Source organism: Triticum dicoccoides, chromosome 4A (genome assembly GCF_002162155.2).
Source record: "Triticum dicoccoides isolate Atlit2015 ecotype Zavitan chromosome 4A, WEW_v2.0, whole genome shotgun sequence".
NCBI classification, from domain to species: Eukaryota; Viridiplantae; Streptophyta; class Magnoliopsida; order Poales; family Poaceae; genus Triticum; species Triticum dicoccoides.
In genome coordinates, this window is record NC_041386.1 from 254894682 (window position 1) to 254966770 (window position 72089).

The window sequence follows — 72089 nt, forward strand, 5'->3', positions numbered from 1 at the left end:
AGGTCCAAATTCTTTCCAATCAAGTATGAGTTCAAAACAGAGTTTTCTGGGGCTATCGATTCGTAGTTTTCAAATCTATTGAGTTTCTCCGGATCAGGAGGCTTTACATACAAAGCCGACAACACGATAACATTACGCTTCTCTTTCTTATTCTTATTCTTATTTATATAATTTGTGCTACTTTCACATGAAGTGAAAGGGACGCTGTTTAGAAGAGCCTTCCTACATTTACGCCCTGCTAAAAGCTATCGCACCACATGGTGCAGAGACACTCGACAAAAGACAAGCAACAACCCTTGGCAGCCCCCATGGCTGCTGCCTCTGCGCCATCTTGCACTCGATCCTCCGACCTTCTGCCTGGATCCAAGGATGATGGAAACTGGGGCGGGTTCAAAATGGCAGGGACTTCAACTGGTGGAGCAGGCAAAGCGGGGGGCGCATCCGCGGGTTGAGCCTGATCCCCGCTAGATCTGGCAGAACTGGCGGTGCGTCTGCGGGTTGAGCCTGACCCCCTGCAGGATTTGGTAAAACTTTCTCTCCGTCATCTAATAAAACAGTTTCAAAACGAAATCCATGGGTAAACAAAAATCAAAGAAAAAGAAAATGCAATTCGTTGGGGGAACGGGTTACACGATGAATCATCCCCCTATTAAGAAACCAAAGTAATAATAATGATACGAAAATCAAAAGGAGAAGGAAAGGCAATTCTAGGCCGATGGGAAAATGAAAAAAGAATTTCCCGAAAAAAAGGATGGGACCTGGAAATGGAAAACAAACCTACTATAATACGAATCCTCTTCTCGGGGATCATAATGTCAAGTTGCTTTCTTACTCGAAAGTACTAAATAGATAGGCGCTTGGGCCAGGTACAATTGAACGAAAAGAAGCAAACTACCGTTGTTTTAGGAGGTATGGGAGGGCGGAGACCGATCGATAGAAGTGTCTTTTCTTGGCTATCCGGATTTATTGGATCATTCCTTCCTGTGACGCCTTTTCCCCCATCCATCTCCTACGCTACGCATGGAGTTAGCACAGTCTATGACTCGGTCCTGGGACTCCTTCTTTCTATGTATAGACATAAGGAGGTTCTGCTTTCTATTTATAGCTACTGGATCGTAGTATTTCCTAAGAAAAAAGGATACGCGAAACGTAGTTCCAATACCTCTGATGTGGTCCACCCTAAGAGCAAGCCAAAATTCTAGGTGAATGAAAGGGCAACTGCAGTTCAGCCTTTGATTGACTTCAACACAACTTACCCTTTAGGGTAATAGGATGCCACTACTTGATCTTTAATCGTTCAAGTTGGATAAAAAGATAGGAATAGGGATTTTCTTCTTGATCCAATCGGAACTCTTGAATTGAGGGGTGGCCAAAACACCTTGTACCTTTCCCAATACTTGACCTTCGATGCAATTGTTTACCTTTCTAGTTTTGACGATGGAATGAATCTACTTTTGACTTGTCCTCCATATGCAATAGTTTGATTGTCAGGTTTCAAGAATGCTGGAAGAGAAGGCAAACCTCAGAGGCAGAAGGTAGAAAAACGATTTCATCATCTTATGGAAGGCATTTCCGTTTTGGTAGACCATTGGGGCAGAAGGAACACTCACCATAGGCAATTCGTAACTCTATAGATGCAAACCTTTGAGGTAGGCATTGACCATTTGGTACTGTCACTAGTTTGGCATACTATAGAAACCCTTTGGTATAGGTAGATGTGAAGCTACATCAAAAATTGTCATTCTATAGATAGCTTAAGTTTGATACCTTCACAAATCCCCATCGTTGACCGAGATGGAGGTAATCTAACCATTGGAATATTTCCTTTCTGAACCTGCTATCTTTCCACTTCTATCGGCTCACAACTTTTGGATCAATTCTGCGATAAGGCTGGATGGCCAAGGCACCCTTTCGAGACTAGGACTCTCAGGTGGGTAAGATTCGGAAAACAGAAAAGCTAACCTGAATTCTTGCTTATCCCTAGGCTGCTGCTCTGTACTACCTTCCCTCAAGTCGGTATCTTCTTCCATCATGAAAGTCGGTAAGCAATCTAGTCGGCAACAGGGAAATCAGGAACTCAAACTAATAGCTTCCTTGGTCTCTGAACAGAGCACTGCACTAGATGAGGGAATCGATGGATGTGCACCTTTTAGGGGAAGAATGCCACAACCCTTCCTTCCGATACTTTGGGCCTTACAAGATTCTAGCACGTGTTGGTGCTGTTCCATATTAACACCGGGAGCTACCTTCAACTTCTCAACTGCACCCTGTATTTTTCATGTCTCTAAGCTTCGACGTGTTGTTCCCCCGCCCACTGTCTCAGGTATCCTCTCGTTTACCATCTGAGACTGACAATCCCTCTGTCCCTATGCAAGTTTTGGTGAGTCGTTGGTATAAGTAATAAAGGGAGATCAAGTCCTAGAACAAGGCTTGATTCGCTGGTCCGAGTCGATGGCACTGGACAATACTTGGGAGGACCTCATCGACCTGAAGACTCGTTTTCCTTATGCACCGGCTTGGGGTCAAGCGCTTTCTCAAGGAAGGGGGAATGTTAGCACTTCTACTTCAAATACTCGTGCCCCGATTACAACACAAGACAACGTCGGCCCACGAGCCAGACCCAGGAAGAATACGAAGTCCAATTTCCTCAACCGCGCACACGGATAAGACGCAAGACAGTTTCTGAGGGATAGAAGTCTTGATCGGGCCAAGCCGGCATAACATATGTAGTTCGCATTACTTTCTCTTCCGAAGTGCGCACATTCGAGTTCAGTATGGATGCACTGAGCGCTTAAGACCACTCGCTGGATGATATGGTCAATCATACTCCAGAGTGGGGACAGCATCACAATAACATTCTCTCTTTAGATTCGAGATGTATTGATCGAGACGTGCCTCACTCTAGTGAGGATTTGAGCTCCCCGATAGATGTAGGGCCCACTCGGTATGCTGTCATTGTTTAGGGGGGTTCTTAATTATAGCATGAAAGTCCGAGTTGGAGGAATGATATTGGGCTTGAGAAGTGAGCAAGGAACCTGACACAACATTCCTATGGTTCCTCTATCCCGGTCTTGCACCACTCTCATATCCATCAATCAATTTCATAGATAGTTACTATGGTTGTTTCTTCCTCCATTCACTAAAGCAAATGGAGCCTTTCCCTCCTCGAGTCAGCAAGCCAACTCGAGCGTTTACCCTCGTGTCACTAGCGCAACACGAGCCATTCAAAAAAAAGTCTTCGAACTGAAGAGAAATCCATCTCTATAAAAACTCTTTATGTTCTTGATATTGATTGAGTTACGAGAAAGAAGAAGCGTAGCACACCTTTTCTCTCAATTCAAGTTTCCATTCAATAAGTGCATCAAGTATTTCGTATAGAAAGAAAAGGAACCACTTCTCTTCTCTCAAGTATATGAAAAATAGCTTTTTGGTCCCTTTCGTCCAGAGGTTAGGACATCGTCTTTTCATGTCGAAGACACGGGTTCGATTCCCGTAAGGGATAGGTACTTATTCCCGGCCGGCGGTATCAAGAACCCGGATAGTCAGTAGGAAACTCCAATCTGCAAGCGGAACAACGAGTTTAGAAGGCACGTTCTTGAAAGAGCAGGCTGACTATGAAACTCATATAAGGCTCGCGATCGGGTGCATTGTTGACTCGGGGGCGGTTCCATAGGCGGCTACTCTAAGACGGATCAAGTTGGGCTATATATTATGGCAAGTTGACCCTACTTTCCAATTTCGTAGATAGAACAGTTCTAGTAGAAGGTTAACCCGGCCTTCCTAAGAGTACTAGGTTAAAGGGGAGACCTCTAAAGCCCAGAAAGAACTATCCTATCCCTTTAGGAATCCAAAAGCGCCGTATCTATGGATCACTGACGGCTATACCCAATGAGCAAAGTAGAAAGAGCCTAGGAAAATGCATCTTCTCCCTATTCAGTCAGCAGTTGTCCATCGACTAGTCTTACTTACCGCACCGCCCAGCAAAAAGGGATTTCTCAGTGATAGACCCACGAGAGCGTGTGTGCCAGTGACAAAAGAAGTGTGAAATGATCTGGGAAGTGAGGGATGCCCTTCCTGGGTATCACAAGCGGCGAGGCAGGTATGGCTGGAGGAAAAGCAAGGCAACAGGGTGCTAGGTTTAAGCAAGTATTGTCCGTCCGATCATTGGAATCGGCTTAGCCGAAAAAGGCAGATCTGGTTTCACTAGTAGGAAGAACACCCTTCTAAGGTGAAGGTATTCCATTTCTAAGAAGGAAGTTCTATATATTCGAACTAGAGAGAAGCTCTAAAATGGAAATCGAAAAGGAACCCCTTGTCCGTCCAGGTACTCACCCCGCCGGAACTCGCAATCAAACATAGGGTTGGCAAACTAGGAAGGCACAGAAAAGAAGGCAGTTGCGAAGGTGAGCAAGGTATTTTTGAATTTCCTCAAATTGATTCATCAATGAAGTAGTTGAATTGAAGTAAATGTGCCTACGAAAGAAGAGTTTTCGATATGGATATGCGAACAGGAAGAAAGCAAGCATATATTACTATTGCATTGGCAACGAACACCGTCAAACAAAGATAGTTGTTGAGGAGGAAGACCTGGATAGGGAGCCGGTTACGAATAAACCTGGGACTAGGAAACCCCGAACTACGAATGGAAACACTTTCTCAAGCAGGGGTAAACGGATCTGGTTAGGAAGCCGGAGATGGAAGAGAGGGTGTCGTGTCGGATCTTCAATCGGGGCAAACAACGGATGATCGGGATAAAGCTGGACTTCGATTGGTTTTTGATGGATATGAGCTTTCCCTGAATAAGGATCCAAATATGCTTCCTAAAACAGCATGCGCAATGGTGGGCCGAGTACATAGCATAGCGTATATCAAGTATCCAATGCCTTCCGAATAAGGAATGGAAGCCGACTTAATAAAACTACATCTTGCTGATGTAGGTGTAGACAGGTATTCTAAAAGGAGTGACAATATTGGGTGTAAGGATTCTTCTATGCAAACATTGACCACTCGTATGGTAGCCTCACAACCATCTACAAGGGAGACTTCCACCTCAACCTGAAGTTCACCCACGTGGAGCCTTTACTAGTCGGAGTGGTAAGACTACAACCGATCCTCTTCCCCAATGCCAGTGTTGTATGTACCACCTGCCTTCTACCCTAGCCGGCCCAATACCTTCTCCGCAGGGACCTCAATAGTCCACTACTTCTGCTGCATAGCCTAGTTCTTCTACACCAGTAGCTATTGCTCCTAATGATCCATCATCAATCTGCTTCACCTGTCAACCCGAAGCTGCCATTTCCAGAACGGTTTGTGAAGTCAACTGAAGACAAGCAGATTGCAAAGTTTCTGGATATGATGACAGATATGCAGATTACCACCCCCATCCTTGATGGTGTCTTACAGGTGCCGATGTATACACAGTTCTTTAAGGACCAGCTCGCAAAGAAGCGAAACATTAACGAGCCAAAACTGGTTACTCTTACTAAGGAATGTAGTGCACTCATTCAAATAAGATACCTCTCAACTTAGATGAGCCTGCCAGCTTCAGTATTCCATGCTTGATAGGAAGTCAAACTTTCCATGCTTTATGTGGTCTTGGGTCTACTGTGATTCCCTTCACTGTCTACGAGCCACTACCATTGGGTGATGTACGGCCGACTAGCATCACTCTCCACCTTGCTGATCAGGATCAAGCAGACATTTTGGGTGATATCCCTGTGATAGTTGGTAACTTCGCATTTCCAGTTGATTTTGTTGTCTTGGAGATGTAGGATAAGAGCTTTCCTATTTTTTTGGGGGAGACCTTTTCTAGCTACTGCAGGGGCTGTCATCGATGTGAAAGATGCTAAGCTCACGCTTCAATTTGGTGAGGAGAAAGTCTCATTTGACATTAGGTATATCTTCCAACTCACCTTCCTCACTGTCCAGACCATAGTAAGCAATATGAAACGAGTCACTTAAGCCCTAGTAAAAGGCTACTCTTTGAATCCCCTCCTTAAGGCATATAAAATTAGTACTCTTCCTGAGCTAGCTTAAGCATATCTCGAGTGAGTGAGTTTCCCTCCATCAAGTTCTAAGCGGTCAAATAAGGTCCTTGCTCTCGAGCCAATGTCAATACCAATAGATAGGGTCTAAACGAAGGATTAAAAGGAGGTTACCGGTTAAGGGCAAATGCAATCTCTGAGCCAGTTGGAGAAAAAAGGTAATCAAAGAAAGTTTCAGTTGGACTTTCCCTGCCAACCCTACCCAAATTTCATACCCTGCGGTTTTCGTTCCTCTATTGATATTTCGTTCCTCGAATCGAGACTTTCTTTGTCGAGGATCTCTGGTTTAGGGTACTCCATCGAGTTTCAGTTTCTTCTTCTAATGGTTGTGTTCGTCTAAGGTGGCTATTTGAGTGATTTAAGTATCGCGGTTGTCTTGAGCTCTGGATTGATGGACGGAAACCCGGGGCTGGGTTCGATTTCAACTCGGAGATAGCCGGGTCTATAGTAAGAGCCGCTTTGTGAACATCATCGGATGACATAGCCAGGGTAGCCGCAATAGAGCAATTATGCCTTAAGCCCAAAACTCTTCCTTCTAGGGATCAGATCAACCTAAAGCACCATCAGTTGTGGATTCATCCACAAAGTCTTTCTACTTAGCTCGTCAAGCAAAGTAGCTATCAACGGCTTTAGCATGACAACTAGAACATCAAGCCATGGTAAACTGCCAAAGCTTCTGCTGTAGTGTAGCACCAGGGTTCAGCCTTCTCCTTGTCGAGTTGCATCGCCCGCATCGTGTTCAATTGGAAAGTCTAGCAAAGGCGCTTCCAACTCCTGGTTCAGGGTCTGAGGTTACCAAACAAAGATGAATCATGCGCAATCGGAGATTAAGCCATAAGATCCCACCCAGAAACTAGAAGAGTCAGGGGCACCTACCGAAGGAGTCTTCCCTCCATCGATTCAATGACAAAATAGCTCTATTGAGAGGGCCTTTGACAACCCTCTTGAATGTGGCTCGCTCCTAGTTTTTCTTCCCCCGCTCGTTCTATCTAAGCTGGTGGCTATACCAGATTTCGTGTCTGATCGAACTTGAAACTAGCCCATTGAGCTTCTTGGATTCCAAACCAGAAAGAAGGATCGCACACAAGAAAATAGAGTTGGAATGAAAGATGGGGTAAAGATGAACTTTATTCTCCTAGTTGCTCTCCATCCAGCAAGTTACTCTCTTTCAAAAGATGACAACTCAAGATTACCAATCAAAACCAACGCTTTTTCTTCTCCTATAGCTTCATCATTACATCTTTCACTAGTTGTTGGATGTGAGTGATGAGATCGATCCATGGAATTTTTACCTCACTCACATACTTTGGAAGATGAAGAAATTCTCTTGAATTTACTTATGGGCTGGCTCTACATGTGGTCAGATGGGTTCCCCTCTTTAGTCATTTGGTACCTCTCCAACGCTTCCTCCTATTCCTATTGATCAGATCAAAGCCAAACCTATCTAGTCTTGCACGTTGTCACCCACCGCTCTTGCCAAAAACAAAGAAATTCTATCTTGGGAACTAAAAAAGAATCGGAATGGGAAGTATTTATTTCTTGATTCTCCGGCTAGCATCCTTACTTCCTTCTTCAATGGAAATTCTATGTTTTGGCTCGGTATAAACCAAAAAATGAGAAATTCTCTTATTTGTAGAAAAGTCTTCTTTTGGTTAAATCTGGAGAACCCAGTCGAAACTCTGATTCATGTTTGTGGATTTTAATAGCTCTCCTATCTACCCGGAAATGATCTTCTACCTTTATTGTCTGTGTTCTTTACATATCTTTTGATTGTTTTTCAAATTAGTGTGTCGTTACAAATTCAGTGGTTGCACCCTTGTGAGCAAGTTGTTGCCGGATTGGATGGGAGAAGTGAAACAAAGCTACGAAGGATAAAAATTAGCTGAAGAAGTTAAGAAGAGCATTAGTGAAGCGAGAGGAGGACAAGATGGTTGGGAAGAGGAGGAAGGGGTATTAAGGAAAAAAGGGAGGCTTTATGTGGGGACCGCTGGAAATGCAAGAGCCAGGATAGGGCAAGAACTGCATGGGACAGCTACCGGAGGCCATTCAGGTATACTAGCTTCCTATAAGAGAACTAATAGGAACTTTGTCTGGCCAGGAATGGATGCCTCTCTTGAGGACAGACTGTGATGGTAAAGCAACAACATCAACTCGCAATGGCCCTCGTGCCATGAGACATGGATTTTAGTCGACGTAGATTGGATCGAAAGATCGCACTTCCGCTCTTCTCCTATCGGACTAGTCACTTCCCACTCTCCTCAAGTGAACAGTTTAGCCACTATCCTCCCATATACTCTGCTTTTTCATTGCTTATGAACTGGAACTTGTTGGTGCATGGATTTCACGTTTCAGCAGCACTTTGGTTTGTGCATGGTTGTGAAAAGAAGGCTTTCTATACACTTATATGAACTTCATTGGCGAAAAAAAGAGAAGCTTGCCTTGATAAAGCATAGCCTTTCGCACTCCAATAGGCATATATTGTTACAAGGTTATGCCCAAAGGTCTCAAAAACGCCGGTGCTACATATCAACGCGCCATGACTAAGATCTTCGATGAGATAATACATAAGATTGTCGACTGCTATGTAGATGATCTCGTTGTAAAGGCGGTATCCTATGAAGAACATCTTCAACATCTCAGAATCGTATTCGACCGCCTAAGGCAACATGCACTCAAGTTAAACCCGTTGAAGTGCGCCTTCATGGTCTCGTCAGGCAAATTCCTTTTGATTCTGTTGTCAGAGGTGCCTTTCAATTTCATTGACCTTGGTACTGCATTTCATAGATACCTTCGCTATTACAGTAATGCAATTCTCCACTGAACCCATTGACCTAGGTACCGAGTCTGTTATGCGTACGTCTTTTCAGACTCTTTATTTGTTTGTGGACAACAAAAATGCAAACATGAGAAAAGGGGATCATTCCATTTTGAACACACCCATCTATCTCATCTGACCTCTCCGAATTCCCGAGTAACGAACCATGGGCTATAGATGGTTGGGACATATCATCATCCGGAGGGAGTGGTCTTAATACCGATGTCTTTCTTTAACCTTTGGGAGGTCGAACCACTGAACCTATTTCTTTGACCTTGGGACCGATAGATAAGAAGGCAAGGCAGAAGAACCAATTGAATCGCGGAGAACAGGTAGCTCCGGCATGTGAACTTGTCGAACCATTCAACTATACTGTATATCGATTGACCACATCAACGCATTTCACCTCGGAACTTGTACTTGGAATAGAGCCAGCCTTGAGATCCGCCACATCTTCCTTCAAGTCAGAGAGTTGAGATAGAACAGCTTCGCCTTTGACCGGTTTGCTGCTTTCCTTTATACACAAGCCCCTATTATTAAGGTATGGAGGTTTTTTCTGGAATGACCAAAGAACAAGAGAAGTTCAATGAGGTGCAAACGCAAGAATTAAAGCAACGAGGACAAGTGCTAGGATAGGATCCCGAAGGATGGCATGCCTATTCAGCAACGTGCAGAAAGGATGGCTTCACGCAAGAATCTTGATGAACCAGGTATGTCTTCTACTAACAGATATGCTATTTGCAATTCCATTGATTCTGCTAGTCTAGTAAAATCTGCTGTAGATAGTGGTCTAGTGTTGGGCAGTACACAGGAGGAAATTGACAGGTCTATAAATTCTATTAAAGCAAGAGAACTTGCTCAAGCATTGCTTTATGAAGCTGCTCAGAAAAAGAAGTTAGCTGCTCATGAGAAGGAGCAGTCTTGCAGTGTCGAGTTAAGCTCTGATTCAGAGAATGAGGATATTACTCAGATTGTTGAACAGTTAGATAATCACAGTACTTGTATACCAGTTGGTGACAAGAACACTACGAGCAGAGCTAAGAGGAGGCATAACAAAAAACAGATACCGCCATGAAGACACTAATCTTGAATGTGAGGGGCCTGGCCAGGTAGAAGGGGGCAACCTTCTGAAGTGATAGAGTGGGTGGACATAGTTTGTGTGCAAGAAACTAAGAGAGAACAGTTCTCAGATAAAGAGTTAATGGCAATTGGTGGCAGAAAGCTTTTCAAGTGGTTTTGCAAGCCAGCTAGTGGCAGTAAAGGTGGAATGCTTATTGGAGTCAATCTGGATGTCATGGATGCAGACCTCATTGGGGAGGGTCAATTTCTCCATGGTGTTTGAGTATAGAGGCTTTGTGATAATTGTGCTTGGGTGGATGTTTATGGTCCAACCAAATTTAAGAGCTATGTTTTTGTCAGAGCTCACTAACTTTGTGCAGAGTGTTGATCTACCTTTACGGGACATGATCAGATTTGCTCATGAAACAATGGCAGAATACATATTAATAGGATGGAAGCTTTTAATGCTTTCATATATGAAACTGAACTACAGGAACTGAGAAGGGTTGGTGGCCTGGACTAACAAACAAGACAGGCCAGTGAGAGAAGTTTTGGATAGAGTTCTGGTTTCTTCAACTTATGAGGATTTATTTCCTAAGTTTTACTATCCCTCTTGCAAGCTGGGTCAGATCATTGTCCTTTACTTCTAGAAAATGGGGAAGATAGGGGCTGCCACTAAGTTTCGTTTTGAACCATCCGCAAGAAGGGTTTAGAGATATGCTGTTACAGAAATGGCCTACAAGAACTGTTGCAAATGTTCCATTCCAGACTATTGGCAACAAGTGTCGTAGGGCTTCGGGAAGTTCTTGAGAGGGTGGAAGGCAAATGATGCTACTGACAATAGAAGAAGTAAATCCAATCCTTGCTTTAGCCTTGCTGCTTATTCACTGGCAATCCAACCATACCATTCTTGTCTACCAGGATCAGTCTTTCCCTCAAGTCACCTTAACATGCTTCTTTCTTTCCTTCACTATGCAGATACAAAACTAGGTTGCGGATACATAAAGCCACTCATACTATTGGTCAGAAGTATGATTTGACAAAAACTACTACTTTAGCAGCTATGCGAAATGGAAGTTTCCTTCTTCTTGCTTGTTTGGCTGTCCGAAAGCAGATACAGATATCGGGGAGAAAGCAGCTCTCTGAGCGATGGATACCGATCGATCTCGGTTATTTTCATTGATCCTGGCCTATCTCCATAGCGCTCACCCAGAGGGAATTCACTCAGCTCTGGGCCGCATCCATCTAGTTGGCATGAGAAAGAAGGCAATTCCTTCCTTGGCTCGGATCTCCGTTCCGGGATGGAAGAAAGAAATGATGGTTTGGATGAGCAATTGGGAAACACACATGGGGTCATGGATGGCTACCTAATGTGAGATGCATGCATTTTGGATAGAATGTCACACTGGCTCTGGAGTGCCCGGGGGCGATAGATATATGGATATATAGAAGGAAGGGAACATCGTCTGCGAGCTCTCTCTCCTAATCCACTTTCTTATTGCAAAGGCTCCAACAGAGCAAAGTTGTACAAAAAGAAGTATGCATATGGTCGGTCCCCTTTGAAAGGCAATGGAAAGCAAGGGTCTCGCTAGCATTGAGGAAGGAAGCGGTGAGACCAGTTCAGCCATAACCTTGAATGAATTTATATAAGCTAGGATCTTGTATCGGGTACGGAGACTCTCTACTGATGCTCCCCTACCCCCCTCTGCCTAGGGTAATAAGCTGGAGTGATAAGCTTAAGCTAATAGCACATAGAGAGCTAATACCATATCCCGCCCGGCTCCGCCTTTAGCTGACCCAGCTCGGACTTGCCCTTCAAGCGTTCAAGAATAAGCATGGGAGTCGAATAGAGATGGCACTTGGAAACTACCGTTGGTATTTCAGGTTTCACATTGTACAGAATGAAATCATCGATAGGGCTCGCCCCGAAGAGAGGATGCCGCGCTTAATAGAAAATTGTTTAGTTTAGGCATTTAGCTTAGCTTAAAATAGATATGTAACATGATGTACTTACACGTGCAACCACTCCGTCTTCTAGACCAGGGTCATAATTGAACCCACAACAAACCTCAGATGATGTGACTTCTCCACCCTCTAGGCAATTCAAAACTGGTCCCATTAGATCGAATTTACTAATGTTAGAAAGGAAGACGAAGGTGCCAAAACAAAGCATTTGTTTCAAGCGCTATCGTGTCCTTGAGCTTCAAAGTCTCCAAAATCTTGATCGAGAAGAGTAAGCATTGCCTGGTGAGGAAGAGCGGAAGCATAGGTTTTTGGATCCTAGCGAAGGAGTTTCAAGCACGGATTACGCTTCTAAAGAGCACTATTTGGCTTGGCCCCTTCCTGCCAAAGATTTGAGATAACTAAAGCGACTCGCAGTCAAAACTGGTGGAGCCAATGCCAAAGAGGAAATGTGTAGATAGTAGGTGAGCGCCTAGCCCCTTAGTCTTTCGGATCGGAAGATTCATTGGTTTCATCCAAAGGCTTCTGTCTTGTCTTCCTCAAATTGTTGATCGAGGATCAAAGACATTGCTAAAGCCGACGCCTATCGCACGGGAGTTCTTGTACCTGCTAGAACGGCATCTGCTCGAACTTTTGTTTCTTAGAAAAGAAAATACGAACTCACAATGTGCAACAGAAATGTACCCACCGGTTGAGAAACCACCATAGTTGGATGATTGCTCGCGCTAGTAAGACAGCTTTGACTCTTCTTGATCGTGATCTGGTGATCGGTCACACCCTCTTTAGAGGTTCTAGGCCCTGCCTATTGAGTCATCTACCACAGAAATAGAGTCTCGTGATGATCCTGGTACAAAAGGTTCGTCAGGCCCGCATTCAGAGATTTCTGCCTCAGACTCATATCCATAAAGATATTCTCTCGCTTTCTAGCTGTACCCTTCTTCACACCCACCACGGAGGTTAGAGATTTCCCGTTATCAACATTGTCCAGGCAGGACTCTATTTTTAGAATGCTCGGAGCCAACCAAACAGTTTGCTACGTCCCTCGAGAAAATCAAAACTTCATTGGAAATTCAGGACCAACTTAGGAAGGCACGGACTCATACTTTGTAAGGTCGAAGTCCACACATAAGAAAATAACTAGTGCCTAGGAATACCCCCTTCTTCACCAAAGGGTGCGGTTAACTAACCCAATTCACCGGGATCAGACGCTATGTCAGACATTTAGCTAAGACGTTATGCTCTTTTGATTGAATTATAAGAGAATTCAATCCCTAATTGGGCGTACCTTCGTTGACATCGAAACGCGCTCGCTTGAAGCCCCTACGGAGGCGGGTTTGTAAGAGAAATAAGAGGTGAATTAGCGCAGTTAAGAACTTCCTAAGGGCTACCATCGGTGGCCACCTCAAATAATGGATCAATCGGAGCTTATTTGTTAAAGCCACCACCCTGGTATCACAGATCCAACTTGGTTCAACGAATATAAACAAGAATTTAAAGGGATAAATATTAATGGCCGCCGCATCGCTCGTGTAATTTGCTAATCCAAATTCAACATTTAAGTGCATTTCAGTAGCTTGAAAACGAAGTCATTGCTACTAGCTTCACTATTTTAGAGATTACTCTGGGCAGAATCCACCGACTTCAATAGCCAATTGGACCACTGCCTCCTTCAACAGGAGTAATAAAAATGCTTTCTACCGTCGCCTACTTACCTTAAAAAACGACTAATGATCAACCGATCACAGAGGTCCTTTTCCAGCATCTACATGCTCATGCTGCAAACTATCACATAGGTCCTATTTCAGGTTCATTTACTTTCTCAAATAAGTAACTTTGTCTAATGTTTCCCGAACGAGTAGTTAAAACAACCACCCCCTGATCCGAAAGGAATGGGTGTTCCTGAGGCTTATTCAAAGGGCTTTCTAGTGAGTTAATGGGGAATGAGGGTATCACCCATAACCAGTTTGAAGATGCAAAAATTATGTTCTTGTCAAGGAGGGGGATTAGCTACACAACCAAGGAAGGCCTTTTTAGATTATTAATATTCTGACTGCTTTTCACTCTTGTCTAGATCTTGCTTTGGCTTAGAGGGGAGGCCACAGGACAAAGCAAGAGCTTGAATGCGAGGGGCGCAACGAATGTTTGCTTCGAAGGAGCTTGTGAGCCAGCGATAATTAGACCCGTTAGTTAGTAGGGACAACTTGAATACTCCGCCTGTGTCTAATCATCCACTCGACCAGCCAATGAAACAAATTGAGATGAAAGTGATCGAAAGTTATCTCCCGTAGAAGGAGCTATGTTTGCGAAGGATCGAAGAGAGCGTTGAGGGCGCTAGCAACAGCGTGTTTGTTTCAACACAAGAAGTGCCGATCCAAGCTTTAAGAACTCAATCGTCCGTCCGACCGAATCACTCGTTTATGGCTCTGATTCCAAGTCAGGGTTTAAAACAGCGGTGACCCAGCTAGTTGAAATTTTTTTACTTGGAACAGCAGACATGAGAGCCAGCTACAGAGACAGCTAATGATATCAAAGTTGACGAAACAAGAGAGTTTCATTCAATTCTTTTCAGAGTGTACGCCTATGATCAATAGTTCCTTATGTAAAGGATCTTTCCCTTCTCATATTCTATTCGAGAGTTCTCAGTATTTAGCAAAGCTGTTCCTATCTAACGGATAAAAACTGGATCAAATGACAAAGACATTGTTTGTGGAGAAAGAGGTGGCTTTTCCCGGATGAAATGAAACATTTGATTTGTGTAACAGGAGAAAGATTTCCCACTCCTTAGCCATAAAGATATGTGGCCATGAAAAAGGGAGGGGATTCAGTGGAACAGGATTGGCCGGGCGGTAGAGTCATGGAAACACTTGTTGATTCCTATTTTGGACCCTAGCTCCATGGAACAGTATGCTACTGCGGAAACATGGAAGAATTGCAATCTTAGATCAAAACACTATGTCTGGAAAGCTTGATAAGGGTCAGTTACTTGTACATTTGATTAGTATGAGCCACTCACATCGTTTTTTAAGGATAGGTGGGAGTAGGACCCTACAATAAAGAGCAGATAGCCCACATGAATCATGGGAATAACAATACGAGGCCTTTGACGAGTAAAGGAGAAATGCAAGATTTTGATCCGCGATTTTAACAAGTAGTTCGTGCTTCGTCGGCAGGGGAGACTATAGGCCATGAAAACCCACCCCTGGTATCTCCACCTGTGGATTGAGAGTCAAAAAGTGTGAATTTCGTATGTCCCGCTGGCACACGATTTCGATTACTTTTCTTGTTTCCCGTTTCGGAGATCCGATAATGGAATGCTAAATCGATATCTGGGGTCGAGCCAAAGTACTTATCCTCCCGTCTATAAATCAATGACCAATAAAAGACCAAAGTGGTGATAAATCAAGGGGCGGACAGGAGCAGCATCGTAGCTAGGAACAGGTGCTGCACCGTAGCTAGTAGGAAGAAGTACAGCATAGCTACATTCCCCATAGGGTTGGCGCCCCTCTTCTCCAATACAAATTGAATCATAGCAAGGGCTAAGCTATCTTAAAACCACCTTCAGCCTTAGATTTCTAAGTTCTGTTTCCACCATTACTAGTGTTTCCTTGCTTTTCATAATAGAAAAAGATCAACTAAACTAAACCAGAGATTGTCGTAGAGATTGGCAGGACTGGGTATTATTCTGGGCGACGAAATGGATGGAATTTCTTGAAACATAACTCACTTCACTTATAATCGAATTTGGAAAAGGGAGACTAGCTGCTGCAATAAATCAAGAAGAAAGCAGGCGCAAAAGAGAAGCTCAATGAGAGAGATTCTAGACCGGTCATGGTCGGGGCTGATCGATCGCTCCTTAAAAGGGAGTTAACTGCTTCGAACCATACATGAAACTTGTCTCATAGAGTGAGCTAGCCCCAGATAGCGAAGGATAGCTATTGACTTATTGGGAAACCCGCCTCCAATACATGCTTATCCCAGACCCCCTATTCCTTCATTTTAGGTTTTCATGGCCAATTCAATAACATAGTCCGCACACCTCTTTTCAATTCTCTAGAGATAGTTGTCATTTATCTCTTCTTCCGGGTACCTCCTATTTGGTTGGAAGTTTCCTGCTCCAGTTGGGAAAGCAAGGGCCCTAGTTTCGTTATTGAGTCTCGTTATGGTCGAATATGAATGAATCCTGGAATGGAATAAAAACATGAGTAAAATGCATCGTAGTCCCTCAATCGAACAGTCAACTAGTTCATATCTAACCTTATGTATTCTTTTCCCGCACCTTAGCTTCAAATAATTGAATGAATGAGTGCTATTTCAGAGTTCAAGTTTAGGTATTAGCTCGCTACAGTTTAGTCAGTAGTTATGTCCCTTTGTTCGGTGAACTAGTTATGGATATAAGCATTAGAATGAGAGTGGCTACGTACTCGGATTACTTGACTTGCTTTCCTGTTTCCGAATCCCTTCTTGCATACAATCCTAATTCACAATCCGATTCTTGCTCGATTCTATAATGAAAAACAGACCTTGTGCCATGGATTTGATGAAGCTTGAAAGGACTCCCCTTGTTCGAAGCCAAAGATAAGAAGCATACGGGTGACAACCCCAATCCTTATATATCAATCCAATTACCGGAGGAACGAAGAGCTAAGTTTGCCTGACGCCCGAAAACAACTTGTTTGTTTTGGTGGAAGAGGAAGAAATAGAGAAAGATCGCCGCTTTTCATACGCTAATTCGTGATTCAAAGTAGAGCGAGTGAGGGAGCTATACCCGGGACTCAATCAACATATGCCAAGTGTTCCGTAATCTATGGGCAGCACTCCGTAGGAATGTTATAGTCTAGGCATGTCGTAGTAGTCATTAGACAGAAAGAGGAGAAACTTAACGTATCTCTACGAAAGGACTTATTGTTCGAGTAGGAAGATTTCGGTTTTTCTCCTTCCCTCTTTTCAATAAGAAGAAGTATTTGAAATGAAACAAATTCCTCTTCATTCTGTTGTGCTCAGCGAAGGAACTGCCTAAGCATACTTTTGCGGATCCAAACTTCTTTGTTCTTTCAAAGTCTTCTTCTTGCATATAAGAATGCAACTTTTGCAATTCCTTGGATTTGAGTAGTAAGCGGCATCCCCTCTGAGTTGTGAGTAAGCGGAACCATTCTTTTTTTGTTCTTCTCCAGATTCTGGCCGGTAGGAATTTGCCTCTTCTTTTTCCAACTGATATGGCCGATAGGAATTTGCCTATGATTTTTCCAACTGATATGTCGATATAGAAAGATCTCCTTATTTCAAAACTGCGGGTTCTCGCGTCATTTTCTTTAAAAGATATTAGATCATCGTGGGAAACTTTCAAATGAGTAATGGTTACAAGTCCATTATTCAAACAAACCCTTCGATGACTTATCGGCTGCCTTGCTTGAGGAAGAGTGTCACTAAAATGGAGACGAACCGGAATCACGTCCGATCTTGTTTCTTGATTGAGTAAAAAAGGGATATATGAAGTTCGTTCTCTTCCTCTGTGCATCTCCCTTATGGGTAAATCCCCACAATAAAGAGACAACTTTCGTGTAGTTTGTGATTTGATGTTACTGTTTAGATTTTCTCTCCGAGAAAGATTTCTTTTAATGGATCTCCTCTTGTTCCTCAATCTTCGGAGAATACGGCGTTGGATTAGAGAAAGTTCTCTGTTCCGAACATTTCCTGGAAGTAGACGACACGTTTTAAATCTTAATGCTGGCATGGCATATTTCGTTGAATCAGTCTTTTTCGCCACATCGCGTATAAAGGGAATCGAACCCAACTCTTCCACGAACCCCCCACGAATGGCCCTCCCTTAATTCAATGAACTATGAGAATTCCTTTTTTCGTTTTTTTTCTTTTCAGTTCTCATAAGTCCTTGATATACTAGCAGAAACTCAATACTTGACCTACTGCGTCACAGTGCTCAGGTAAAGTGGCAGTGGTTGAAAGCGAGCGGAAACGTCAGTGTTTTCTGTGCGTTACGATAGTAGTGGTGAAATAAAATCCAATTCAAATATCTCAACGTAAAAGGAAAATCGTTTCACTTTGAAAGGAAAACTAGCTATATGAGATCGAAATCACTCTATCTACGATATTCATTGCACCATGATTGAAGGACAATGAGGGGCAGGTTATATTCCCTTTCTTCTGATCGATTGAGGAATCGCTGATAATGACACCATGTCTGTAGCATCTACTGCTATTGCAAGGCCCGAAGCACATGGGAGAATGTTCTTTTTTTCTGGATCGAATTAGCAAAAGCAAGCAAGCGTGTGATGTGGCGAGGAAGCCTAAAAGAAGCCTTTGGGAGGCAGTGTGGTGACGCCCTGTTTGGCGCGTGCGAATTAACTAATCTAATGATATATTGGTAACTGCCTGTGGGTCCGCACACCACTCCTTATGTTCAGCTAAAAAGCCTTCCAGGTCGAATTTATTAAGAAATAATCAAAGATTAGAATGCCAATGTGAATTTAGGTTCAAAAGGATCAATAGCACATGACGAAGTTCAAGTGTCTTCTCTTCAAGAGAATAGAGCATAATTGTAGGATTATATGGATATCAGTGCTTTTATTCAATTCCCGAGGCACTCTTCAACAATTGAGGAGATTCCCGAGGCTGTCTTAGTGCTATCGTCAGGGTCACCAGCCTATTGTACCCCTTATTCTGGCTTAGCCTTGCTTAAACAGAAGAGGCTTGGTTAGCATCCTTTCTATCAGGTGCTGTTCTTTGCTACCAACAATTCTTTAAGTACGCGGTGAAGTAAATAATAATGCACTTGCTGACAGTAGAACCCCCAAGAAATATCACAGTATAGGCCGATATTTTTGTGCAATGTCATTTACAAGCTATGCTCCAAAGTCTTGGCAAATAGGCAATGGGATCATTTCCGAGGACTTATTAAATAGGGGTGCTTTTTCTACGAATATAATCAATTTCATAATGCTATCCGCTTTGATGAAGCAAATCAGATGACGGCAATCTACGCCTCGAAAAGGAGAAGTGGTTGGGTGGAAAAGAGCTGGGTGCACATGTACGACAAGCCGCCGCCGTAATGACGTGTATGTCACCCTAATTGACAATGATGGCATATGGATATATATGCCCCATGACAAAAAGTAATTTGAGGCATCTACATTTATTTTTTCTCCTCAATGCAAGCTATCACTAGTGGGCCTCATTAAGAAATAAAAAATAAAGATATTAGTACATATGCATCTCTTCTTTTCGCTCCAACTTTTTCAGCTTTTGTTATCGGATCATACTTTTTCTCTTCAAGCACCCGCCTTCTGGAAAGGATCCCGCTTCCCTATCCGAACCTACTTTACGTCATATCCGATCCTACATGACATGCGAGGCATCACCTTGAGGCTATGCATTGTACATGACCTTATACGGTCGAGCGACGCCTAGCGTCAGCCATGCCATTTTCAAAAAGAATACAAATATATTTGAAAGTTTCAAAAAGTATCAAAAAAAGTCGTACAAATATATATACATGTTCTTCAACTATGTGTAAGATTTCCTTAACTAATGGGATTATTTGAGGACTAATAGAAAAACACAAATATCTGGTCCAAATACAACAGAGAAAGCCCATTTTAATCTATGTATTTGTCCTTTTTGTGTACATCACATCTGAGTATACTACAAATATATGATTATGTGTTTTTTTCAGAATATTTTAGGCATGGAAATAGTATTTTCACTGAAAAAAGTAAAGACCTCCCTCAAGCTCAGCCTCCAGGTGCACTTTACGGGCGAATACTCCTTTATAATGTGCAGTGACTAGTGAGATATACACAACTCTATGCAGGTCAGCTAAAAAAACTGTATGCAGGTCAGGAAATTAGCCTAAATGAGCAGCTACGAAGAACCGTTCTACCTCAGATTTACAGCAATTACACTCACCGTAGCTAATTTACAAAACTTCTTTTCCTGTCAGATAATCCCCTTCCTCTTCTGTGCAGTCCTCTAGTTCTCACTTCCATGGGCTAGTAATGGTACATTGCTTTCGGTGGGAGATCCAGGGACAAATGGGACGAAGCCTCGACCTCCGAACACCGGCCGCATGAAGGCGTTGTCAAACTTGCGCCAGTAGTGGTGGACTGACCGTGTTGGACTCGCCAGGAGCATCCGGAGACTCGTCGGGCGGCGTATGCTCACAGCATTCTCGAGATCCGTCTCAGGCCCATTCCCGGGCAGCTGTTCAAGGAAGGACTTCGGGCTGGATGGCTCAGAAAGGGCACTCACTTCCCTAGTGAGGTGCCTCGCTGGAATCAGGAGTCTGATCAATGGCTTAGTCAGTAGCCCAAAGACCTGATGAAACGTAAAAGATGTGATAATATGAGTAATTGTCTGGAGATTGGCTTCCATATTATGTGGTTGTTCATATTAGAGATTTTGTTGCCCTGAATGGAAGGATGTATGGCATTATTTAAGAGGAAGAGGAAACTTACAATTGTGCTGAAAAGAACAATAATTATTGTACTGGTGATCATGATAGCATTGCTAGGGAGCTGAGTGTGCCCTGATTTTGCAAACTGCAAGTGATAAAATGACTAGTTAGACAAAGCACGAATGCAAACAACATGAAGATACATAAGCAAAAATCCAGCCTTTTCCTGGAGCAGTTTCATTTGCAAATAGACCAGCTACATGGGCACGCACACCCTAATTGAGATATCATATTACAATGGTAACGGATATATTAATATTTCTTTCTAAAAAAGAGTGACAAAAAGATATATGCTTACTATCATTTTCTTTAACCACATGTTTTCAATTTTTGGCAGGATATTTTTTATTGTAATTTTTTGAAATGGGGGGAAATAACACATTCTTGATTTGTTGATGACTCCTTTTAAATCAGAATGATTTTTTGGATAGGTGATTTATTTTAAAAAGATAACGAATCCAATATTGTGGAGGATATCCCGTCCTCATTGTGAGATGTCCTACACATAATATCTTCTTCAGATCTTTAACTATAGTTAAGCTCCATCACATGTCACAACTAAATACGTCAACTATACTGACAAAACAAGAAGGTAGGTTGTGCTTGTATAACAGGTTTTGGGTTATCGATACAGGGCTACTATGCAGGTAGTGCTATTTTACAAACGTCCATCAGTAGGGAGTGAATGTAGAAGATATTCCGGCCTTGAATTCACCTTTTTGCTTCAGACATGCTAAGTTCAGGCATGGGAAGTTGAATTGTCCAATCCCATGTTTGGTGTGTGGTGGGAATAGTAAAGGCAATTTGAGAGAAAATAACTTCCCACATGAATTAACGGGGACGAGGCTGGGAAGAGATACGTGGGAATTGACCTCCTTAATTCTCTCTTTCCCCATCCCACCTCAATTCCCTTGCCCTCCAATCAAACAATGGATTATATGTCACCTACCCCTTAAATTCCTATTCCCTACCTCTAATATCCCCCAACCAAACAGGCTATAATGGGTATTCCAGGCTGATAGATGCAGTCAAGCAGGACACGTTCAATTTTTCCAAAAGTACGTAAATTATGCAACTCCCTACTATGATTTTTCATGAAATTTGTTCACCAATGATGGTTGAAGTGTACCGGTGGAAGGTATATAAACAAAGTTCGGCACGCAAATTGCATATTCACAATGATGTGTTTTCACAAATTTTAAGTCGACAAATTTGGTATATCTGTTCTTAATGACAGAATTCTAATAAAGAATGAGGTGTTACATTAGCATATACTCCCTCCGTTCCATAATTCTTGTCGTGGTTTTAGTTCAAATGTGAACTAAAACCACAACAAGAATTGTGGAATGAACCAAAACCACGACAAGAATTATGGAACGGAGGGAGTACTTATTAAGTATGATAAAACACTGAGACTAGAAAACTCGATCATGCATTACACCCAAAGCACATATGGAATAGATCAGACACAATATTTTACCTTATTGTAGGCCAATGCAATTGACACGGCACCTCTCATGAGACCCGCCCACCAAATAATAACCTGAATAACCCACATCAAGTAAGTAACAGGAGTATTCTTGAAAGGACATAACATAAATAAGATGTTTCTAATATGACACTCACTTGCTGCCTAATAGAGATCTTCTCCCCTGGAGTTGTTTTGGTCAAATTGGAGAGATAAGATAGTGGGAAAACAAATGCAGCTCTTGCAACCAGTACCAACGCCACAATAATGGAGCTCAAGCCAATAGATTTCATTGGGCTGCATAGCAAAATGTGTTACAAAACAAAACTGTCTGGATGTGAACAACAAATATGTTACTACAGACATGGAAAGAAGCAGATAGAGAACATACCTATATGTTTCACTAACAATCTTCCACTTCTCTATATCCAATGCATCCATGCCAACATAGAGAAAGAGAAACGTCTCAGAGATGAATGACAACGTGGCGAAGGCATGCCTGTTGTGCATAGAATGACATAAGCATCAGCGAAGTTCAGATGTCAAATGATGGATTCACATGTATTTCTGATACAAACAATGCAGATACTTACTTGGTTGTGACCCTGGAACTCTCTGTTACATTGTGCCAGGTATAGTGTGACATTACAATACCACAGAAGAAAACCGTGAGAATACCACTCAAATCAAGCAACTGCAACACAAAGCAACCAGTCAATATCAATTAGAGCTAGCTGATAGTGACAGATTGTGTAGTATCTATGTGAAGTTAGTAGTGCAGGGTGCTTACTTCAGCCAGCATGTAAGATAAATAAGCCATGAGCATCATAATAGCAACTTCACGATCAGTGGAGTGCCTGGAAAAAATGCCAAATTAGAGGAACAAACCATAAAAGCATATTAGAAAATCTGAAATTGTATTGAGATTGGTGACACAGGTATCATATCAAGCACACAATTCAATGTGTCCAAGTACCAACCTGCCAAAGTACAGTTTCTTGATGACATAAGCACTGAGAAGTCCACTCTGCAGTAACACGACAAATTCAGTGAGACGGCAGAACTTGACAAGTTAACAAAGCCAAAGGTGGAACCAGGACAGAACTTACAGCTACTCCAAGAAAGGTGCTGGCGCCGAATAGATAGAGGAAATTTCCAATGAACTGTAAGAATTTGAGGCTACTGAAATTTCCAAGATCAAAGTTCTGGATTGCATTGAACAACACAACTGATGTCGCATCATTAACAACACCTTCACCAAACACCAAACTGTACAAGAAGGGTGTCTCATCTTGGTTTAACACCTGCAAGGTGCAAACAGAGTCCGTTGCCGAGAATATTGCCCCAAGTGCTGAAAAAGCGAACGTGCAGAAAGAGTCAAAAGCAAGAAGAGCAGACACGCAATGGAAATTCTTCTTATACTTAGGTTAATGGAAAAGTTTATACTCCAGGTTAAAGAACTGACCGAGGTAGTCTCCAAGCTCAAGGGAGCCTATGTTCAGCCTTGATATTAGCCCCATCGCACCTGTGATAGATTGGGCCAGTGAGACAGATGAGCAACAAAGCAACATGCTGAGTGAAATTTTAAGAGGGAGAGAACCTACCAAGGGATATTATACTGAAGGAGATCAAGGTCCCAACTACAGCAAACAATGTAATAGTCATGAAGTTGCGGAAGAATTGTTTCTTCTTCACTTGGAACCTGGTCAGGGATAGGGGAAAAGAGTAGTGTGAGTCATGCAACTGTTAGGCTCCTTAAGCAAAACTTGCAGTTAATATCTAATATAACTACTATCAGCCTTCCTTGTTACTCTAAAAGATATAGCCACATTCAGTTATTAGAGAGTACGATTTATGCATTAGATAGTTTCACTGTTTTTGAGTCGAACGACTGTCGCAACTAATTGTCGACTAGTCGATGAGTCATAAAAAAAATTCAAGACTCAACAACGTGTCGCAACTGCAGGGTCGACTATTCAAGAGTCGCTACCCAAGACCGACTAGTCGACTCGAAAACCTTGGGTAGTTTCCATCATCTTAACCTAGAAAACCAAATTTTGCAATAAAAGAGGAATCGATAATATGGGACACTCCTAAAATCAGAACAGTTATGTTAGGCTCCAGCATGGAGCACAGCAAATCAGTGACCCTATTCATTAATTTCAATTTCTTTCAAGAGAAGGATTCTCATGAATGATACACAAGAGAAAGCAGCGCAAGACTAGTGCATAAATACTGTAGTAATTTGCATAAGAAGAACATACCCTGCATTGAAAATGATGGGTGGGAGCAGATAGATGAAGAACAAATCCTCGCTGAAGACCATTAAGCGCGAGTTTTTCCCGCTGGACGCGAAGAGGATGACCGTGCCGGCGCCCAGCCCCTGCAGACCCACGCGCGCAAGGATCAAATCAAGCAACCACAACAAACACACACAGAGATGCAGAGGAGCAGACGGTACTGACAAGCAAGAGCGCGGTGGTGGACTCGTTCATCCAGCGATTCTCCTCGAGGAGGTGGCCGACGATGATGCAGATGCACATGAGCGCGACGAACAACCCCACCGCCATGATGGAGCCGTAATCCGCCGGCGGGTCGCCCAGCCCCAGCCCCATCATCCCGCCCTCCGGGCACCGAAATCAATCTCAATCTATGGAAACCAAATTGAGCCCCCCACGCCTGCCTTGTGTTACGCGACAAGAGAAGACAAGAGAGGAGCGAGACGAGCGGCGCAGAGGCAGAGGTCGGCCGGCGGGTCTGGGGAAAGGTGGCGCCTTCGCGGCCAAGGCAGGTGGAGGAGAGAAAGAAAGATCCGTGGAAAGCTACGGCGCGAGGAAACAGGGAGGGGATCCAGGAAGTTGGTTTGGGGATTTTTATGGGCCGTCTCTCGGTGGCGCCACGTGCGGCCAACGAACTCCTTCTGTTTTCCTCTTCTGTTTGTTGGAGCACGAAGAGGAACACGGAACGATTTCATTAGCTTGTCTTTTTTTTCCTTCTTCTATCTAATAAATAATCGCCTTTTTCAATTTGATTTGAAGTGACGGTGGCGCGAGGGTGGCGTCGGCCCACCAAGGAGCGGGCTGTCCACACCACAGATGAGAATGAGCGAGTCCTCTCGTTGGGGGCCACCTCGGATGACCCGAAGGCTCCAGGCTCCAGCTCCTGCCTACCTGCAGGGACCCACCGTGGGGAGCTCCTAACCGGCGCCTTAAGCGCCGGTTCAGCAAGCTGGCACTTGCACGCCGCACCTCATGGGCCGGCCCACCACACGCTGTAGAAGAAAAAATGTCTCGTGAATAAAACACGCAAAAAACTGCCGGTACCGTCACTCGAACTCATGCCTTGAAACTACAAAGGAGGAACCATTCCGCTAACCACTACAACAAGGAACCCCTAGTTAGTACAAATGAACGCGAAGTGTATAAGAACCAATAAATTAGCGCTATTTATTGGATTTCCTAATTATTTTAAAAACACTTATTGAACTTGAAAAAAGATCATTAAACTTGAAAAAAAGTTCACCAAATTTGAAAATGCTCATCAAATTTGTAAAAAGTTCATCATTTTACTTAAAGTTCATCAAATTTGTAGAAATGTTCGTCCATTTTTTAAAAAGTGTTCATCAATTTCGGAAAAAGTTCAACAAAATTTGAAAATAGTTCATTGGATTTGCAAAAAAGTTCATCGATTTTGAAAAAAGTTCACGAATTCAAAAAAGGTTCACAAAAAAAGTTCATAGGATTTGCAAGAAGTTTATGGATTTTGAAAAAAGTTCACGAATTCAAAAAAGGTTCACAAAAAAAGTTCATCAAATTTGAGAAACGTTCATAGGATTTGCAAACAGTTTATGGATTTTGAAAAAAGTTCACGAATTCAAAAAAGGTTCACAAAAAAAAGTTCATCAAATTTGAGAAAATGTTCAACGGATTTGCAAATTTTTTATCGATTTTGAAAAAGGTTCACGAATTCAAAAAAGGTTCACAAAACAATGTTCCCGAAATCAAAAAAGGTTCACAAAATAGAAAAAAGAACAAACAGAAGAAAACCGGCAAAAAAAGAAAGAAAAGAAAACAGGTTCACGTTCTTTATTTGAAGAACTGTGAAAGATGCTCTCAATCACCAAAGCTTGTTGTCCCCGGTGGTTACTGCGCACGTAAAGAGATTGTGGGGTGAAGGGTTCGAATCCTCCCCCGCACACCTTTTTTTGAAAGAATTTAGAGTAGAAAAAAAAGGTAAGACGGGCCAGCCCAGTGCGGACGGAGGGGTGTGCGCCCGATTGCACAAAGAACTATATCGGGCGCAGAGAGCGCCGTTTAGGAAATGCCCCCACCGTGGTGGTGACCTTTTTGCATATTCAAAGTTTTAGATTGCTAGCCAGGCCTGCCGCCTCGTATCGTGGTGGTGACTTGTTCGGGATTCTTCTTTCTCTGTATGGTTTTTGGTTGCCAGCGCATCCGTGGAGAATTTCTTTTTTCTCTGATTGATTTTTGGTTGCCAATGCACTTACAAAGGATTTCTTCTTTTTCTAGGTGGTTTTTGGTTGCCGGCGCATCCATGGAGGATTTCTTCTTCCTCTTGGTGGTTTTTGGTTGCCAGTGCATCCACAGAGGATTTCTTCTTTCTCTTGATGGTTTTTGGTTGCCAGCGCATTCATAGAGGATTTGCAAGTGCTGTGCGTCGCCACGGGAATTCGCCTACAGTTACAATAATAAATTGGAAAAACATCACGACGATGTATGAAGCCAAATCTTGATTTTAGTAGTACTAGCGAATGCTTCGAGCGGGGTGGTTAGCAAGGCCATCTCAAGAGCAGCCGATCCCTTTGTGCGTCGCCGCTGGTTCCCTCTCCCTTCGCAAGGCGCTCCGACGGCGGGAGAAAGAGGAAACCTCGGACATGTGCGTCCGGTGTGTTCTCGGTAGGGTTAGGATTGATGGAGCCGCTACTGAGGCTGTCGTCGCGGCGGCACGTCTGAATAAGTTCCTCCGGGCTTCGTTCGCTCTCAGACGGGGCTCTAGCCTTCGTTTAGGAGCTAGCGGAGTGGGGGATCCCCGGATCTTGTTGAGTTCGCGGGCTATGGTATCTGGAGGTCGATCGGCACTGGCCGGTTTGGTCCTCGGATGGGTAGTGGTTGTATTGAGGCGAATATTCTTCTTCCTCGTTGGTACGATTTCCTGTTGTGTTTCTTCATCCTTCTTTGTGCGGCTGCTGGAGGGATGTCCTGTTTTTTTCGAGCGGTTGGCTCGGCGGCTGCGCCGGAATCGGATCCTAGTTCTCTTCCATCTAGAAGGGACACATATAGCGGTACCCAAAGCTACAAATAGCGAAGGCTGGTGCAGGCGTGTTGGATGCACATGTGTGTCCTTGTCTTTTTTGCGCCGGAGCGAATAAATGGGGGAGCAGCATGGCAATGATTATGGCGTAGTTGAAGATGAGGACCTGCATGAGTCTGGATGCAGATTACTATGTTGCATGGGTCTCCTCGCAAAGTTTAGGGATGATGACACAAAGAAGGTCTTCATGTTTTGCTGGTTGTTTGAAGGTGTTCTTTGTTATTCTGATTGTTTATGCATGTGTTAGGGTGTGCTTGTTTGGGTTAAGAACTTTGTATTATGTCGTGATTTGAATACAATCATACTTTCTCAAAAAAAATCTTGATTTTTAGTGAAAATCTAGAAACTTAGCCTGTTGCATTGTTGGTTCTACAACAAACGGCATCCACTCAACCATCACATTTGGACCATATGTACGGTAGGCTTGTGATTACCACCATAATTATTTTCAAAAATTCCTCGCGGTCCACCGTGCCCTGCGCTCACGCCGCGCGTCACTCCGGCCGCGGCGGCCACCTCTCCTCTCCTTCCTTTGTGCACGTACTCAAGCCGCTCCCGCGCCATGGCCTCGAGTCCGAGATCGGTGACCTCCATCTTCAGGCCATCTGGTGAGCGACCGGTGGTCTCGGGGTTGGGGATCTCCTCGGAGTCGGAGGGCTCGAAGGTCCGCGGCCCGCGAGCGGAGGTGGAGACGCAGCCTGTTCCCGCGCCACCTTCGGCGCCATGGGTGCAGCCGCCCCCCTCAAAGAAGGAGCTTGGGAGGAAGCGCCATGCCATGGGTGAGCAGAGCAGTGATCCGGGACGCGCGTCGGGCAGGCCGGCGATGTCGCCGGAGATGAGGGACAAGTGCTTCCGTTGCTTGGAGAAGGGACACTTCCGGGTCGACTGCATCAACGAGATCGTCTGCTTCCGCTGCGGGCTGCCCGGGCATGGCTCCAAGGACTGCAAGAGGCCCCGTAGCCCGTCTTCGGTGGATGAGCTGAGGTGCGACGCGGTGGCCAAGGTGGCTCACCGTGCCATCCCGGTGCCCCTCGCAGCGGCGCGCGGCGCGCCGCCGGTTGCTCCACCGCCCCCTCCCCCCAGCAGCGCACGAGCCAGGACGCGCACCTGGTGTGGCCACCGCTGGCGCCGCCGCGGTTGCAGACTGTCATCGATGCCGAGGAAGACCCCACAGAGATCTGCATCGTGCGTCGTTCACAAACGGTGGAAGATCTTGAGCGCCGCCTCCAGTTCACCATGGTGGCGTACGTCGGTGGGGCGAGGCGTGAGATCCCTGCAGAGCGCGTTCTTGAAGTTCTAGCTGGCAAGCTGGACATCCCGCCCGACCTGGTGTCCGTCCATCTCCATCGACCGGAAGACTTCTTGGTAGTTTTTGCTTCTGTGGAGTTGAGGAACAGAGTTTCTGCATGTTCGATAGTGGAGTTTGAAGGAGACAGGTTGTTTTTCCGGCCGTGGAACCGCCAGTCACAAGCAGTGCACGCCATGTTCGGGTTTAAGGTCTGGCTCGAGATTGAGGGCATCCCTCCCCACGCCTGGGACAGATCGGTGGTGGAAGAGCTGTTGGGTTCGTCTTGCAAAGTGGATTCGGTCGTGCCAGAAACCTGCTCTCGCATGGACTTGTCCTCGTTCAAGCTGTTGGCGTGGACTGCTCACCCTCAGGGCATCCCCACGCTGCGGTGGCTCGCCGTGCCGGAGCCTGGAGAGGAGGTGCCTCCTGCGCTGCTGCAGTACAAGACGTTGATTCATCTCGATGCCGTCAAGGATTTGCGCGAAGCGGGAGAGCCATGGTTTCTTGGCGGCTCGTCGGGCAGCGGGCAGAGGGGTCTTCCTGACGATGACGATTTTGGTGGCCCGGATCACCGCACCGTCCGGCCGCCGTGGAGATTTGGTGTGCGCGACAACCGTGCCGGCGATTTTGGCTTCGTCGCCGGTGGCTCCGGTGCCGGGGCCGTGCTCCTAACGGCCGGGGCACGTGGGCGGCGAGCGCTGATTGGAGGTTGCCACCGATGGGCCCTGCTGACCCTGTCATCCAGGGGGCCCCGCGCGTGACGATAAGGGATAGGATCACCAGAAGACCGTCAACTTTTGACCGTTTGACCACTTCGGCGGGACCCATGGGAGCATCTCGGGCCATCCCGAGGCATGTTTCAAATCCCTCGTGCAGCAACCTGGCGGTGCAAGTTGTCTCGGAGGCCGCGGTTTTGCAATCCCCTATCACAAGGCAGGAAAACTTGGCAATGACTGTAGTGACTGAAACTGTGTGGGTGGCGACAAGCGCGACAAGGGAGGACCCACCTGTCCCAGTTGCAATCGGGGCCGCTGCAACACAGGTGGGGACAATTCTTAGGACTGCGGTGGAGAGGACAAACACGGCGACCGAGATGGCTTTGGTGATCGCGCTGCCTACTGGTGAGAGGGAATAGGAGGTTGAGTCACCAATCAGCGACAAGGCAGAGGCGGAAGCCACGAGAAAAGAGACACCTGCCACAGCTACAGACAAATCTGTTGAGCCTGGGGGGATCGAGGTACCAATGATTGCCCCCATTATTGATTCGGCGTGCATCAAGGAGGGCAGGGGGTGCGTGGGCGTCCAGCCACGTGTTGCTACATGCACGAAGGAGGCTCAAGGCGACCCGGTGGGAGTGCTGCTGGCACCGGATGTGGTGGGGCCGGGCGATTGGCTGTCCCAATGAGAGGTTGCTGCATGATTGCACACATGCACCGACTGATGGGTTTCATGCAGACCGCGACAAAGGACAGCACACGTCCCCCCCCCCCCATCGAGACTACTATTGCTGAGGAGCAGTTTTCTGCATCCGTGCAACAGGGGCAGGACAGGCAAGTTGCGATTGTGGCTACTGAGTTAAGCAGTAAGAGAGGAGGCACGACGGAGAACTTAAATGGTCAAGATGCAGTGGCATTCGACAAGCTAAAGACCTTTTGTGCCAACATAGTGAAGAAGCTCGCGCCGCCATTGCTGAAAGAGGTTCAGGCGTCGACACTCCGACCCGATGCTGAACCATTCACCCCGAAGCGCATGACTCGCGCAGCAAAGCGCATCGGCGCAGCTAGCACTGGTCCGGCCAAGCCTAAACCTGCAGAAAATGTGCTCCTAAAGACGTTGGGTCTAGTCCCGGAGGATATGGTGCCAGATGAGGAGGCAGTGCAAGAGCTCAGGTTGTTGTTCGACTCCCCGCTCAGAGAGCAGCATGTTCGGGTGATTGCTGCGCTATTTGGCAAGACCTTGCCGTCGGCTGCAGAGTTGGAAGGTAGATAGGGCAGAGCAATCGCTGCGGTCTAAGCAGTGGACGCGTGGTGCCGGTGCTGGTGGTGGACTTACTTTAGATGGAATACAACCCCGAAATCCTTAGTTGGAACGTGCGTGGCCTAAACAATCCGGCGAAGAGAAAGGCGGTGAAGGACTTTGTTGCCACGGTGAAAGTTAACCTTGTGTGCTTCCAGGAGACTAAGTTAGATGTAATCGATCACTTTATGCTAATTGAGGACCTAGGCCGGTCTTTTGACGGCTTTGTGTATTTGCCGGCGGTGGAAACTCGTGGTGGGATTCTTCTGGCGTGGGATACCACCATCCTCTCGGTGGACAATGTGCAGTATGACACTAACTTTCTGATGGCTCTCATGCATGCTAAGGATGGTTCCACTTGGTGGATCACTGCGGTGTATGCCCCTCAAGGTGACGGGCCTAAAACCCAGTTCTTGCTGGAGCTGGCCAATCGGCGATCACTTTGCCCTGGCCCGTGGCTCATTATGGGTGATTTTAACATGATATTGCACACGTGTGAGAAGAACAATACCAATATCAACAGGGCGATGATGTCCAAGTTCAGGAGTTTCGTCGATGATCATGAACTAAAGGAGCTCTACATGCATGGCTGCATGTACACCTGGTCGAATGAGAGAGATTCACCGACTATGACTAAGATAGACAGAATTCTAGTGTCGGTTGATTGGGATCTGGGTCACCCGGACAAGCTGCTTCAAGCGCTTTCTTTGAGTGTCTCGGATCACGCGCCCTTGCATCTAACTACTAGCATGCATTTCTGCCCTAAGAAGAGATTCAGATTTGAACTCTACTGGACTAAGTTAGAGGGCTTTGATGATGCGATCAAAGATTCTTAGGTGTGCGACGAGACGATCGTTGATCCGTTTAAAAGATTGGATACCCTGTTTCGTAATGCGGCGGTTTACCTCCAAGCCTCGGGCCAGCGCCGTACTGGGAACATTAAGGTCTTGATGTCCATTGCAAACTGGGTAATCTTCAGACTAGATCAGGTGCAGGAATTCAGGAGGTTAACCTTGGCCGAGCTATGGCTGCGAAGATCGCTCAAGCTAGCACTGCTGGGTTTAGCTTCGTTGGAAAGGACCATCGAGAGGCAACGATCTAGAATCAGGTGGCTGCGGGAAGGAGATGCCAACACAAAACTTTTTCAACTGGCAGCTAATGGCAGGCGCTCTAAGAAATTCATTCGATATATTGAGCATGAGTCGGTGATTGTAACGGATCACCAGAGGAAGGAACAGATCTTCTTCGATTCCTTCCAAAATTTGCTGGGTGTGGCACATCACAGGGAGCACTCTTTAGATATGGAAGCCCTTGATATGGAAGCTGCTGATCTCACACAACTAGAAGAGATTTTCATGGAGGAGGAAGTTTGGAAGGTCATTAAGGACATCCCCCCGGACCGTGCACCGGGACCTAACGGCTTTATTGGCGCATTTTACCAGAAGGCATGGGCGGTGATCAAGCCGGATATCATGGCGGTGATGCTCAAGCTTTATGTGGGAGATAGCAGGGGATTTGGCAAGCTCAACAAGGCACACATAGTGCTTATTCCCAAAATGGCGGATGCCAAAACGGTTGGAGATTTTCGACCCATTAGTCTACCTCACAGCTTCTCCAAGCTATTCACCAAAGTGCTTGCTACTAGAGCACGAGCAAGGATGCCTGAGATTGTCAGCGTTAACCAATCGGCGTTCATCAAAGGTCGATGCATCCATGATAACTACTTGTTAGTGCGGCAGGTGGCACGCAAAGTTTTCAAAAGCAAGGAGCATGGACTGTTTCTCAAGCTCGACATCTCTCGCGCGTTTGATTCGCTCTCCTGGCCTTTCCTCTTCGAAGTCATGAGAGCTAAAGGCTTTGGACCTCGCTGGCTACATTGGGTAGCCACAATTCTTGCCACATCCAATACCAATGTTATAGTCAATGGTGTACCTGGACGCACCATCTATCATGCTCAGGGGCTGCGACAAGGAGACCCAATCTCCCCGCTTCTATTCGTGGTGGCCATGGATGCACTCTCGAAACTCTTTGTCAAAGCCTCTACGACGGGAGTCATTAGCAACTTGCATGGAATAACACCTACCCAGAGGCTCTCTCTTTACGCGGATGATGTGGTCTTATTCATTAAGCCTTCGGTGCAGGATTTGACCTTTGTGCGGACTGCACTTGAGCTCTTTGGTGAAGCAGCTGGGCTGCGCATCAACTATAACAAAACCACGACTGTGCTTATCAGAGGAACTGATGATGAAAGATAGCGTGTGATGAACCTGCTACACTGTGAGATGGGACACTTCCCATGCAAGTACCTGGGCATACAACTAGCGATCCGGAAACTGACTTGGGCCGATTGGCAACCGTTGGTCGACCAAACCAAAAAACTGCTACCAACTTGGCAACGCGGCCTCATGCAGAAACCCAGATGGCTCGTCTTAGTAAAGTCCGTACTCCCGGCACGTCCGATTCATCAGCTCATGGTACTTAATGCTCCAGAATGGGTTTTCGAGGAAATTGATAAGTGCTTGAGATCGTTCTTCTGGGCCGGCAAAGAAAAATCTAACGGTGGCCAGTGTCTAGTTGCCTGGGACACGGTTTGCCGTCCCATGATCTTTGGGGGCCTTGGGGTCAAGAACATCAGGAAGCAAGCTCTAGCTTTGAGAGTTAGATGGGAATGGCTGAGGCGCGTCGATCACGAGAGACCATGGCAAGGTATTGGGATGATAAAAGACAATGCGGCCAGCTTAGTTTTCAATAGCATGATCAAAATAGTGGTGGGCAATGGTGAAAATGTCTACTTTTGGAAGGATAGATGGATTCATGGATTTACGATAAGTGAGATTGCTCCAATGATCAGTGCCATGGTTCGGACCCGAGAGAAGAACACGAGGACAGTGCAACAGGCTATTGTGGACAACGCGTGGATCCACGACGTTCAGGGCGACCTCTCCTTCATGGCCCATATGCAGGTGGCCAATCTCTGTCAAGCATTGGCCACAGTTCCGATCATTGCAACTATGCCGGATCAGTTCATTTGGCCGGCCGACGCTTCCGGCTGCTATACGGCCAAATCGGTCTACAACCGGTTATGCCTTGGGCTCCTAGATTCACCCACCGCAAGATGCATTTGGAAAAGTTGGGCCCCCTTACGCTACAAGATCTTTGCCTGGCTGATGGTGCAGTATAGGTTGTGGACAAGTGATAGACGCGCGCGTCATGGTCTCCAAGATGCGCCTTCTGCCTGCTTCACATGTCTTTAGGAGATCTCGATTGTGTGGATAACATTCTTGCCCATTGTGTCTATGCCAGAGAGGTCTGGCACCGATGCTTTGATGCTCTACAGGTTAATGTGCAGGTGCCAAACACGGATGAGAAGTTCACTGATTGGTGGCTGCGGCAAAGAGGAAGATTTTCGAGGAAGGTTCTTCATGGATTCGACTCCTTCATCTTAGCCACTGCTTGGGCATTGTGGAAAGAAAGAAACGCGAGGGTCTTAAATAGAATTCACCAACAAAATACCCCACCAGAGTTAGTTCAGATGGTGTTAGCCGAGATCAAAGAATGGAAGCTTGCAGGCATTGGAGCTGGAGGATTAGATCCTTTCGTGAGAGAGTAGTCTAGCGATTTTTGATGTTGCGTGGGTGCCAACCTATAATGTTTGCATTGGTGGTTGGCTTTTTGTAATTATACTCTCTGCCTTCTATAAAAATATGGTACGCTTTTGGGGTACTCTCGAAAAAAATTTGCTCGCTCTTGCACCACCGTTCTCCCACCACCCAGGGGCAGAGCCCTTCCTATGGATGGACCACCCCCAACAATTCTAGCGGGGGCTAGCAATGTAGAGCATATTCCATCCATTCCTAAATACAAGTTTCTTTTGAGCGACTCACGGGGCGACTCCCAGCCGCCATCACAGGGAGCCTCCTTTGTGCTTCTTCCCCTCGCTGATGCTGCCGGTGGTGGCGACGGGACGCCCCTTCCTCACGCCGCTACCTCTTTGTTCAATCCTGGAGCGCCTCCCAGCCCCATACGCGATTGCGCATCCTGGTTGGCATCTGATCCGCGGTCCTCATGGCGACACTCCAGCAGATTGACCACTTCCTGTTGGTGGCGTGCTGGTGCTGGTGCCTCCTCGGCTGCTAGCTTTTGGTCTCAGTGGGCTCCCGTCGATGTGCCTCAGCCAGATCGGGTTGCCCCTACATGGCCGGCAAGTCCATCAGATCTGACAGCAGTTGCATCCAAATCGGACTGGGATCTATCCACTACAACTGGATCTTCGTGCCATGTAGGCCGTTGTTAAGGAGAGAAGCATGAACCGGGCGGCGTTGCGGGATGTACCCGGAAGGCCTCTATGCGGGTCCTTGGGTTCTTTTTACTCTAAGATGGTGTTCCGCCGGTTGCCGGCCCTCACGGATCTAGCTGTTGACGAGTTCTGGAATGCTCCATCGGAGATCTTCATTAGATGCTTGACATCTGAAGGTTTCTGGATCGAATGGGATTCGGTCGTGTGCACCCCTATTTCAGCCCGAGTGGCTTCAGGAGGATGTGACATGAAGCTTCGTTATCTGTTGTGACGCCCGGATAGTGAGGCTACAGTAATGCCACGTTAATGATGCCACATCACCACGGTTACAGTTGATAATCTCGTGTTAGTCCAAAACCGATTCAGATCCTAATTTGAATTTAAGTCAAATGATAAAGGATTTCAAATTTTAAAACTAAAATATTCGGATTGTGCCAATTATTGCATAAATAATTAGGGTGGAGACCACATTTTTATAAAGTATTTAATTGCTTGAAGTAAATAAAAAAGTAACAAAACCAAATAATTAAATGCCTTTTTTAGTTAATAAAATATTAAGCTAATTTAATTATTAGCCCAAAACTATTAGGGCAGTGGCATATATTTATTAAAACTAAATTAGGAACTAATTTTGTATTTCATTTAAACTATAAAAGGGTGAAACTATGAGAAAACAGAAACAAGAAAATAAATAAAAAGAAATAAAAATAGAACTAACAATAAGAAAGGACAAACCCCCTCCCCTTGGTCCGTTTGGCCCATCTGGCCAATAGCCAGCTGGCCCATTTCCCCTGGCCTATATGGCCTACCCCACCACCTAACCCTAATCCCCTCCCTCACAACCCCCCTCGATCCAGTCGCCTTCCCACTCCTCCCACTCACGCCCCCACTCCTCCTCTTCCCCGATCCAATCGGGATCGGGCTTGAACATCGTCGCCGCCTGGAGCCACATCGCCGGAGCCCCGCACCACCCCGACCCCGTCGCCTCGTCCCCACCGTCGCTCGCCGCCGTCCCCGTCTTCCTCCTCGAGTCCCGCTGCCCTTTCCACACAACCGCCGATGAGACCCCCGCCTCTCCTCTCCCCCTGCCCGCCTCTGCTCCTCGCGCAGTCGTGCATGCGCGCGCCCGCATGGCCACAGTCACGCCCGCTCACCTGTGCTGCATCACCACTGTGGCACATGCCCGCTCCATTCGCTCGTCCTACGCGCGCGCTCACGACGTGCTCCTCTGCACCCGGCCGCTCGTCGCCCTCGCTCCCCCCGCGCGCCCGTCGCCTACTCCGGTGCCCACCGCGCCCTCTCCCTTCCCCGGTGACCACAACGTCCCCTCGCCGATGCCTGCACCCGCAACAACTCATCGCGCCCCGCGCCGCTGCATGCCGCACACGGCATCGCGCCCGCGAGCCCCCTGGCCGCACTTGCCGGCTCATGGCCTCAGGCACTACTGCCCGCGCCCCTGCCGCCACGTCCGCCTGGCCTGCAGCCGCCAGCGATCGCGCCCGCGAGCCCGTGCTCCGCTCCGCTCCACCCCCATTGACCCGCGCCTGTAGCGCCCGCCCGCTAAGGCCATAGGGGCCTATGACAGCTGGGTCCCACCCCCATGTGCCAATGACTGGTGGGCCTAGCACCAGAACATTTTTACAAAAAAAGGATTAATAAAAAATATATATAAGTAAATAATAATTAAAATAATTAAAATATTAATTAATTAAAAAATTAATTAACTTAATTAATCCTGATTAGATTAGCCTAATTAATTAACTAACCTAACTAATCTATTAATTAAACTAATTGATTTTATTAATTAGTTAACAGGGTATGACATGCGGGACCCACACGCCAGTTTGACTGGTCAACGGTCACAGTTAACTACTGACGTCATGATGACATCAGCAAACACTATTCTGGATAATGTTGATTTAAAATAATTAAATAAATCCTAAAAATGATTTAAATCTTTAGAAAATCATAGAAAATAATCTGTAACTCGGATGGAAAACTTTGTACATCAAAGTTGCTCAGAACGACGAGACGAATCCGAATACGCAGTCGGTTCGTCCGCCACACGTCCCTAGCATAGCGAACATGCAACAATCCCCCTCCATTTCATCTGTCCGAAAATGCCAAACATCGGGAACACTTTCCCGGATGTTTCCCCCCTTCGCCGGTAGCACCTAGTACTGCGTTAGGTCACCCCTAGCACTGTGTATTGCCTTGTTATGTTTTGTGATGCTGTGTTTGCTCCGTATTGACTGTTTCTTCCCCCTCTTATTCTCCGGTAGACTACAAGACTGACGCCGCTGCTGCCCCGACCGACTACGTTATTGATGACCCCTTCTTGCCAGAGCAACCAGGCAAGCCCCCTGCCCTTGATCACCAGATATCACCTATTCTTCTCTCTACTGCTTGCATTAGAGTAGTGTAGCATGTTATTGCTTTCCGTTAATCCTATTCTGATGCATAGTCTGTCCTTGGTACTATTGTTGATACCTTACCTGCAATCCTAAATGCTTAGTATAAGATGCTAGTTTATCATCAGTGGCCCTACATTCTTGTCTGTGTGCCATGCTATACTATTGGGTCGTGATCACTCGGGAGGTGATCACGGGTATATACATACATGCATACTATACTGGTGGTGACTAAAGTTGGGTCGGCTCGTAGAGTACCCGCATGTGATTCCGATGTGGGGGATGAAGGGGCAGGTGGTTCCATCCAGGTAGTGGTGGGCCTGGGTTCCCGACGCCCCCCGACTGTTACTTTGTGGCGGAGCGACAGGGCAGGTGGAGACCACCTAGGTGAGAGGTGGGCCTGGCTCTGGTCGGCGTCCGCGGTTACTTCAAAATAGCATGCTTAACGAGATCCGGGTATTTGATCTGAGTCTGGCCACTGGCCTATATGCACTAACCAACTACGCGGGAACAATTATGGGCACTCGACATCGTGGTATCAGCCGAAGCCTTCTTGACGTCAGCGACTGAGCGGCGCATGCCAGTTTGGACCGCGTAACGCAACTTCCTTTGTAATGGAGGTTGCTAGGTCTGCTCACCGGCCGCGTACGCAACGTGCAGGTGTGCAATAGGCGATGGGCCCAGACCCCTGCGCACATATGGTTTAGACCGACGTGCTGACCTCTTTGTTGTGCCTAGGTAGGGTTGCGACGCGTTGATCTTCCGAGGCCGGGCATGACCCAGGAAAGTGTGTCCGGCCAAAGGGGATCGAGCGTGTTGGGAAATGTGGTGCACCCCTGTAGGGAAGTTTATCTATTCGAATAGCCGTGTCCCTCGGTAAAAGGATGATCCGGAGTTGTACCTTGACCTTATGACAACTAGAACCAGATACTTAATAAAACACACCCTTCCAAGTGCTAGATACAACCCGGTGATCGCTCTCTCACAGGGCGACGAGGAGAGGATCGCCGGGTAGGATTATGCTATGCGATGATACTTGGTCAACTTACCATCTACTCTCTTCTACATGCTGCAAGATGGAGGCTGCCAGAAGTATAGTCTTCGACAGGACTAGCTATCCCCCTCTTATTCTGGCATTCTGCAGTTTGGTCCACATATACTACCCCTTTCATTTGATACCAATGCATATGTATTGTAGCTCCTTGCTTGCGAGTACTTTGGATGAGTACTCACGGCTGCTTTCCTACTTCCTTTCCCCTTTTCCTAGTTACTGCGATCATATGATGGAGTCCATGAGCCAGAGGATCCCGAGGATGATTCTACATGGAGTTCGACTTCGAGGAGTAGTTAGGAGGTCCCAGGCAAGAGGCCTTGCCTTTTCAATCGTTGCTATTTTTTTGCCAGCCTTCTTAAGGCAACTTGTTTAACTTATGTCTGTACTCAGATATTGTTGCTTCCACTGACTCTTGTGTAATCGAGCTACGTATTCGAGCCCTCGAGGCCCCTGGCTTATAATATAAAGCTTGTATTATTTTAATTTGTGTCTAGAGTTGTGTTGTGATATCTTCCCGTGAGTCCTTGATCTTGATTGTACACATTTGCATGTATAATTAGTGTACGGTCAAATCAGGGGCGTCACAAGTCGGTATCAGAGCCGACTGCCTGTAGGAATCCCCCTTCCAAACTCCTTGGCCAAAGTCAAGTCTAGTCATTGCGAAACTTTTACTAACATGGCTGTGTTGCTTATGGGCCCACATCGCCATTGGATGGTATTAGGATCTTTTATTCCTCGTCTATACTCTCGGACTCTGATCTCTCTTCTATTTGGCTTAAATGATTTTGCTAACTCTAACTTTAGGATCTCGTAAATACTTCCTCCCGGAGAGCCGCTCATTCCCGACGATGGCTTGAATCACCAGAAGATTCTAACAATACTCTCTGATGTTCTCCCAAGACTTTGTACCTTTGCTTTTGCAATTAACTTCCACCAATATATCCTTATGGATAACTTCTTACACTATCATTCATACATTCGATCCCAGTTGCTCTTGTTAGTATGAGATACCCCAGAATTCTCTCTATTGTTTCAAGAATACTTTGTGCCTGCTGCCATGTAGTTCTTTGCCACATGAATACCCTTATGGATAGTTCCTCGCACTTACCGAGTATCCACTCATCCCCAGTTGATTCATGTATGTCACCAATCTTCGAAATACCAATCGATCTTCCAAAAATCCTCAGCAGCCTATTGCTCTGGAAATTCTTGCTTGCTTACATTATGGTTAATACCATAAGTCTAGTAATCTTATTGGCATCCCTTGTCATTATCATTTGGAGTCCTTTGATGCAATATGTTGCGAATGCTCGCAATCCTCAACCAAATCCTAGAATTCATCCTTCCGGCTTAGACACCATTTTAAGCATGGGCTGGATCTCGACCAATCAAATTTCCATCGATTGTACCCCTAAGTCGGCTCAACTTATCCCTCCTTAATCAGAGCGTTTGCTTCTGATCCCTTAAATTTGAAATCATAATTCCTTTACATGTGAGCTTTGAATTAGTCAGTTGCTTTTATAATCCAATGCCTTCACATTGTTTCTTCCTCTGGTTGTGTTCCGATACTCACATCAGCTCCGCTATGGACCGTCGGATCCTTTGTTGAAATATCATCCGATAGTGTCCTTTGTATACAAAAACCTCGAGAAGTTCTTTCCCTGATACATAATGCCTTCGATAAATTGTATCCTCTCCTTTTTTCACCCACGCTCTACTATCGAGCTTGTGTTATTTACTATTGAAGCTTGTGGTATATGTTCCCAAGATGCCCCTAAGGGTTGAAACTATGCCTTCCCAGATCCGGGCAAACCTGAGAGCTATCATGAGTCATACTCTTCTGGTGTTTTGCTAGATAAACTTTAAACATTACAACTTCTTCGAAAATGAGAAGTGAATGAAAGGTTATGCATTGGAGAAGTGGGAGTCGACCTTGAACTTTGTGTTCATGCCCATGGACACGATGTAGATCCTATCATAGAAGGTTCTTGTAATAATAACTATTCCCTTGATATGATATCATCTGCTATATGTGTATTGATCCTTTGCAATCGTGGTTTTGACCAAATTTCTCCATGATTCCATTTCTCAGACAAATTAAAGCACTTGTCTTTTGTTGATCGATACATCTCCGCAACCTCTATTTTGATCTTCCTCGAGTATTACCCTCTGGTATCTCGAGAACTGTGTTGCATCCTGCGAGTCTTCATCTAGTATTGCTTCTCACCGATTTCAGATTTCCCCCGGGTTCTGAGTTATTAGTCACCCGGGAACACCGATAAGTGAATCGATTCCGCACTCCGATTCAATAACTCTAAGTAATTCTTGTTGCTTACGAGTTTAATAATCCTTCAAGTCATTCCTAGTCTTATTGGCTATATCATTATCGTGCAAACTTTTAACTGTGGTACCTGGTCCTTCTTCCCGTAGCACAAATTTCGACGGTGAGCTAATCTTACGTCGATCTTCCTCGTCATATCTTTTCTCCTTAAATAACAAACTTGATTTTGAGTTTGTGTTGTACCCATGGTTCCAATAACCTTTCGCTTCATCATTCCTTTGACTTGATGTCATCGCCGATCGATTACATCTTCATGGAATATCACGACAAATGTGTCGTGATCATCATCAGCATTCTGAGCTCTTCTAGGATATCAATTTAATTCATAATGAGAAATACCATCCTTGCCCTCGATGATTTGTGTTATCATCGACCACTTTACTGCCTTTCGTTCAACACAAACTTGTTTGTCTTTTGTGTTATACCTTGAGTTCCTTGCTATCCAGTATCTGTTCTTCTTTACATTGGAGTATTACCATCTTTTATGTCAAGAGGGTCGTGAGAATTGCTCCGCCTCTTAAAAATTTCTTGGTATAATGATACTTCTCACCATCACCACTCTTTCTTGGTTCAACTGTGTTGTTTGGGTTCTGTACTTCTAGCAACCCCATTGCTTTGAAGCTAATAGCTGACCGTTCATTCTTAGACTATTGTGAAGGAAATATGCCCTAGAGGCAATAATAAAGTTATTATTTATTTCCTCATATCATGATAAATGTTTATTATTCATGCTAGAATTGTATTAACCGGAAACATAATACTGAAGGAAATATGCCCTAGAGGCAATAACAAAGTTGTTATTTATATTTCCTTATACCATGATAAATGTTTATTATTCATGCTAGAATTGTATTAACCGGAAACTTAGTACATGTGTGAATACATACACAAACAGAGTGTCACTAGTATGCCTCTACTTGACTAGCTCATTGATCAAAGATGGTTATGTTTCCTAGCCATAGACAAAGAGTTGTCGTTTGATTAAAGGGATCACATCATTATGAGAATGATGTGATTGACTTGACCCATTCCGTTAGCTTAGCACTTGATCGTTTAGTATGTTGCTATTGCTTTCTTCATGACTTATACATGTTCCTATGACTATGAGATTTTGCAACTCCCATTTACCGGAGGAACACTTTGTGTGCTACCAAACGTCACAACGTAACTGGGTGATTATAAAGGTGCTCTACAGGTGTCTCCAAAGGTACTTGTTGAGTTGGCGTATTTCGAGATTAGGATTTGTTACTCCGATTGTCGGAGAGGTATCTCTGGGCCCACTCAGTAATGCACATCACTATAAGCCTTGCAAGCATTATAACTAATGAGTTAGTTATGGGATGATGTAGTACGGAACGAGTAAAGAGACTTGCCGGTAACGAGATTGAACTAGGTATTGAGATACCGACGATCGAATCTCGGGCAAGTAACATACCGATGACAAAGGGAACAATGTATGTTGTTATGCGGTTTGACCGATAAATATCTTCGTAGAATATGTAGGAGCCAATATGAGCATCCAGGTTCCACTATTGGTTTTTGACCGGAGGCGTGTCTCGGTCATGTCTACATAGTTCTCGAACCCGTAGGGTCCGCACGCTTAAAGTTCGATGACGGTTATATTATGAGTTTATGGTTTTTGATGTACCGAAGGTAGTTCGGAGTCCCGGATGTGATCATGGACATGACGAGGAGTCTCGAAATGGTCAAGACGTAAAGATCGATATATTGGACGACTATATTTGGATACCGGAATGGTTCCAGGTGAGATCGGGATAATACCGAAGCACCGGGAGGTTATCGGAACCCCGCGGGAGGTATATGGGCCTTAATGGGCTTTTGTGAAAAGGAGGGGAAAGGATCAAGGGAGGGGCCCCCCAAGCCCAATCCGAATTGGGAGGGGGGTCGGCCCCCCTTTCCTTCCTCCCTCCTTCCTCTTCCTTCCCTCTCCTTCTCCAAATAGGAAAAGGAGGAGTCCTACTCCCGGTGGGAGTAGGACTACCCCCTTGGGCGCGCCTCCTCCCCTTGGCCGGCCCTCTCCTCCCCTCCTTTATATACCGAGGAGAGGGGCACCCCATAGACACAAAAATTGATCTCTTGGATCTTTTAGCCGTGTGCGGTGCCCCTCTCCACCATAGTCCACCTCGATAATATCGTAGCGGAGCTTAGGCGAAGCCCTGCGACGGTAGAACATCAACATCATCACCATGCCGTCATGCTAACGGAACTCTCCCTCAAAGCTCAGCTGGATCGGAGTTCGAGGGATGTCATCGAGTTGAACGTGTGCAGAACTCGGAGGTGCCGTGCATTCGGTACTTGATCGGTCAGATCGTGAATACATATGACTACATCAACCGCGTTGTGCTAACGCTTCCGCTTTCGATCTACGAGGGTACGTGGACACACTCAACCCTCCCGGTGCTATGCATCACCATGATCTTGCGTGTGCGTAGGAATTTTTTTGAAATTACTACGTTCCCCAACAGTGGCATCCGAGCCAGGTTTATGCGTAGATGTTATATGCACGAGTAGAACACAAGTGAGTTGTGGGCGATACAAGTCATATTGCTTACCAGCATGTCATACTTTGGTTCAGCGGTATTGTTGGATGAAGCGGCCCGGACCGACATTACGCGTACGCTTACGTGAGACTGGTTCTACCGACGTGCTTTGCACACAGGTGGCTGGCAGGTGTCAGTTTCTCCAACTTTAGTTGAACCGAGTGTGGCTACGCCCGGTCCTTGAGAAGGTTAAAACAGCACTAACTTGATGAACTATCGTTGTGGTTTTGATGCGTAGGTAAGAACGATTCTTTCTCAAGCCCATAGCAGCCACGTAAAACTTGCAACAACAAAGTAGAGGACATCTAACTTGTTTTTGCATGGCATGTTGTGATGTGATATGGTCAAGACATGATGCTATATTTTGTTGTATGAGATGATCATGTTTTTTTGAAGTTATCGGCAACTAGCAGAAGCCTTATGGTTGTCTCTTTATTGCATAAGATGCAAGTGCCAAATAATTGCTTTACTTTATCGCTATGCGATAGCAATAGTTGCAAGAGCAATAGTTGGCGAGACGACCATGTGACGACACATTGATATAGATCAAGATGATGGAGATCATGGTGTCATGCCGGTGACGATGGAGATCATGATGATGCTTTGGAGATGGAGATCAAAGGCACAAGATGATGATGGCCATATCATGTCACATATTTTGATTGCATGTGATGTTTATCTTTTATAGATCTTATTTTGCTTAGTTCGACGGTAACTTTATAAGATGATCTCTCACTAAATTTCAAGATAAAAGTGTTCTCCCTGAGTATGCACCGTTGCCAAAGTTCGTTGTGCCGAGACACCACGTGATGATCGGGTGTGATAAGCTCTACATTCATCTACAACGGGTGCAAGCCAGTTTTGCACACGCAGAATACTCGGGTTAAACTTGACGAGCCTAGCATATGCAGATATGGCCTCGGAACACTGAGGCCAAAAGGTCGAGCGTGAATCATATAGTAGATATGATCAACATAGTGATGTTCACCATTGAAAACTACTCCATCTCACGTGATGATCGGACATGGTTTAGTTGATTTGGATCACGTGACCACTTAGATGATTAGAGGGATGTCTATCTAAGTGGGAGTTCTTAAGTAATGTGATTAATTGAACTTAAATTTATCATGAACTTAGTCCTGATAGTATTTGCATATCTATGTTGTAGATCAATAGCTCCCACATAGCTTCCCCGTTTATTTTGATATGTTCCTAGAGAAAAATAAATTGAAAGATGTTAGTAGCAATGATGCGGATTGGATCCGTGATATGAGGATTACCCTCATTGCTGCATAGAAGAATTATGTCCTTGATGCACCGCTAGGTGACAGACCTATTGCAGGAGCATATGCAGACGTTATGAACGTTTGGCAAAGCTCGGTATGATGACTACTTGGTAGTTTAGTGCACCATGCTTTACGGCTTAGAACCGCGACTTCAACAATGTTTTGAATGCCATAGAGCATATAAGATGTTCCAAGAGTTAAATTAGTATTTCATACTCATACCCGTGTCGAGAGGTAGTAGACCTCTGACAGTACTTTGCCTACAAAGATGGAGGAGAATAGCTCAACCAGTGAGCATGTGCTCAGATTGTCTGGGTACTGCAATTGCTTGAATCAAGTAGGAGTTAATCTTCCAGATAAGATAGTAATTGACAAAGTTCTCTAGTCACTATCACCAAGTTACTAGAATTTAGTGATGAACTATAATATGCAAGGGATAACGGAAATGATTCCCAAGCTCTTCGTGATGCAGAAATCGACGAAGGTAGAAATCAAGAAAAGCATAAAGTGTTGATGGTTGACAAGACCACTAGTTTCAAGAAAAGAGCAAAGGGAAGAAGGGGAACTTCAAGAAGAATGGCAAGCAAGTTGCTGCTCAAGTGAAGAAGCCCAAGTGTAGACCTAAGCCTGAGACTAAGTGCTTCTACTGCAAAGGGGCTGGTCACTGGAAGCAGAACTGCCCCAAGTATTTGGCGGATAAGAAGGATGGCAAAGTGAACAAAGGTATATTTGATATATATGTTATTGATGTGTATTTTACTAGTGTTTATGGAAACCCCTCAGTATTTGATACTAGTTCAGTTGCTAAGATTAGTAACTTGAAACGGGAGTTACAGAATGAACAAAGACTAGTTAAGGGTGAAGTGATGTGTGTTGGAAGTGGTTCCAAAATTTATATGATCATCATCGCACACTCCCTATACTTTCGGGATTAGTGTTGAACCTAAATAAATGTTATTTGGTGTTTGCGTTAAGCATGAATATGATTTGATCATGTTTATTGCAATACAGTTATTCATTTAAAGTCAGAGAATAATTGTTGTTCTGTCTGCATGAATAAAACCTTCAATGGTCGTACACCCAAGGTGAATGGTTTATTGAATCTCGATCGTAGTGATACACATATTCATAATATTGAAACCAAAAGATGCAAAGTTAATAATGGTAGTGCAACTTATTTGTGGCACTGCCGTTTAGGTCATATTGGTATAAAGCGCATGAAGAAAATCCATGCTAATGGGCTTTTGGAATCACTTGATTATGAATCAGTTGATGCTTGCGAACCATGCCTCATAGGCAAGATGACTAAGACTCCGTTCTCCGGAACAATGGAGCGAGCAACTGACTTATTGGAAATAATACATACTGATGTATGCGGTCTGATGAGTGTTGAGACTCGCGGCAGGTATCGTTATTTTCTGACCTCCACAGATGATTTGAGTAAGATATGGGTATATCTGCTTGATGAAACATAAGTCTGAAACATTTGAAAAGTACAAAGAATTTTAGAGTGAAGTGGAAAATCATTGTAACAAGAAAATAAAGTTTCTATAATCTGATCATGGAGGAGAATATTTGAGTTACGAGTTTGGTCCACATTTGAAACAATGCGAAATAGTTTCGCAACTCACGCCACATGGAACACCACAGCATAATGGTGTGTCCGAACGTCGTAATCTCACTTTACTAGATATGGTGCGATCTATGACGTCTCTTACTGATTTACCGCTATCATTTTGGGGTTATGCATTAGAGACAGCTGCATTCACGTTAAATAGGGCACCATCTAAATCCGTTGAGATGACACCGTATGAACTATGGTTTGGCTAGAAACCTAAGCTGTCGTTTCTTAAAGTTTGGGGCTGCGATGCTTATGTAAAAAAGCTTCAACCTGATAAGCTCGAATCCAAATCGGAGAAATGTGTCTTCATAGGATACCCAAAGGAAACTATTGGGTACACCTTCTATCACAGATCCGAAGGCAAGACATTCATTGCTAAGAATGGATCCTTTCTAGAGAAGAAGTTTCTCTCGAAAGAAGTGAGTGGGAGGAAAGTAGAACTTGATGAGGTAACTGTACCTACTCCCTTATTGGAAAGTAGTTCATCACAGAAACCGGTTCCTATGACACCTACACCAATGAGTGAGGAAGCTAATGATGATGATCATGAAATTCAGATCAAGTTACTACCGAACCTCGTAGGTCAACCAAAGTAAGATCCGCACCAGAGTGGTACCGTAATCCTGTTCTAGAGGTCATGTTGCTAGACCATGACGAACCTACGAACTATGAGGAAGCGATGATGAGCCCAGATTCCGCAAAATGGCTTGAGGCCATGAAATCTGAGATGGGATCCATGTATGAGAACAAAGTGTGGGCTTCGGTTGACTTGCCCGATTATCGGCAAGCCATCGAGAATAAATGGATCTTCAAGAAGAAGACGGACGCTGATGGTAATGTTACTGTCTACAAAGCTCGACTTGTTGCAAAAGGTTTTTGACAAGTTCAAGGAGTTAACTACGATAAGACCTTCTCACCCGTAGCGATGCTTAAGTCCGTCCGAATCATGTTAGCTATTGCCGCATTTTATGATTATGAAATTTGGCAAATGGATGTAAAGACTGCATTCCTGAATGGATTTCTGGAAGAAGAGTTGTATATGATGCAACCTAAAGGTTTTGTCGATCCTAAAGGTGCTAACAAAGTGAGCAAGCTCCAGCGATCCATCTATGGACTGGTGCAAGCATCTCGGAGTTGGAATATATGCTTTGATAAAGTGATCAAAGCATATGGTTTTATACAGACTTGTGGCGAAGCCTGTATTTACAAGAAAGTGAGTGGGAGCACTACAACATTTCTGATAAGAATGTGTGAATGACATATTGTTGATCGGAAATAATGTAGAATTTTTTGGAAAGCATAAAGGAGTGTTTGAGAAAGGTTTTTCAAAGAAAGACCTCGATGAAGCTGCTTACACATTGAGCATCAAGATCTATAGAGATAGATCAAGACGCTTGATAAGTTTTTTCAATAAGTACACACCTTGACAAGATTTTGAAGTAGTTCAAAATGGAACAGTCAAAGAAGGAGTTCTTGCCTGTGTTGCAAGGTGTAAAGTTGAGTAAAGACTCAAAACCCGACCACGACAGAAAATAGAAAGAGAATGAAAAGTCATTCCCTATGCCTCAGTCATAGGTTCTATAAAGTATGTCATGCTATGTATCAGACCTACTGTATACCATTCCCTGAGTTTGGCAAAGGAGTACGATAGTGATCTAGGAGTAGATCACTGGACAACGGTCAAAATTATCCTTAGAGGACTAAGGAAATATTTCTCGGTTATGGAGGTGATAAAAGAGTTCGTCGTAAAGAGTTACGTCGATACAAGCTTTTGACATCGATCTAGATGAGTCTAAGTCTCGATCTAGATACATATTGAAAGTGGGAGCAATTAGCTAGAGTAGCTCTGTGCAAAGCATTGTAGACATAGAAAATTTGCAAAATACATACGGCTCTGAATGTGGTAGACCCGTTGACTAAATTTCTCACTCTTTAGGTGTAAATCACATAGTGATGTGAACTAGGTTATTGACTCTAGTAAACCCTTTGGGTGTTAGTCACATGGAGATGTGAACTAATCACATAAAGATGTGAACTATTGATGTTAAATCACATGACGATGTGAACTAGATTATTGACTCTAGTGCAAGTGGGAGACTAAAGGAAATATTCCCTAGAGGCAATAATAAAGTTGTTATTTATATTTCCTTATATCATGATAAATGTTTATTATTCATGCTAGAATTGTATTAACCGGAAACTTAGTACATGTGTGAATACATACACAAACAGAGTGTCACTAGTATGCCTCTACTTGACTAGCTCGTTGATCAAAGATGGTTATGTTTCCTAGCCATAGACAAAGAGTTGCCGTTTGATTAATGGGATCACATCATTAGGAGAATGATGTGATTGACTTGACCCATTCCGTTAGCTTAACACTTGATCGTTTAGTATGTTGCTATTGCTTTCTTCATGACTTATACATGTTCCTATGACTATGAGATTATGCAACTCCCGTTTACCGAAGGAACACTTTGTGTGCTACCAAACGTCACAACATAACTGGGTGATTATAAAGGTGCTCTACAGGAGTCTCCAAAGGTACTTGTTGAGTTGGCGTATTTCGAGATTGGGATTTGTCACTCTGATTGTCAAAGAGGTATCTCTAGGCCCACTCGGTAATGCACATCACTATAAGCCTTGCAAGCATTATAACTAATGAGTTAGTTATGGGATGATGTATTACGGAACGAGTAAAGAGACTTGCCGGTAACGAGATTGAACTAGGTATTGAGATACCGACGATCGAATCTCGGGCAAGTAACATACCGATGACAAAGGGAACAACGTATGTTGTTATGCGGTTTGACCAATAAAGATCTTCGTAGAATATGTAGGAGCCAATATGAGCATCCAGGTTCCGCTATTGGTTATTTACCGGAGACGTGTCTCGGTCATGTCTTCATAGTTCTCGAACCTGTAGGGTTCGCACGCTAAAAGTTCGATGACAGTTATATTATGAGTTTATGATTTTTGATGTACCGAAGGTATTTCGGAGTCCCGGATGTGATCACAGACATGACGAGGAGTCTCAAAATGGTCGAGACGTAAATATCGATATATTGGACGACTATATTTGGATACCGGAATGGTTCTGGGTGAGATCGGGATAATACCGGAGCACTGGGAGATTATTGGAAACCCCCGGGAGGTATATGAGCCTTAATGGGCTTTAGTGGAAAGGAGGGGAAAGGAGCAAGTGAGGGGGCGCCCCCCAAGCCCAATCCGAATTGGGAGGGGGCTTGGCCCCCCTTTCCTTCCTCTTCCTTCCCTCTCCCTCTTCAAATAGGAAAAGGAGGAGTCCTACTCCCGGTGGGAGTAGGACTCCCCCCATGGGCGCGCCTCCTCCCCTTGGCCGGCCCTCTCCTCCCCTCCTTTGTATACAGAGGAGAGGGGCACCCCATAGACAGAACAAGTTATCTCTTGGATCTTTTAGCCGTGTGCGATGCCCCTCTCCACCATAGTCCACCTCGATAATATCGTTGCGGTGCTTAGGCGAAGCCCTGCGATGATAGAACATCAACCTCGTCACCACGCCGTCGTGCTGACGAAACTCTCCCTCAAAGCTCGACCGGATCAGAGTTCGAGGGACATCATCGAGTTGAACGTGTGCAGAACTCGGAGGTGCCGCGCATTCGGTACTTGATCGGTCAGATCGTGAAGACGTACGACTACATCAACCGCGTTGTGCTAACTCTTCCGCTTTCGGTATATGAGGGTACATGGACACACTTTCCCTGAGGGAGTCCTAGATTAGGGGGTCTCCAGACATTCGAACAATATCCTTTGGCCGGACTGTTGGACTATGAAGATATGAGATTGAAGACTTCATCCCGTGTCCGGATGGGACTCTACTTGGCGTGGAAGGCAAGCTAGGCAATATGGATATGTATATCTCCTCCTTTGTAACCGACCTTGTGTAACCCTAGCCCCCTCCGCTGTCTATATAAACCGGAGGGTTTAGTCCATAGGACAAGATACAATCATACCATAGGCTAGCTTCTAGGGTTTAGCCTCTTTGATCTTGTGGTAGATCAACTCTTGTAATACTCATATCATCAAGAACAATCAAGCAGGACGTAGGGTATTACCTCCATCAAGAGGGCCCAAACCTGGGTAAACATCGTGTCCCCTGCCTCCTATTACCATCCGCCTTAGACACACAGTTCGGGACCCCCTACCCGAGATCCACCGGTTTTGACACCGACACTCCCCTCTCGTTGCCATGCATCACCATGATCTTGCATGTGCGTAGGAATTTTTTTGAAATTACTACGTTCCCCAACAAATACTTGTGCGAATACATAGACAAACATAGTGTCACTAGTATGCCTCTCCTTTACTAGCTCATTGATCAAAGATGGTTATGTTTCCTAGCCATAGACATGAGTTGTCATTTGATTAACGGGATCACATCATTAGGAGAATGATGTGATTGACTTGACCCATTCCGTTAGCTTAGCACTTGATCGTTTAGTATGTTGCTATTGCTCTCTTCATGACTTATACATGTTCCTATGACTAGGAGATTATGCAACTCCTGTTTACTGGAGGAACCCTTTGTGTGCTACCAAACGTCGCAACGTAACTGGGTGATTATAAAGGTGCTCTACAGGTGTCTCCAAAGGTACTTGTTGGGTTGGTGTATTTCGAGATTAGGATTTGTCACTCCGATTGTCTGAGAGGTATCTTTGGGCCCACTCAGTAATGCACATCACTATAAGGCTTGAAAGCATTGTAACTAATGAGTTAGTTGCGGGATGATGTATTACGGAATGAGTAAAGAGACTTGCCGGTAACGAGATTGAACTAGGTATTGAGATACCGATGATTGAATCTTGGGCAAATAACGTACCGGTGACAAAGGGAACAACGTATGTTGTTATGCGGTTTGACCGATAAAGATCTTCGTAGAATATGTAGGAGCCAATATGAGCATCCAGGTTCCGCTATTGGTTATTGACCGAAGATATGTCTCGGTCATGTCTACATAGTTCTCGAACCCGTAGGGTCCGCACGCTTAAAGTTAGATGACGGTTATATTATGAATTTATGTGTTTTGATGTACCGAAGGTAGTTCGGAGTCCCGGATGAGATTGGGGACATGACGAGGAGTCTCAAAATGGTCGATACGTAAAGATCGATATATTGGACGACTATATTCGGACATCGGAAAGGTTACGAGTGGTTCGGGTTTATTTCGGAGTACCGGGGAGTTAGGGGAATACATGGGAAGAAGTATATGGGCCTTATTGGGCTTTAGGGGAGAGAGAGGCAGACCGCGCCCCCCCAATGACTAGTCCCAATTGGACTAGGGGGAGGGGCGGCGCCCCCTCCTTCCTTCTCTTCCCTCTTCCCCTTCCTTGTCTCCTACTCCTACTACTTGGAAGGGGAGGAATCCTACTCCCGATGGGTATAGGACTCCTCCAGGGCGCGCCATAGGGGCCGACCCTCTCCCCCTCCTCCACTCCTTTATATACGTGGCCAGGGGGCACCCCATAGACACAACAATTGATCTCTTGGATCTCTTAGCCGTGTGCGGTGCCCCCCTCCACCATAATCCACCTCGATAATATCGTAGTGGTGCTTAGGCGAAGCCCTGCGTCGGTAGAACATCATCATCGTCACCATGCCGTCGTGCTGATGGAACTCTCCCTCAAAGCTCGGCTGGATCGGAGTTCGAGGGACATCATCGAGTTGAACGTGTGCAGAACTCAGAGGTGCCGTGCCTTCGGTACTTGATCGGTCGGATCATGAATGCGTACAACTACATCAGCCGCGTTGTGCTAACGCTTCTGCTTTCGGTCTACGAGGGTACGTGGACACATTCTCCCCTCTCGTTGCTATGCATCACCATGATCTTGCGTGTGCGTAGGAAAAATTTGAAATTACTTCATTCGCCAACATATGTTTCTCGTTTATGGAGGTGACAAAGAGCTCATCGTAAATGGTTACGTTGATGCAAGCTTTGACACTGATCTGGACGATTCTAAATCGCAAACCGGATACGTGTTTATATTAAACGGTGGAGCTGTCAGTTGGAGCAGTTCTAAACAAAGCGTTGTGGCGGGATCTACATGTGAAGCGGAGTACATAGCTGCTTCGAAAGTAGCAAATGAAGGAGTCTGGATGAAGGAGTTCATATCTGATCTAGGTGTCATACCTAGAGCATCAGGTCCAATGAAAATCTTTTGTGACAATACTGGTGCAATTGCCTTGGCAAAGGAATCCAGATTTCACAAGAGAACCAAGCACATCAAGAGATGCTTCAACTCCATCCGGGATCAAGTCCAGGTGGGAGACATAGAGATTTACAAGATACATATGAATCTGAATGTTGCAGACCCGTTGACTAAGCCTCTTCCACAAGCAAAACATGATCAACACCAAGGCTCCATGGGTGTGAGAATCATTACTGTGTAATCTAGATTATTGACTCTAGTGCAAGTGGGAGACTGAAGGAAATATGCCCTAGAGGCAATAATAAAGTTATTATTTATTTCCTCATATCATGATAAATGTTTATTATCCATGCTAGAATTGTATTAATCGGAAACATAATACTTGTGTGAATACATAGACAAACAGAGTGTCACTAGTATGCCTCTACTTGACTAGCTCGTTGATCAAAGACGGTTATGTTTCCTAGCCATAGACATGAGTTGTCATTTGATTAACGAGATCTCATCATTAGGAGAATGATGTGATTGACTTGACCGATTCTGTTAGCTTAGCACTTGATCGTTTAGTATTCTGCTATTGCTTTCTTCATGACTTATACATGTTCCTATGACTATGAGATTACGCAACTCCCGTTTAGCGGAGGAACACTTTGTGTGCTACCAAACGTCACAACATAACTGGGTGATTATAAAGGTGCTCTACAGGTGTCTCCAAAGGTACTTGTTGGGTTGGCATATTTCGAGATTAGGATTTGTCACTCCGATTGTCAGAGAGGTATCTCTGGGCCTACTCAGTAATGCACAACACTATAAGCCTTGCAAGCATTGTAACTAATGAGTTCGTTGCGGGATGATGTATTACGGAACGAGTAAAGAGACTTGTTGGTAACGAGATTGAACTCGGTATTGAGATACCGACCGATCGAATCTCGGGCAAGTAACATACCGATGACAAAGGGAACAACGTATGTTGTTATGCGGTTTGACCGATAAAGATCTTCATAGAATATGTAGGAGCCAATATGAGCATCCAGGTTCCGCTATTTGTTATTGACCGGAGACATGTCTCGGTCATGTCTACATAGTTCTCGAACCCGTAGGGTCCGCACGCTTAAAGTTAGATGACAATCGGTATTATGAGTTTTGTGTTTTGATGTACCAAAGGTAGTTCAGAGTCCCGGATATGATCACGGACATGACGAGGAGTTTCAAAATGGTCAATACATAAAGATTGATATATTGGAAGACTATATTTGGATATCAGAAGTGTTCCGGGTGAAATCGGGATTTTACCGGGGTACCGGGGGTTACCGGAACCCCCCCGGGGAAGTAATGGGCCTATTGGGCCTTAGTGGAGAAGAGAGAGGGTAGCCAAGAGGTAGCGCGCGGCCCCCCTTGCCCCAGTCCGAATTGGGCAAGGGAAGGGGCGGCGGCCCCCCTCTCCTTCCTTCTCTCCACCTCCTTCTTCCCCCTTTTCCTACTCCTACTAGGAAATGAGGAGTCCTACTCCCGATGGGAGTAGGACTCCCCCCCTTGGCGCGCCCTCCCTGGCCGGTCGCCTCTCCTCCTTGCTCCTTTATATACGGGGGCAGGGGGCACCTCTAGACACACAAGTTGATCTATTGATCTATTCCAGCCGTGTGCGGTGCCCCCCTCCACCATATTCCACCTTGGTCATACCGTAGCGGTGCTTAGACGAAGCCCTGTGTCGGTAGCAGCATCATCACCGTCACTACGCCGTCGTGCTGACGGAACTCTCCCGTGAAGCTCTGCTGGATCGGAGTTCACGGGACGTCATCGAGCTGAACATGTGCTGAACTCGGAGGTGCCGTACGTTCGGTACTTGGATTGGTCGGATCGTGAAGACGTACGACTACATCAACCGCGTGGTGCTAACGCTTCCGCTTTCGGTCTACGAGGGTACGTGGATGATACTCTCCCCTCTCGTTGCTATGCATCACCATGATCCTGTGTGTGCGTAGGATTTTTTTGAAATTACTACGTTCCCCAACATATTGGTTATTGAATCACCTTTCTAACAATGATCATGCTACCTAAGACCATATTTTGGTTGCACTTTTCAACCAATGTTTAAGTGTGTATGTTTTCCTCGAGCATACATCATTATATCATTTGATCCGACAAGTGTAATCTCCTTCACATAATTGTGGAAATACATCTTTTAGTAAAACTCGAGGAATTGTCGCCGAGTCCATGAGCCACCCCTCATCATTTCCTTGGTTTAATGACGAACTCTTGTTTCGGAACTCGCCTCCGTAGTTCATTTCCTAAGAATTTTACAATGTCATCTCATCAATTGTGTTACACCTTTTCTTCTCAGGCATCCTGAGTCTGAGGTATCCTGACACCAATCAGATCTGAACCTCGGTTAGATATGATGGTTGGAACATATTCCCAAGAGTTATAACATTGGTCTTTAACCCGATAAGGTGATGTCATGCCTAGCACACCTGGCCGGAGGACCTGTTGATATAGTTTCCTTTTTAGCAAGGTTAGCCATTCTCCGATGAGGAAATTGTAAGACTTATTATATAAGTTGTTCCTGATGGATCCTTTGTGTATCCATAGCCTGATCATACCTGATGACCATGTCAATGCTATCTCGAAGCATGTCTGCGGTACTTCGATCATCAATAAGAGCATTTGAAGCACAATGCCAAATTATCTTTATCAATTATCCAAACACCACTGTATGGGTAATGTCATGAAATTTCTCTCCCCTTACCTAAAGAGTTTTCTACATTATACCCTGTCATGGATATCATGCTCTGCTTGTCCTTGCGAGGGATATACCCTTGAAATATGTGTTTAAACACATTTTTCTTTCCATTGTTCTATTTTAATCGGATAACCATATTTTCCTTTCCGTTGTTTGGTTTAACCTTTCTTGTGATCTATATGATCTAAGCAGTAATAATTCACTGCTTATGTAAACACCTCGGTGTACAACTCTGTCAGTGAGACCCTGTTTCTACTATTGATGACATTCCGGTAGCCACCGATGGACGCGAACTTTGCCTATTGGTCCGCCTCGTTCAACGAGCAGGAAAATGGTTCTCTTCGTCCCTCGCCCTTGGTACCGACGTGTTGCCGACATAATCGACAGGCTACCCTCTGACATGCCTTGCTTGCATGATCACGCAAGACATCATCGCCCTTCCTACTTTTAACCCTCATGGTGGGCCCATAACCCACAGTTCCATAGGATCGAAACCTGACTCTCCTATACACCGCCTGCTCCCAAAGTTATTCCTCGAGATTGACTTCATAAGTAATTCACGGGTCACCTGCCTAGTGAACTATTCTGGTATCAGATGCAAATGCAATACATATTCCCATTACTCTAAACCCCTTTCACATTTCGTATCAGGCAATGAATGATTGCCTATGCGCTTGAAACTTCTATTTTGCACCTTCTTACTTTGCTCCCAAAAATTTCTTAAGTTTCAATTCGAGAGTTACTTTTCTCCACCTTCCCTAATAAAATCTACCAGATAAGCAACCTTGTAGAGGTCTATCCTTTCGAAGCTACCCCTTATCTTTTTAGTAAGTACGATTAAGATCCCGAAGAAAGGATGCTCGGTTTACCCGTTGCGTGTGCCGCTCCTGCCTTTCCTTAAAAAATTCTAGTGAATTGTGCTATCTAATTTTACCATGCAATCTGTTGCTCTAGTGTATATGTTCTATATGTCGTGCAGTGTGGTGCTCACTTAGTAACTCTTTTGTTAATTAGTTGTCGTCTTCAGTTAACTGTTTGGTTCAAATCTGCAAATGTGATGTTCAATTCTTCAGGTTGCAATTTTGTATTGTCTTCCATGTGAGAAATAAATCAGATTTATCTTTACAAAATTGTGGGTGCATTCTGTTATTGTATACCATGTGAGAAATAAATTGAATTTGGCTGTAGTAAATACTTGAGAAACAAATACAATTGCTACAATTGGCTGTATTTAACTGTTTGGTTATCTGTTTGATCTTCTATTAGGAGTATGTTATATTGTGTAATGTGGTGCTTAGTTAATGTTTGGTTCATTTGTTGTGGTGTTTAGTTAACTGCTTGGTTCAATGTTATATTGTGCAATGTGGTGCTCAGTTAATGTTTGGTTCATTTGTTGTGGTGTTTAGTTAACTTCTTGGTTCAATTCTGCAATGTGATGTCCAATTGTCGTGGGTAGAATTTTGTATTGTTGTGCATGTGAGGAATAAACCGAATTTGGCTGCACTTAATACATGAGAAACATATACAAGTGCTATATTTCCTACTTCTTAATCATGCTTGGTTTGGATAAATGGGTTTTCCCCTGTGTCCTGGATTAATATGATGAATTTGCAATGTGATTATTTTTCATCAACATATTTTACCAATAGCATGCGAACCCTTACTTAACCTGATGACTAACTACCTTATATGTGTTGCAGGGAAACAATGGGAAGCACTAAGGTTTACAATTGAGATTAGCACATGCATGGTCCGTTGTCTAATAGCACATTATTGTGCTATTGCAGGAACCATTCTAATATTTAGGTTCTTAACAATTTGGTCTTGCACATGTAGGTCCTGCTGTCAGAGGTTTTGACCCACTGTTCGACCCTTTTTGCATATGGGTAAATGAGTTGTCCATAAGTATCAGTGTAACGCCCTCGATGCGGCTATATCGCCCACGTGTCGAAGCACGACTTAGAGGCATAACCGCATTGAAAGCAATGTCGCAAGTGAGGTAATCTTCACACAACCCATGTAATACATAAGGGAAAGAGATACATAGTTGGTTTACAATCGCCACTTCACACAATTACATGAATAAAGCATTACATCATCCAGATACAATCAAGGTCTGACTACGGAACCAAAATAAAAGAAGACTACCCCAAATGCTACACAGATCCCCGATCGTCCCAACTGGGCTCCACTACTGATCAACTAGAAACGGAACAACATAACAAACACGATCTTCATTGAGCTCCTCCTTGAGCTTGGTTGCGTCACCTGCTCAGTAACATCGGCACCTGCAAACTGGTTTTGGAAGTACCTATGAGTCACGGGGACTTAGAAATCTCACACCCTCGCGATCAAGACTATTTAAGCTTATAGGAAGGGTAAAAGGTATGCGGTGGAGCTACAGCAAGAAACTAGCATATATGGTGGCTAACATACGCAAATGAGAGCGAGAAGAGAGGCAAAAGAACGGTCGAACAACTATGATCAAGAAGTGATCCTAGAACAACCTACGTCAAGCATAACTCCAACACCGTGTTCACTTCCCGGACTCCGTCGAGAAGAGACCATCACGGTTACACACGCGGTTGGTGCGTTTTAATTAAGATAAACTTTAGGTTTTCTACAACGGGACATTAACAAATTCCCATCTGCCCATAACCGCGGGCATGACTTTCGAAAGTTCAAATCCCTGCAGGGGTGTCCGAACTTAGCCCATCACAAGCTCTCACGGTCACCGAAGGATATTCCTTCTCCCAGGAAGACCCGATCAGGCTCGGAATCCCGGTTACAAGACATTTCGACAATGGTAAAACAAGACCAGCAAAGCCACCCGAATGTGCTGACAAATCCCAATAGGAGCTGCACATATCTCGTTCTCAGGGCACACTAGATTGTCCAAGGTTCCGGTAGGCCAGCCCAGAGTTGCCCATGGTGGCCACCGGCAGCTGACAGGTTGGACCAACAATCAGAGGAGCACTGGCCCGGGGGGTTTAATAAAGATGACCCTTGAGTCTGCAGAACCCAAGGGAAAGAAAAGGCTAGGTGGCGAATGGTAAAACCAATGTTGGGCCTTCCTGGGGGAGTTTTATTCAAGGAGAACTGTCAAGGGGTTCCCATTATAACCCAACCGTGTAAGGAACGCAAAATCCGGGAACATAACACCTATATGACGGAAACTAGGGCGGCAAGAGTGGAACAAAACACCAGGCATAAGGCCAAGCCTTCCACCCTTTACCAAGTATATAGATGCATTAATTGAATAATAGATATTGTGATATCCCAACAAAATGTCCATGTTCCAACAAGAAACAAACTCCAATCTTCACCTTCAACTAACAATGCTATAAGAGGGGCTGAGCAAAGCGGTAACATAGCCAAACAATGGTTTGCTAGGACAAGGTGGGTTAGAGGCTTGGCTTAACAATATGGGAGGCATGATAAGCAAGTGGTAGGTATCGCAACATAGGCATAGCAAAAGAGCGAGCAACTAGCAAGCAAAGATAGAAGTGATTTCGAGGGTATGGTCATCTTGCCTGAGATCCTGCAAGGAAGAAGAATGAGGCCATGAAGAAGACAAACAGACGTAGACGAACGGGTCCTCACAAATGCGACGTTATTGGAACCAACCTGAAGAAGCAACACCGAAAAGAAGCACACAACATAGTAAACAACCAACACATGAACATGGCATGATATGCGGGGTGCGGTATGCGGTGCATAATGCATGATTTGGAAAGGAATGATTGAACCTGGCCTCAATATGGAAATCCAATAGTGCCACTGGAAAGAGGAGTTGATTTTGGTCGAAATCGATATAAAGATCACCGGAATCAGATGCACGGTTTGGAAATGACAAGCAAAACAAATATGGCACCGGTCTGCGATAATCAGCAAGTGACCATCTAAATGCATCAAGTTAAATATGCTACAGCACCCAAACATAGCAACAAAATACATGGCAGGGATCCACTCATGATGCTTGACAAAAGATGAACACTGAGCTACGGCTAATTCAATCAATAGCAGGTTTAAAGAAGCATGACAAAAGTGCGAAAGATAACAGGTTTCAGACTTAGTGAAATTAACAGCATATCAGGAATTTATCATCAGGAAGCAATATTTAGAGCATGATAACTACATGCTACAGGAATATATCATGGCAAATCAAGGCATAGCATGAAGCTACTCAAAGCATATAACAAAAGTCCCTTAGTGACCATAAGCCAAAAGGGATCAGAAAATACAATTGCAAGCATGGGAACATAGCAAAAACATAAACATATTCAGACTTAGTGAAAAACTGGAGCATGGCAAAATAGATAACCGGTAGGCATGTTTATGAGCTCGATGCACTCACTACGAGGCATTGCATGACAAACTAAGAATACACCCAGCAAATAGACATGGCATAGAAGTTAGAAATGGCAAGAACAACAACATAGCATGCACAGATCAACAACAACAAGCTTGGCAAAATTGCAAAACATGTTAACAATCTGCCAGGAACATTTTATAGCAAAAGTAGAGCTCGATTGAGTCAAGCTAGGGTGCTCCATAATTGCAAGAAAAGACATGGATGTATAGAGCACAACATTATCTACAAAACAGCCTTACTGATCATGCTCAAAAGAGGCACGGTTCACTAGGAAACAACATAAACATATGGCATAAAAACAATAATAGGACAAGGACTTAGTGAAATTCTAAGTCCGTGAAATCAGCAACATTGAGTAAGCTACTTTGCATGCTTGTGCTATTCACCACAAAGATCACAAAAATACATGGCATACACCCCTATAAAGATGGCATGGCACTCTTCAAAACACATGTAGCGCTCAGGATCATAGCATGCACACATTAATCATGGCAAAAATGACAAAAATGCATTTGCTGAAACAGATCTGAAACTATCATCACATAGCCCTCTTCCAACAGCATTTCAGGCATCAAGATGAGCTCAAATGAAAATGATGCAATGAGAAGAAATGGAGAGTACAACGAGACGAACAATTTGATATGCCACACGCATGAAACAGATTTACGATGGCAGAGTTATGATGCGATGAACATGGGCATGTGAATCTAGAAACTTTGGGGACTTGGCAGTTTTCCAGAAAAAAACATGAGCGCTAGATGAATATATGATGTACATGCGAGAGATAGCAGGCTTGCTCACCCTGGGCTTGGCCCACGCGAAGAGAGGTAGGCCGGGCCTTGCGCAGGAGCTGGGCCGGCTGCGGGGCCCACCAGGGCGATGGAGGGGAGGCGGTTGGGCGCGCGAGCGTCGTCCTCCTCTCGACCGGGGACAAGGCCGACGGTGCTAGTACCCCGGCGAGCGGGCAGGCATGGAGGGTCGGCGTCGGGTGATGCAGAGGCTGCAGATCTAGGTCCACCTCGACCGGATCCAAAAGGAGGCGAGGTCGGCGCGGGAGCTTCAGGCGGCGGCGCTCCATGGAGTTCGAGGGAAGGTGACCGGAGACCGAGAGTTCCGGCCCCTGGGCGGCGGAGCATGTCGGCCAGCTTGCGGGCAGGTTGCGACGGGAGACGGCACCGGAGCCTGTAGCGAGGGGTGCCAAGCGAAGCTGCGAGGTGCGGGCGGACGGGGCGCCTGGTCGCCGGAGTTGGCGCCGGAGATGGCACCAGAGATGGTGCGAAGGCGGAAGGGTCCGGCGAAGGCGGCACGGAATCAGGGCGACGCTCGCCGGCGAGTGAGGCGGCGGAACGAGGCTCGGGCGGTGTGCGGGATCTAGCCCGGTTCGGCCCCGCGCGGGCCGGGTCTGGGCCCGCGGGTGGCGCGGCGAAGTGGGGCCCTACGCGGTGATGTGGCGGACTGAGATTGGCTAAGGAGGGCGGCGCGGACATGTCCGGTGGCGCGGGAGTTTTTGTCCGGCGGCGCGGGGGGAAGAAGCTAGGGTTTGTACCGTGGATTTTTCGGGGGAGGCCACATATATATAGGTAGAGGGAGCTAGGAGAGTCCAAATGAGGTGCGGTTTTCGGTCACGCGATCGTGATCGAACGCTCTAGATGATGGAGGAGGTTTAGGTGGGTTTTGGGCCACTTTGGAGGGGTGTTGGGCTGCAACACACACGAGGCCTTTTTGGTCCCTCGGTTAACCGTTGGAGTATCAAACGAAGTCCAAATGGTACGAAACTTGACAGGCGGTCTACTGGTAGTAAACCAAGGCCGCATGACAAGTCTCGGTCCAATCCGAAAACGTTTAACACCCGCACACGAAAAAAGGTAGAAAGGGACACTGGATGACATAGGAGCTCCGGAATGCAAAACGAACAACAGGGAAAATGCTCGAATGCATGAGGCGAACATGTATGCAAATGCAATGCACATGATGACATGATATGAGATGCATGACACGCAAGCAATGACAAGGCAACAACAGCGAATAACTGGAAGACATCTGGCACATCGGTCTAGGGGCGTTACTATCAGTCAAGTCAAAAACTCAGAATGATTGTTAGGATAAATAAATTAGCGACAAAAAACAAAAAGATCTATGCCTGTACAATGAAGAAGACATCAGTTCACTACAGGATGGTACTAACTATAATACCTTGCCTTTTTATTCCTTTTCCCCATTTCCAATATAGAGAAGATATTTATGCACATCCTTGTTTCAGGCCTTTCCAAAGCAGTTCACTGATGATTACCTCTCAAACCACCTGTATGGTCAGGAGGCGAGGTAGGTATTCATACAACACCCATGGTTCAATATTGAAGTGTTCTTGAAGAGGACGAAGGATGGACGGTCAATCATCCAAAGGCACTGGCCTAAAGTTACAAAGACCTTCAACATCAATGAAGGCTCAATATTCGCCTTCTGCTTCAGCAGTTTTCCAGATGAGATACATCTGTCTATGTACCATCTATGATGCTAATTTTGAAAGGTTATAGATGTTGCATGTGAAACTTGGTCCTGGAACAGTTGTGTAATGGGGTAGCGAGTGCTGAAGCTATATGATGTTGTACTCTGATGTATTTAATTTATGAAAATGAAATATATTGTGTGCTTAATATGAACAGTCAATTAGATTAATAAATGGATTATCAATAATAGGATAATTAGCCTGCTAGTGGTGAATTAGCCTGCTAATTGGGTTTTCTATTGCAAACGGTTGTTAAAAAATACCGTGTGCGATGACCTCAAGTGTAACGCCCCGAGGCCGATGTGTCAGGTGTCTTCCAGTTATTCGCTATTGTTGCCATGTCTTTTGCTTGCGTGTTGAATCTTGTCATGTCATCATGTGCATTGCATCATCATGTTTTAAAAACTTGCATCTGTCCCGGTCTCCTCGTTCCTTCCGTTGTCCGTTCTGAGCCCAGACAGACTTGCACGCGCCCGCGGCATGTCCGAAATATTATTTTATAAGTGGCCGTAAAATGTTCTTGGAATGGGAAGAAAGTTGGCGTGTGGTCTTATTAGAGTGTAGATAGACCGCCTATCAAGTTTCATCGCATTCGGAGTCCGTTTGACGCCCCAACGGAAAACTATAGCGGCAATAGTAGCCGGTCTATCGTCGGACGTTTTCGGTCTCCGGAAACAGTCGCCGGGCCTCTCTCTCTTCTCTTCTCTCAGCCTGAGGCCTTATGGATAGCCCTCTACCTATCGCCAGGCCCAACCTAACCTCTCTCATAAGCCCGCGGCCCTCCTCGCGCGCACGTCCGAAAGTTGTCCCGGACCCGACCCGGGCAGTCGTCACCGTTGTGTCCGGATCATCCCCAAACATCTACAAAACGTCTCCGTTTTCTTATTTGGGCTCCCTAGCCTATTTTTCCCGACTGTCCGATTACGATCGGAGGGACGGATTAGCCCCTACCCAAAAATCCTTTTGCTACATATATGTTAGACCAAACCCTAAAAACTAGGTCATTCGTCCCCCTCAGCCGCCGCCACACTCCACCAAATCCCCATCGGGATCCTCCCCAATCCTCTTCGTCCCCGTTTTTCCTCTCCTGCCAGATCCAACCAGCGACCCGACCAACTCCCTTGATTTCCGTCGCTGCCCAACCACAGCAAGCCGCAGCAGGACCTCCCGCACCCGCTTATCTTCGCCTCCAAGTCGCCGGCCACCCAAGCAGCAGCAGCAGATGAGCACTGCCGTCCCTCCTCTTCCTCCCGTTTCCTCCTTTTATCTCCTGTGTCCCTCCCCGTCTCTCAACTCCCCTCCTCTGCTTCTTATCACACGAACCAAGCACAACAGTCGAACGACATGGCTGTCCCTCGCCTCCTCACTTTGCTCCGGGACCCCGACGTCGCTGCGACCAAGTTCGTCGGAGGAGGTCGACGCCGACGCCATGTTCGCCGCCGCCCCATGCTACGTCTCTGCACCCCTAGAATGGAACGAAGTCGACGAGGTCCGGTGCCTCCCACTCGGACCTGTACCTCCCCATGGTCGTGAGCCCGCGCCGGCCATCTTCCTCGCTGGCGACGACGAACAAGGACGCCGCCACCCTATGGAACCTTCTCTGCCTAGAGTTTCTTCACCTGCATCTACCCCCCCTCCGTCCAGATCCGCCGTCTTCGCCTCCCTTCCTTTGTCTCCGACGAGCAGCCGTGCCGCCGCAGCTCTGCTTCCTATCGTGCAGAGGACGCCCGCTCATCCCTGCCGCGTTGACTAGTCGACGCCGCTCGCCCAGCGCCCTAGCGACCGCCCGTACGTGCGTGGGCTTTCTCTGCTTCGTCTCGATGGCCACCAGATCTAGCGCACCGACCGGCCTACTTCCCCTACAGCTGGGGCGAAGCCCATGGTGAGGCCGCCCCCCCGTGCACCCTCCTTTTTTTCTTTCTTTTCCCATGTTGGGCCAGCTTGCCAGTTTTGGCCCGTTCATGTTTTTTTCCAGATCTACGAATTTTCCTATTTATCCAGAGACTGCCAGTTTTGCAGAAACACCCTTGCACTTCATGCATATGCTAGCTAATTAACCGTGCATCGGGTTAAAATAAACTTTATATGTAAAATGTCTAGAATTTTGTCTAGTTTAATAATATCCAACTTTCATCCATGTTTGAATGTTTAAAATTGCTGTTTGTTTAACTTTGCCCCTATGCCATGTTAAAATGATTTATTTCATAACTAAATAACTGTAGCTCCAAACCTAACAAACTTCATATGTAAATGGGGTAGAAAAATGCCTAGTTTAACATGGTGGCTTTACTTTGCATGTTTAACAACTCTAAAATCATGTTTAGGGCAGAACAGTACCATAACCAAAATATGCACATGAGGATTTTTCCGGACTCGTTGCTTGTTGTTCCGGCCTCATTTAAACTTGCCTAGATAGGTAGTTTTCTTATGCTTCTCCCTCTTGCCATGTTTAACAACATTTAATATTGTTGGGTACATAAACAAGATAGAACTAAATAAGTCCCGTGGTGTTTTGTCAATATGCAACGGAGTTGCATATTGAGCTCCACTTAATTTGTAGGGTTGTTCGTGCACTTTTCCATGCCATGCTTCATTAAACCGGACATGCATCATACTTGTTTGCGCATCGTGCCATGCTTATGTGATGATTGTTTACTATGTTGTTTGCTTTCTTTCCGGTGTACTTCTTCTCGGTAATCCGGTAACATCGTGTAGTGAGGATTCGTTCGACTACGTCCGTTTGTCTTCTTCATGGACTTGTTCTTCTTCCTTTCGGGATCTCAGGCAAGATGACCATACCCACGAAATCACTTCCATCTTTGCTTGCTAGATGCACGCTCTTTTGCTATGCCTATGCTGTGATACCTACAATTTGCTTATCATGCCTCCCATATTGCCATGAGCCTCTAACTCACCTTGTCCTAGCAAACCGTTGTTCGGCTATGTTACCGCTTTGCTCAGCCCCTCTTATAGCATTGCTAGTTGCAGGTGAAGATGAAGGTTGTTCCTTGTTGGAACATGGATATTTGTTGGGATATCGCAATATCTCTTATTTGATTAATGCATCTATATACTTGGTAAAGGGTGGAAGTCTCGGCCTTATGCCTGGTGTTTTGTTCCACTCTTGCCGCCCTAGTTTCCGTCATACCGGTGTTATGTTCCGTGATTTTGCGTTCCTTACGTGGTTGGGTTATAATGGGAACCCCTTGACAGTTCGCCTTGAATAAAACTCTTCCAGCAATGCCCAACATTGGTTTTACCATTCACCACCTAGCCTTTTCTTTCCCTTGGGTAGGCCTGCCCAAGGGTCATCTTTATTTAAACCCCCCTGGGCCAGTGCTCGTCTGAGTGTTGGTCCAAACTAGAGCCCTATGCAGCGCCCCCTCGGGGAAACTCGAGGTTTGGTTTTAGTTGTCCAGAGCGCTCATCTGAGTGTGCCCTGAGAACGAGATATGTGCAGCTCCTATCGGGATTTGTCAGCACATTCGGGCGGTGTTGCTGGACTTGTTTTACCATTGTCGAGATGTCTTGTAACCGGGATTCCTAGTCTGGTCGGGTCTTCCTGGGAGAAGGAACATCCTTCGTTGACCGTGAGAGCTTGTGATGGGCTAAGTTGGGACACCCTTGCAGGGTTATGAACTTTCGAAAGCCGTGCCCGCGGTTATGGGCAGATGGGAATTTGTTAATGTCCGGTTGAAGAAAACCTGAAACTTATCTTAATTAAAATGCGTCAACCATGTGTGTAACCGTGATAGTCTCTTTCCGGCGGAGTTCGGGAAGTGAACACGGTGTTGGAGTTATGCTTGACGTAAGTAGTCTTGGATCACTTCTTGATCATAGTTTCTCGACCATGCCTTGCCTTCTCTTCTCGCTCTCATTTGCGTATGTTAGCCACCATATATGCTAGTGCTTGCTACAGCTCCACCTCATACCTTTTACCCTTCCTATAAGCTTAAATAGTCTTGATCGCGAGGGTGTGAGATTGCTGAGTCCCCGTGACTCACAGATTACTTCCAAAACCAGCTTGCAGGTGCCGATGATAGCTTGTAGGTGACGCAACAAGCTCAAGGAGGAGCTCTATGAAGATCGTGTTCTTTATGTTGTTCCGTTTTCCATTTGATCAGTAGTGGAGCCCAGTTGGGACGATCGGGGATCTGTGTAGCATTTGGGGTAGTCTTCTTTTATTTTGGTTTCGTAGTCGGATCTTGTTTGTATCTGGATGATGTAATGCTTTATTCATGTAATTGTGTGAAGTGGCGATTGTAAGCCAACTATGTATCTCTTTCCCTTATGTGTTACATGGGTTGTGTGAAGATTACGTCACTTGCAACATTGCTTACAATGCGGTTATGCCTCTAAGTTGTGCTTCGACACGTGGGAGATATAGCCGCATCGTGGGCGTTACAAGTTGGTAATCAGAGCCTTCCCCGACTTAGGAGCCCCCTGCTTGATCGAATCGCTAGCGTTGTTGAGTCTAGAAAAATGTTTTGAGTCAATTAGGATTATATATATCAGAGAGTAGGATTCTTTTTACTCCTCAGTCCCTTCGTCGCTCTGGTGAGGCATCCTGACATAGAGTTTTGACTCTTCTCTTCTCAAATTTCACTAATTTTTTTTAGGATCATGCGGGTATCTTGGAATCGTTCCGATGGTTTTGTGACGAGAACATTGTTCTTGGTGCCTCCTGACATTTAGGGGTTGTGGCAGTGTCCCGGGGAGTTGAGCTCTGAGGTGTTATCGTCACAATTTTATCTTTGTAATTCTGGAATACCTGAGTTTCGCCGACATCGAAAATCTCTTTTATGCAGTTGTTGGTGAGATAACCTCGATGCCACCCAATACTGGGGCGGGAGTTCGGGAGTATTGCCATAACTCATATAACGGATGCTTTTCGAAGGTTGAGGTAAATGATTTCCGAAGGTTTTTTGGTTATGTGTTGAAGGATGGATACAGCTGGATGTAGGATTTGTTTAGTTTTGGGTGAGATATTATGCTTCCCCTGTATCCCCAACACTTGATTGCATAACCAGAAAGTTTCGGGAGTTTATAAGTGGGAATTCAAGTAGCTCCTAGGATATCTTTCCGACAGATATATGATATGAAACTGGGGTTCGATGTCTAGTGGTCCGCCTATTCACGGTTGATTTTACACTGGTCTCGTTGTGTCTTAAAGAGTCCTTGGCTATGCTGACTCGGGGACGCTTCATATGTCATGTGCACTGCCTTGTACATGATGGTGCTGTACGATCGAGCCCGTGTAGGCCCCACCATGAAAACTTTGGACCAAATCTCTATCATATGTTTGTTCTGGCTTATTCTGCAAGCCAATCCTTTGTTTTGTTTTCAGTAGTGGTATTCGAGTTGCTTCGAAGTCAAATGTTGATTCCATGCCTTTTCCTAAACGGTGTTCTCATATTTCTATGTGAATACTAATCCTTCTTGATCATCGAGTTTGTCATTTCAACTTCTTTTCAACCGGTGTGCTTCTCTTCAAGTGGATCCGATCTTTTTCAACAAGCGCAAGATCAACTCAAGTCTTCTCAATGTTGTTTGTTTCATCCGTCCCAAGTTTTTCTTTATTTTCCCACCCTCCCACCCTTTTTCTTCAAGGACTCAAATTTCTTAATCATGTATCCTTTTATTGATGGGAAGTCTCTCCATTATTTTCCATCAATGTTCTTATCCGGTGATTCTCATGAAGATGCTCTACAAGTTCATTATTCTACATTATTTTCTTCTCCGGTGGATTCAATTCAAGCTTTGTTGATCATATCCTTTCCTCGTTTCAAATACCTTCTCATGCCAGTGCACCTCATATTCATTCATTTCTCGTTATTCATTTGTTCCGGAGTGCTGAGGATTTCTTGAAGATTCGAGTTTCCATTCTCAATTCATTCAAGATTTTGCAAGGTTGTTATCTCACTCAAGCCATTTAATTCAACCGGTGATTTCTCTTTTAAAAATCGTTCTACGGTGTATCTTTTGAGTGGGCCCTAACCCACAGGTCTTTTCCCAGGATCTTGCTTGACTCTTCTAATATTTACCAGAGCTGTTCTCAAACCTTTCGAAGTTTGACGTAAGAATGAATTATCATCAGTCAATTGCCTTCTCCTAGATCTTTCACAATTCTTTTCATCGTTGGCTCAACCTCTTCGCTTTTGATTCTTCTGGAGTGCATAAATGATTCATGGTGGTGTTTCTCATCATCATTCTCTGCATTTGAAGACCTAAGAAGATTTTTCTCTTAATCTTGCTCCATTCTCTTCAAGATTCGTGATTCTAGCTTGTTGCCATCCTCTCATAATTGTATTCAATTGTGAAAATTCTTTTCACCCATCCGGAGTAATTCAGGAGTCTTTTTCAGTTTGATTCTCCGGAGCCCATCATCTCAGAATTATTCACTCTCAGCTTTTAGCTCTCGTTATCTAAATCTTACCGGTGCATCCTTCAAGTGTTCTCTAATCAGCTCGGGATCTCTTCGTTCACTTGCATCTATACTCTCTCAAGAATCTTTGTTTATTTGCTAATCCTTCCCGGTGTTTCTTCATCTTTTATTCATTCATTTTCAATTCTTATGCTGGTTCTTCAAGAGTTCTCTACCTTGGTTATCATATCAATTCATTCGTTCTTTCCAATCCTATCGGTGGATCGTTGAAGACTTTCTCAAGTTTGCGCTATATCTATCTTAATCCTTTCCATTGAGAATAAGTAGTATGCCAAATTCATTTCTTGGCATCAATTTAGATTGATGAATGATAAGCATAATGTAATTCTTATTCTTGTTTCATCGAGTAAATTCAATTTCTGCTTTCCGGAGTGATTCACCATATCACATTCTCGGTTCAAGATGCTTTATCTTTTCTTTTTCCAGAGTTCTTACTTCTCTCAATTTTCTCGTCTTGAAGATCCATTTAATCATTACAAGTCTTCACCTTGTGTTTTCAACTTCTCTTTCTTCTTATCATCATTTTGTTTCCGGAGTTCTTCATGGAGGCTCAACATGGTGGTTCATCAAGGATTTAATTCCTTCTCGAAGTGTTCAGCAAGATTCTTTTCAGAGGATCTCAATTATTCTTCTTCTTCTTCCAATCCGGAGTGAAATTGTTCTCCCTTATCTTTTGAGGTGGTAGTATATCATTCTTCATTCACAAGAATGAGATAATTAAACCCATCAATCTCTTCATTGGAGTTATCTTGGGTTATATTTCATCTAAGGTTTCCCTAAGGATTGTTGCTATTTATGGTGCTTATAAATGACCCAAGTTCTTCTTTTATCCTTCCGGTGAATAAGTTTATCGTCTCCTTCTTGATATCAAGTCAATCTATTGTTCCGTTAGTGGCAGAATTTCACCTCATAGTTTTGAGAAGTTTTTCATAAGCCCACTACCAGCTTACTCTTTTCGTTGTTGGTTTTCCAACTACTCCATTCGACCCTTCTCCTAAGGATGCCTTTTCAAGCTCAATTGTGGCAGAAGTTGGCATTTTCTTCTCCATTCTTTTATTTCAATTATCTATCTTCTATTTCTTCCGTTCGGAGGCATTGTTATGTTGCTCTCTTCAACCCATCTTCTTGTTTTGTCAGGATCGTGTTCTTTTCGTGCTTATCCATTTAACTGGAGTGTCGTGCCCTCTTTTCAAGTTCTATCATCTTATCAAGTTTTACCTCCCTTCTCAACCGGAGTGCTGTCTGAGATCTTTCTTACCCCTTGTCCGATTCTTTCAATAGTTACGGAGGCAGTGTGTTGTGATTTCATCAAGTATCTTCTCATCTTATCAAGTTCTTATTCAATTCCTTCTCTTTTCAATAGGAGTGCTGCCCGAATTTGTTCTTCCTTGTTCCTCTTTTCTAACGGAGTGTTTTCAACTTCGTCCATCTTCGTTGTTTTCTTCTTTAAAGTTGTTCAACCTTTCAAGGTTCATTTGTTTCATTCATTTGTCAAAGAAGCAACTTAGTTTTACCTTTTCTTTTCCTCTTCTGTTTTCCCTCCGGTGCCATTCTAGATCTCGGGACGAGATCCTCTCGTAGTGGTGGGGTGTTGTAACGCCCTGAGGCCGATGTGCCGGGTGTCTTCCAGTTATTCGCTGTCGTTGCCATGTCTTTTGCTTGCGTGTTGCATCTTGTAATGTCATCATGTGCATTGCATCATCATGTTTTAAAAACTTGCATCTGTCCCGGTCTCCTCGTTCCTTCCGTTGTCCGTTCTGAGCCCAGACACACTTGCCCGCGCCCGCGACATGTCCGAAATATTATTTTATAAGTGCTCGGAAAATGTTCTATGAATGGGAAGAAAGTTGGCGTGTGGTCTTATTATAGTGTATATAGACCGCCTGTCAAGTTTCATCGCATTCATAGTCTGTTTGATGCCCCAACATATAACTATGGCGGCAATAGTAGCCGGTCTATCGTCGGACGTTTTCGGTCTCCGGAAACAGTCGCCGGGCCTCTCTCTCTTCTCTTCTCTCAGCCTGAGGCCTTCTGCACAGTCCTCTACCTACCGCCAGGCCCAACCTAACCTCTCTCATCAGCCCGCGGCCCTCCTCTCGCGCGTGTCCGAAAGTTGTCCCGGACCCGACCCGGGCAGTCCTCACTGTTGTGTCCGGATCATCCCCAAACGTCTACAAAACGTCTCCGTTTTCTTATTTGGGCTACCTAGCCTATTTTTCCCGACCGTCCAATTACGATCGGAGGGACGGATTAGCTCCTACCCAAAAATCCTTTTGCTATATATATGTCAGACCAAACCCTAAAAACTAGGTCATTTGTCCCCCTCACCCGCCGCCACACTCCACCAAATCCCCATCTGGATCCTCCCCAATCCCCTTCCTCCTCATTTTTCCTCTCCTACCAGATCCAACCAGCAGCCACGACCAACTCCCTTGATTTCCGCCGCCGCCCAACCACAGCAAGCCACAACAGGACCTCCCGCACCCTCTGATCTTCGCCTCCAAGTCGCCGGCCACCCAAGCAGCAGCAGCAGATGAGCATTGCCGGCCCTCCTCTTCCTCCTGTTTCCTCCTTTTTCCTCCTGTGTCCCTCCCCGTCTCTCAACTCCCCTCCTCTGCTTCTTATAACAGGAAACAAGCACAGCAGTCAAACGACATGGCCGTCCCTCGCCTCCTCACTTTGCTCCGGGACCCCGACGTCGCTGCAACCAATTTCGCCGGAGGAGGCCGACGCTGACGCCATGTTCGCCGCTGCCCCTTGCTACGTCTCTGCACCCCTGGAATGGAACGAAGTCGACGAGGTCCGGTGCCTCCCACTCGGACCTGTACCTCCCCACGGCCATGAGCCCCCGCCAGCCATCTTCCTCGCTGGCGACGACGAACAAGGACACCGCCGCCCCATGGAACCTTCTCTGCCTGGAGTTTCTTCACCTGCATCCGCCCCCCTCCGTCCAGATCCAGCGTCTCCGCCTCCCTTCCTTCATCTTTGGCGAACAGCCGTGCCGCCGCGGCTCTGCTTCCTGTCGTGCAGAGGACGCCCGCTCGTCCCTGCCGTGTTGACCAGTCGACGCTGCTCGCCCCAGTGCCCCAGCGATCGCCCGTACGTGCGTGGGACTTCTCTGCTTCGTCTCGATGTCCACCAGATCCAGCGCACCGACCGGCCTGCTTCCCCTACAGCTGGGCCGAAGCCCATGGTGAGGCCGCCCCCTCGTGCGCCCTCCTTTTTTTTCTTTCTTTTCTCATGTTGGGCCAGCCTGCCAGTTTTGGCCCGTTCATGTTTTTTTCCAGATCTACGAATTTTCCTATTTATCCAGAGACTGCTAGTTTTGCAGAAACACCCTTGCACTTCATGCATATCCTAGCTAATTAACCGTGCATCGGTTAAAACAAACTTTATATGTAAAATGTCTAGAATTTTGTCTAGTTTAATAATATCCAACTTTCATCCATGTTTGAATGTTTAAAATTGCTGTTTGTTTAACTTTGCCCCTATGCCATGTTAAAATGATTTATTTCATAACTAAATAACCGTAGCTCCAAACCTAACAAACTTCATATGTAAATGGGGTAGAAAAATGCCTAGTTTAACATGGTGGCTTTACTTTGCATGTTTAACAACTCTAAAATTGTGTTTAGGGCAGAACAGTACCATAACCAAAATATGCACATGAGGATTTTTCCGGACTCGTTGCTTGTTGTTCCGGCCTCATTTAAACTTGCCTAGATAGGTAGTTTTCTTATGCTTCTCCCTCTTGTCATGTTTAACAACATTTAATATCGTTGGGTACATAAACAAGATCGAACTAAATAAGTCCCGT

The 72089-nt window shown here is 45.2% G+C and overlaps 2 protein-coding genes across 2 annotated transcripts; both read right to left on the reverse strand.

The window, feature by feature from the left end:
* Positions 1 to 16756: 16756 nt before the first annotated feature.
* On the reverse strand, positions 16757 to 17800 carry LOC119283496 (ribosomal protein S4, mitochondrial-like). Its single transcript, XM_037563022.1, has one exon. The coding sequence runs from the start codon at positions 17609 to 17611 to the stop codon at positions 16757 to 16759; it is 855 nt and encodes a 284-aa protein (XP_037418919.1). The 5' UTR covers positions 17612 to 17800.
* Positions 17801 to 19528: 1728 nt separating this feature from the next.
* LOC119285751 (sodium/hydrogen exchanger 2-like) lies at positions 19529 to 24718 on the reverse strand. The gene is made up of 13 exons (XM_037565083.1): positions 24281 to 24718; positions 24080 to 24198; positions 23420 to 23517; positions 23281 to 23340; positions 22925 to 23166; positions 22796 to 22842; positions 22606 to 22672; positions 22409 to 22509; positions 22207 to 22314; positions 21974 to 22112; positions 21828 to 21890; positions 20349 to 20432; positions 19529 to 20208 (listed from the first exon to the last, which is right to left on the reverse strand). Exons 1-13 carry the CDS (start codon positions 24431 to 24433, stop codon positions 19864 to 19866), a joined length of 1626 nt encoding a protein of 541 aa, XP_037420980.1. The 5' UTR covers positions 24434 to 24718; the 3' UTR covers positions 19529 to 19863.
* Between the last annotated feature and the right edge of the window lie 47371 nt (positions 24719 to 72089).

Excerpts from the sequence above, each read along its gene's own strand:
- LOC119283496 (XM_037563022.1), bottom strand. The coding sequence starts at position 17,611 with ATGCCAGCATTAAGATTTAAAACGTGTCGTCTACTTCCAGGAAATGTT.
- LOC119285751 (XM_037565083.1), bottom strand. The coding sequence starts at position 24,433 with ATGATGGGGCTGGGGCTGGGCGACCCGCCGGCGGATTACGGCTCCATC. Across the intron at positions 23,167-23,280 it reads TGAGCTTGGAGACTACCTCG|CACTTGGGGCAATATTCTCG; the intron begins GTCAGTTCTTTA and ends TCGCTTTTTCAG. Across the intron at positions 20,209-20,348 it reads TTGTTCTTTTCAGCACAATT|GTCTTTGGGCTACTGACTAA; the intron begins GTAAGTTTCCTC and ends ACGTTTCATCAG.